Source organism: Mesoplodon densirostris, chromosome 19 (assembly GCF_025265405.1).
Source record: "Mesoplodon densirostris isolate mMesDen1 chromosome 19, mMesDen1 primary haplotype, whole genome shotgun sequence".
Taxonomy (NCBI): Eukaryota; Metazoa; Chordata; class Mammalia; order Artiodactyla; family Ziphiidae; genus Mesoplodon; species Mesoplodon densirostris.
In genome coordinates, this window is record NC_082679.1 from 16,214,523 (window position 1) to 16,275,154 (window position 60,632).

The following is a 60,632-nucleotide window of genomic DNA, read 5'->3' on the forward strand; positions in this document are numbered from 1 at the left end:
GCAAAGTAAATTGAAAACCTTCTGGAAAGGATTTGCTGTTCTAGATGCCATTAAGAACATTGTGATTCATGGGACAAGGTCAAAATATCAACATTAACAGGAGTTTGGAAGAAGTTGATTCCAACCCTTATGGATGACTGTGAGGGTTTCAAGACTTCACTGGAGGAAGTAACTGCAGATGTGGTGGAAATAGCAAGAGATCTAGAATTAGAAGTGCAGCCTGAAAATGTCACTGAACTGCAGCAACCTCATGATAACCTTTTCACGGATGAGGAGTTGCTTCTTATAGATGAGCAAATAAAGTGTTTCTTGAGATGGAATCTGCTCCTGGTGAAGATGCTCTGAAGATAGCTGAAATGACAAAGATTTAGAATATCACATAGGGCTTCCCTGGTGGCGCAGTGGTTGAGAGTCCGCCTGCCGATGCAGGGGACACGGGTTCGTGCCCCGGTCCGGGAAGATCCCACATGCCGCGGAGCGGCTGGGCCCGTGAGCCATGGCTGCTGAGCCTGCGTGTCCGGAGCCTGTGCTCCGCAACGGGAGAGACCACAACAGTGAGAGGCCCGCGTATCACAAAAAAAAAAAAAAAAAAAAAAAAAGAATATTACATAAACTTAGTTGATAAAGCAGCAGCAAGGTTTGAGAGGATTGACTCCAATTTTGAAAGAAGTTTTACTGTAGGTAAAATGCTATTAAACATCATTGCCTGCCACAGAGAAATTCTTCATGAAAGGAAGAGTCAATTGATGCAGCAAATTTCATTGTCTTATTTTAATAAATTGCCACAGTCACTCCAACCTTCAGCAACTACCACTTTGATCAGTCAGCAGCCATCAACATCAAGGCAACACCCTCCCATCAGCAAAAAGATTACAACTCGCGGAAGGCTCAAGTGATGGTTAGAGTTTTTTAGCAATAATGTATTTTTAAATTAAGGTATATATACTGTATTTTTATACATAATGCTATTGTATGCTTAATAGAGGACAGTATAGTGTAAATATAACTTTTTTTTTTTTTTTTTTTTTTGTGGTATGCGGGCCTCTCACTGTTGTGGCCTCCCCCGTTGCGGAGCACAGGCTCCGGATGCGCAGGCCCAGCGGCCATGGCTCACGGGCCCAGCCGCTCCGCGGCATATGGGATCCCCCCAGACCGGGGCACGAACCCGTATCCCCTGCATCGGCAGGCGGACTCTCAACCACTGCGCCACCAGGGAGGCCCTGTAAATATAACTTTTATATACACTGGGAAACCAAAAAATTCAGGTGACATGCTTTATTGCAATATCCTGTGGTGGTCTGGAACTGAACCTGCAATATCTCTGAGACATGCCTGCATTTTAAGAGAATGTTTTTAGAAGATTAAAATTGACTGGGGTTTTATCACATACTCGGCTTGAGGGTTAGTATGGTAAACATTCGAAATACAAGTATCTGCGATCAAAATAGGGCTTTTACCCATGAAATATCTTGATCGTTAAGTAAAAAGCATATGATGGGGCTCACGGTGTCTGTTAACCTCATTCCTTCCTGATCAGAAAATTTGCCTTTGCTGAATAAAAGATTTGGTACTTTGGCATGGAAATGTACAATAAACTCATCTATTTTGATTTGATTGATAATCTCTTTCTTGAGGAAGTTCAGGAAAGTCTAATAAGGAACAGCACTTGTGCTCGTGATTGCAAATCTCCAAAAAATGTCAGTGATTGCACCTGTTACTTCTAGACCAATCCTCTGTAAGTCCTGGGGATGTCTCAGTTGCCATCAGGCAGGGATGTGATCAATAGATGTAATGCTTGCACTAGCAAGTTGATCTTTTGTATATTAACTTTGTATCCTGCAACTTTGCTATAATTGCTTATTAGTTCCAGGAGGTTTTTTGTCAGTTCTTTTAGATTTTTTACATAGACAATTATGTCATCTGCAAACAAAGACAGTTTTATTTCTTCCTTCTCAATCTGTATACACTTTATTTCTTTTTCTTGTTTTATTCCATTAGCTAGGACTTCCAGTATGATGTTGAAAAGGAGTGGTGAGATGAGACATCCTTGGCAATTTGGTCTTAGGTACAGCAAGAGGAACTTGACTACTAGGGACCTTCTTCTTCTTCTTCTTTTTTTAAATCTTATTTATTTATTTATTTATCTATGGCTATGTTGGGTCTTCATTGCTGCATGTGGGCTTCTCTCTAGTTGCGGCGAGCGGGGGCTACTCTTCATTGCGGTGTGCCAGCTTCTCATGGCAGTGGCTTCTCTTGTTGCTGAGTGCAGGCTCTAGATGCTCGGGCTTCAGTAGTGGTGGCATGTGGGCTCTGTAATTGTGGCTTATGGGCTCTAGAGCACAGGCTCAGTAGTTGTGGCACACTGGCTTAGTTGTTCCATGGCACGTGGGATCTTCCTGGACCAGGGATCAAACCTGTGTCCCCTGCATTGGCAGGCAGATTCTCAACCACTGTGCCACCAGGAAGTCCCTAGGGACCTTCTTTTAATTATGTGTCCAACAGTACCTAAGTGGAACTCCAGAAAGACCACTTTCTTAGCTTTTTACCTTTTTTTTTTGGCCACACTGCATGGTTTGTGGGATCTTAGTCCCCCAACCAGGGATTGAACCCAGGCCCTCGGCAGTGAGAGTGCAGAGTCCTAACCACTTGACCGCCAGGGAATTCACAGCTTTTTACCTTTTATATTTTATTTATTTCCATTCCAGTGCCCATGGCATCTGAGGCGGCCATCTGAGAGATATCTAAGGGAAACTTGATGTCTTTAATAGATCTCCTGCTTGGGTTTTGAAACATGAATTAAGTCAAAACATTGTCTCAAACTTCTGTGATATCTGAAATTTGGAAAAAAGTACTTATTCACAGGACAACTCTTTGATTACTGGAGGAACGGCTCAAGGTCCAGGCTACTGTTGACATTAACTGTTTCCTATCTAGTTTCCTTCTGGGAACTGTAAGCTGTTTGAGGAGATCACAACTGTGGAATTCTCTCAACTAAAGGCATTTGATACTTCTGCTGGGGACTGCTGGCACCTTTTTATCATCCTGGTTAGATTGTTAAAATAGCCTCCATAATTCTCCTCCCTTCTGCACACCTCCCATACTCAGTCTGGCCTTAACCATTGACTTGCTTCACCCAATGGGACAATAGCACATGTGGTAAAACAGAACATTGAACATTGCTTATGCACCTTGGGACTTGTCTTTTCTTGCTGCTCTTGGGAACCCTGCAAGCACCACCATGTGAATGTGCTTGGGCTGGCCTTCTTTAGACACATGGTCCAGTCAGAGCCCTCACCCCAGCTACCTACACCAACTTCCAGCCAGCCACACATGTGAGGGAGGCCACCCTAGACCAACAAGCCCCCAGCCACCCCATAGCTGACTACAGCTGCATGGGTACGCCCAGGTGAGAAAAATCGAAGAGCTGCCTGGCTGACTGAGCTCAGCCCAAATGGTCCCACAGAATCAGGAGCTAAAAATTAATCATTATTTTAAGTCACTGTGTTTTGGTGTGTTAACAAAATTAACCAGTATACCCTGGGCTAGAGTGGTTTCTAGGCAACAAATATACTTGCTTTGGCTCTGGGTATACAACTTGAAAGCTGAAAAATCCCTTCAGTTTCTAGACCTGTTCCCTCAATTTTCTGAATACATTTTTATGAGATGAATTTTAATGCCAGGGATCAAATGCCAGGATCTTCTGATCATTTTTTCCAGCAGCCCTAGAAGTGGTTCTTCAAAAAGACCATTTGCTCCGTTTTTCATCTTTCTATTTCCAGTTGAAGACCATCTGGAAAGACAGTGAGAAATCATGATTCTATTTCCTGTTTTCAGTAGGTTTCTTACTTGGGTTAAGTGGTGCGTCCCTAGCTGGGTTAATGAAGGTGGCTTAGGAAAGTGTGGAGAAGAACCCCAGCCACCTGCTGGTCACAGCTTCGTTGGAACAACAAGGAAGAACTGGAATCCAGAGAGAACCCCTAACTTCTGCCGTGTCCCTGCAGCGCCCTCTACTCACAAGACCTAACCTTGTGCTAAATGATACATGGAATTTAGAGGCATAGCCATGATATGTTTTTCGAAACCAAGAAATTCACACCAGTACAGGACTATCAACTAAACTCCAGACTTTATTTGGATTGCACTAGTTTTTCCACTAATGTCTTGTCTTTTCAGGATCCAATATAGGATATCACATTGCATTTGTCATATATTGTTTTTTCTTTGTTTAATTTTTAAATTTTATTTATTTATTTATTTATTTTTATTTTTATTTTATTTTTTTTCCGGTACGCGGGCCTCTCACTGCTGTGGCCTCTCCCGTTGCGGAGCACAGGCTCCGGACGCGCAGGCTCAGTGGCCATGGCTCACGGGCCCAGCCACTCCGCGGCATGTGGGATCTTCCTGGACTGGGGCATGAACCCGTGTCCCCTGCATCGGCAGGCAGACTCTCAACCACTGCGCCACCAGGGAAGCCCTATACAGCAGGTTCTTATTAGTTATCTATTTTGTACATATTAGTGTACATATGTCAATCCCAATCTCCCAGTTCATCCCACCATCCCCCCCACCACTTTCCCCCTTGGTGTCCATACGTTTGTTCTCTACATCTGTGTCTCTATTTCTTCCCTGCAAACCGGTTCAGCTGTAACATTTTTCTAGGTTCCACGTATATGCGTTAATATATGATATTTGTTTTTCTCTTTCTGACTTACTTCACCCTAGCATACATTCAGTTTTGCACGTTGAATTTTTCTCAGTGAACAATCTATCTTGGAGATGATTTCAGATCAGCAAATATAAATGTAGCTCCCTTGAAACTTAGCTGCAGAGTATTCTATGGTGTGAGAAAATGAATTGTATAACTAGTTCTCTTCTGATGTGATTCAGGCTGTTTCTCAGTTATTGCTTTTCTGTTACCCTTGTACATGGGTCTTTGCACACTCTCGGGAGTGTATATGAAGGATAGATTCCCAGAGGTGGAATCGGGTGGGTCAAAGGGGTGTGGGTTTTACACTTCAGTGAAAAAGTCAACTTGCTCTCATGGAAGGAGTGTAAGCAACAGTGTATGTAGTCAGAGGTGTGTGCCTGCTTGATTGCTGTAATATACATTAGTTTATTCTTTCCATTCTATGATCTCCAGTGGTGAAAGAGAGGTTGGTTCACTGGGACAGGAGGGGGGAATTCCCTGGTGGTCCAGCGGTTAGGACTACACGCTTCCACTGCAGGGGGCACAGGTTTGATCCCTGGTCGGGGAACTAAGATCCCGCAAGCTGTGGGGCACGGCCAAAATTTTAAAAAATAAAAGGGGGGACGGGAGGGAGAGATAGGCTTGGGGAAACAGCAAGGAGACAAGTCACAGGGCCCCTCAGTGCCAGGCTGAGCAGCTGGACTTTGTGCTGAGGGCACTGGGGAGCCACGGAGGGTTAGAGGCCGGATCCAGCTCTGGACAGACATGGTCCTGTAGAGGTGCAGTAGGAACAGCCATCGAATGGCTCCCTCTCTCTTGGGTGGTCCTGGGAGCCTCACTCACCTGGCCCTCATCTCTTTGTTCCTCTCTCACCCACAGGAGTGGGCCTCTGGGTGAAAAGGCCAGGGCAGACAAACCCGTCCTGCCAGCTGAGGCCTGCCTTGGCCGGGCCACACTGCTGCCATTCCAGCTGAGCAAATATGTGGCCAGATGAAGCCAGAGAAGGGAGTGGCAGATGTGGGACAGAGGCGGAGGCCCCCTACCTGCTGCCCAGAGGCCAGCTTGACTCCAAGACCCCAGCATCTGACAAGGCTTGAACTGTGGGTTTTTTTTTTTTTTTTTTTTTTTTTTTGCGGTACGTGGGCCTCTCACTGTTGTGGCCTCTCCCGTTGCGGAGCACAGGCTCCGGACGCGCAGGCTCAGAGGCCATAGCTTACGGGCCCAGCCGCTCCACGGCATGTGGGATCCTCCCGGACCGGGGCACGAACCCACGTCCCCTGCATCGGCAGGTGGACTCCCAATCACTGCGTCACCAGGGAAGCCCAGGCCTGACCTGTTTTAACGGCTCAGGTAAAGTCTGAAAATGTTTAGCAAGGTAATTCTTTTCTCAGTACACATCTCATGTCCTCCAGTGAAGTTTTTATTAATATTTATTTTTGTTCTTCTTTAAAAAGATTATCAATCATTACCCGTTCATCCACCCATCTCTCTATCATTCATCTATTTTATTTATACAGTTACTACCAGAAGTGAAAAAACAAGAGCAGCTTGTTTGTAGTTGTCTGCAGTGGGCGCTGGAGATGGGGTGGAGCAGGTGTCTGGTTTTCCCAGCTCTGGTCTCTCTGAAGTTGCTCAGTGGTGAGCTGCTTTTAAGTTTCCTTTGCCAGTCACTTATCTAGATCTTACTTGAAACAGAAAGGCCTACAGAGGGACACCCACTTCTTCTGCTTCAGGAACTGTCTATTGGAAATTGGATCACATCCCATTCAACCAGGCAAATTTGAGCTCCATTGTTAAATTGCAATAGCCAATGTGAGATTGATGGCTAGAGAGGAGTATCTGTCTTCAGGAGGCTGTGGTTGGATGATCAGAACTAGCTCTGTGTAGGAGTGTTAAGAAAATCAACTGAGTAAATCGGAAGATCTAATTGGTTTTATTCAACAAGTCATGAATTAGACAGCATTCTGTCTAATAAGTAGAAAGGAGCTCTCTTAATATTTATTTTTATTGGAGGACAAAAGCAAGAGTCATCATAGAATATTTGGAAAATACCAAAATGCCCAAGGAATGAAATAAAAATCCCCCTCAAGTGTCTCTTCTTCCCTGATAACCAAGGCTAACCTTTGGGAGACTGTGTTTTACAACTTTAACACAAACACACACATACTTGAATTTTTATCAGAAAAGCAATCATACTCGACATGCCTTTTTGTAATCTTCTTTTTTCACTTAACAACTTTTCAGGTATTCTCCCACGACATTAAATATTCTTTTGCAGTGTGACGTTTAAGGAAAAATTTGATTTTAGGCATATCAATCTCCACAAACGTTCTTGAAGGACCCTCAGGCAAAAAGCGTTATATTAACGCTAACATATGCTGAGCCCATGGGTTGAACATCTCTCAGCGAAAGCACCAAGTATTTTCAAGTATGATTTGACTTTTGAAAGCATAGATATGTGAGTCACTTCGATGAACTGGCTACTGTACATCGAGGTGGTGGAGCCCCAAACCTTTGAAACTGGGGCTCACCAGACACAGTAGCAGACTTACCCAGCAGTTTATTTCTGCATTTGGTTCTGATTGCACAGAATTTAGAAAATTCCTGATTCATAGTAAAGGGGTCTGTGGGTTCCAGAGCTCTTAGAATGTACTGGACCCTAAGCTATGCGGTAGGGACTGCTAGAACCCCATTTTATAGAGGGGCACATGGAGGCTCAGAGTGTGGCGGAGCCGTGGTGAGAACCCAGTACTGCCTCTCTGCCTTTCTCAGAGAATCTAAGTCATGGGCTGGGTCACTGTGAACTTGCTCCTGAGGGCACACCTGAATTTAAAAGTAGATTGGGAAGAAATCCCCCCTTTCCTTGACATGTTTACAACGTGGTCAAATATGTGCTCAGGGATGGGGGAGAGGTTTCATTCCAGGGCCTGCAGAAAAGCCTGTTAGGCCAGTTAACCCGGAGGGACTCTTGTGTGTTAAAATATGGTACGTGTAACAACTACACGGCATGTAAAAAAATTCTGGCTTGAAAAGCAAAGCTGTACATTGTTTAGTATCTTAGAAACCGCTTTACTAGTTTTTGTTTCTGGAAAGTAATAGATTATCTTTACGAACATCTTTTTCAAACATTATAAAGATATATGGTGTGAAAATTCTTCCTCTGGGCCCTCCATCCCATACCCCTTCTCAACGGAATCCTTCATGAGAAATATGTATATAGAATTTTTATAAAAATGAAATCACTTGTGCTTATTCTGCTCCTTGCCTTATTTACTTACAACAGAGCATGATGATCGATGACACAGCTATACTCTGGAATACACTGCAACAGTCAAAATAAATAAAAAGAGGTGAATTCATATATACTGACATGGAAAGATGGCCAAAATATACAGTTAAGGAAACAAGTTGCAAAGCAATATTAAAGCATTGTTCTATTAAATGTGTGTGTATGTGTGTGCCCATATAAGTATATATAGATATGTCGATATAAACTTTTGAAAAGCCAAAAAGGACATTTATCATGTATTAATAGCAGTTATCTACAGATTTGGTCGGGAGTTTACTGGGGAGCGGAACATGGGACACTTCCATTTGTAAATTTTTATTATCTTTTAAGCGGAAGAGTTATAAATGATTTTTGATTTTAAAAAGTATTTTCCCTAATTCTTCTAAAATTTATTTAAAAAACCTTGACCCATTTATTTTAAAAGACAAGACCTATCCTTCATATGTATCTACAGGGATAAAAGTACAGTATGTGGTTTGCAAGTGTTTCTACTTGCATTTCTTGGAGATTTTTTTCATGTTAAAACATTATTTTTTAGTACTGTGTGTGGTATTCTAGAGAATAGACATAGCATAGCTAATTTAACCAGTCCCCTACTTATGTTCATTTAGGTTACTGTAATGAACATCCTTACACCTGCTTTCTAATTATTTATACCATTATAACATCTCTTTATATCAGTTCACATAGATCTATCTTCTTTTTAACGGCCACAGAGAATTCCAGTCCAAGGATATAACACGAGTTGTACATCCCACCCCCTGCTGATGGAGGTTAGGTTGTTTCTAATTTTTCACCCTAATAGATTTGACCAATACAGATTTTTTTTAAAAGTATATTTTCAAAAGCTGATATCTGAATTCAGCATTTGCAGACCATCTGCAGACCATTAGAGTAAATGAGGACCCTGAGAAACCTCATTTGATGGGGAAGGAAGACAAACTCTCCTCACAGGGCCTAATTGCTGTAAAATGGCCAGAGCATGAGCCTGCTTCAGAGAGGACAAAAGAGCAGTGATGAGATTCTTAAACTGTTTGCTCTCATGCACCCCTTAGAGAACCTGCTGGAAGCTTTAGTCCCTAGTAGGAGGATGTCTGTCACCTGTACTGGCCCAGCATCCCTGCACTCTGATTTTCCTTTGGTGAACAACCCCCTTTCCTAACACCACCCCTGGATGCATCCTTAGCAGGAATGTTAATCCATAGTGCCTGCCCTTCCCCAACCAAAGAGTGGGTCTAGAACCTAAACCAAGTCAGTGAGATTTAATCACTGACCTTGGCAAAAGTTATTGGGAAAGAGGACCTTTCTCGCTGCTCTGTTGCTTAGCTATAAAGATGTAAGTCTGGTGTCGCCAGAGAAATCCTGCCTGAGAATGAAGCAGGTTTCCTGGAAACATAGACTGAACCCCTGGATCAAGACATGCCTGAAGCCGGATTTACTGACTCAGTTACATGAGCCAATACTTTCTACTTTGTGTTTCAGTCAGTGCCAGTTGTGTTTCTGCCACTTCCATTGGAAGAGTTCTGGTTCATTCGCCTTGACCTCCAAAGAAAACAAATTAACTCATTCAAGCAGTATTTATTGAATATCCATGCTCAGTCCTGTGCCGCGCAATACTGGGGATATTAAAGTAACCATAACAGAACTTGTCCCTCCCCTCATGGCAGTCCCAGTCTACCAGAGCTTAAATAGACAATCACAAACTATTCAGTGATGATGATGACATCCACCATGAAGGAGGAGCTCAGGGAGCTACAAGAGAGGTGTCCGCGGGGGGTGGTGGTGGTGTGCTAAGATCAGGGAAGGGTCCCCCCCCCCCAGGACAGGACTTCAAGTTGACACTGAAAGATGGGCCAGGAATCAGCCAAGTGAGATGGGGTTAAGGTCTAAGGGTCCGTGCACACATGTCCAGGGGTTTCAGGGCACCCCAACTCCCAGCAGGGCTCAGAAACCTGGTAAAACATCTTTGGAGGGGCTTCCCTGGTGGCGCAGTGGTTGAGAGTCCACCTGCTGATGCAGGGGACGCTGGTTCGTGCCCCGGTCCGGGAAGAACCCACATGCCGCGGAGCGGCTGGGCCCGTGAGCCATGGCCGCTGAGCCTGCACGTCCGGAGCCTGTGCTCCGCAACGGGAGAGGCCGCAGCAGTGAGAGGCCCGCGTACAGCAAAAAAAAAAAAAAAAAAATCTTTGGAGTGGAGGGAGGGAAGGGTGGAGGAGGTGGGGAAGGGAGAGGCGGGGCGGCGTCTCAGCTGGAGGAAGCAGGGGCAGGGGAGCTGAGTGTGCACGTGGGCTTCCCTTCTCTTCCTCACAACGTGCTGTAGAAACGCATGGCCATCAGCATCACAGGAAGCTGGAGGGGAGGAGGCAGGTGAGGGGCGCCCCAGCCTCACAGCCGCATCCCACCCAGCCCACAGGCTCCCGCCTCTCACCGTCCACATCAGGATGGCGAACCCAAACCATGAGATGCCCCACGTGTAGCTGTCGATGGCGTGGCCAATGTGTTCGAAGCAGCCCTGGGCAGGGGGAACACGGGGGTCTGAGAAAATGCCTGGGGAGGCTGGCTGCTGAAAGCAAGAGTCACTGGGCACCCTTGGGGAAGTCACTTCCTGCCTCGAGCCTTGGTTTTCTTACCTGTGGGACCATGAGGGAGTGGGTTTCTCACCCTGGAGATCATGGCAGTGTCTCCCTCCCAGGGTGGTTTCAGGGAGCCAGGGAAGTGATGTTAACCCAGGCCCTGCACAGGCAGGTGCTGCCCCGATGGTGCCTATGACAGTCTGAGGGTGATTTTGTTTGGGGCTGGCTTTCCATGCTGCCCCCAAGTTCCAAGGGTTTGAAATACGCCTTTAGGATCAGTCCAGTTCTGACACCTCCTCATTTGGAGGTAAGGCTGAGTGGACCCAGAGCCCCACACCTGTCGCCTTCATGTAGACCCCTGCTTGGCCCAACTTGGAAGCTGCCAAGAACAAAGGTTCAGGGTGTGTGCCCTGGAGTCAGGCAGGACGGAGCTGGGGGCCAGCTCTGCCGCTTGTTGGCTATGGGGCCTAGCTATGATTCTGACCCTCTGAGCCTCAGTTTTGCTATCTGTGAAATGGCGATCTTTGACAGCACTGCCCTCCGAAGGCAGTTGTGGTGATTCTGTGAGATGATGCATGTAAGCACTCTGCAGACAGCCGGGCTGTCAAGGAAGGGCTGTCCGACTCTGGCATGCAGGCTCCCCTCTCTGTGACACCTGATCTAAGGCGTGATGGTGAAGGGCCCCCAGGCAGCCAAGGGGACCGGTTCTCCTCCTCTGGTTTCTCTCTCTGTCTTTGCACTCCCTTTGCAGGAGTTAAAGCACCTGGTTGGGGCCTGACTGCCTGAAATCACATCCCAACTCCATCCGTCACTAGTGAGGCTCATCATCTGTAAAATGAGATAATTATAACCTTTACCTCATAAGGCTGTGGTGAGAATTAAATAAGGTAAAAACTGAAGGCACCTACAAGGAGGCCTGGTACAAAGTAAAAGCTCAATAAATGTCGGTTGTTATTGGTGTTGTGCTGCTGACACTGTTATTGTTGCTCTTATCCCCAGACAACCTGAGAAAAGTTTCGGGCGCCGCCAGGTCTGGATCAGATCAAACCGGAACCGGGGTTCATCCCGCTGACTTGCAGAGGGAGGGAGGGACAGATGGAGAGTTGAGAGAGTCAGAGGGAGGGGAGAGAAAGAGAAAGCCAGATGGGAGGGAGGAGCAGACAGACAGACAGTGGGAGGGAGAAAGAGACAGAAGAACCAGAGAGGGCCAGAGAGACCGACAGACACAGCACGGAGGAGGAGACACACCTTGGTGAACAGGTAGTCCAAGTGGCCCAGGCGGCAGCCTTCTTCACTGACGGGGATGAAGTTGCCAGTCCGTCGACAGCACAGCGGGGGCCAGGGGAACACCACCTCTGGGGTGGTGGCCCGGAAGGCTGATGTGAAGTTCACCCAATCCATGGGACCTGACGTGCCACAGCACTCTTGCTGGAGAGAGAGGCAGGGGTCAGGAGGACTCTGGCTCAGAGAAGGCAGCCGCTCCCCTGAGGTCACACAGCGAGGAAGGATAAGGTTGGCCTGCACTTCCCCCATCCTGGGCCTCCTCGAAGAGGGGCAGCAGTGTCTGTGTGTGAGCAAAGGAGCAGAAGATACTTGTCCCAGAGGCTGATGGGGGATTTGGCTCAAACCCACACTCATGATTTATTTTAAAATTTTTTTGAAAAAAAAAATTCATTGGAAAAAAAAGTTTTTTTTTAATTAGCTGTCAACAAAACCTGAGGTAGGGGCTTCCCTGGTGGCACAGTGGTTAAGAGTCCGCCTGCTGATGCAGGGGACACGGGTTCGTGCCCCGGTCCGGGAGGATCCCACATGCCGCGGAGCGGCTGGGCCCGTGAGCCATGGCCGCTGAGCCTGCACGTCCGGAGCCTGTGCTCCACAATGGGAGAGGTCACAACAGTGACAGGCTCGCGTACCGAAAAAAAAAAAAAAAAAAAACCTGAGGTAAATGACACCAAGAGGCAGATTTCTGGCTTCTCCTGACCCCCATGGGTGTTTAATTTGTGACTCTCAAATGATGAAAACATAGGCTCCTTCAAACCTGGGTCCCAGTCCAGGCTAGCTGCATGACGAACCAAATGGGTACCTTAATTTCCCTTGGGTCCTCAATATTCTCCTCTTGTGCTGCCGTATCATGTTGAGTTTAATTAAGAATGTGGCTTCTGGAAGCTGGCAGCCTGGGTTTGAGTCCTTTACGTTCTGTGACCTACCAGCTGCGTGACCTCGTGCAAACCCTCAGCTTCCTGCCTTGGCTTCCTCACCGCTAAAGAGCTGATCTTCTTTATGGACTGGTTGTAAGGATTAAATAAGCTTGAAAGTGCTTTGAATGGTGCTAAACAAAAGATAGTGCTCTTTAATGTTTGTTGTTGTTGTTTTTTTAATTTAACAATTCTTTTTTTTTTGGCCGCTGCCTTGCCGCTATGCAGATCTTAGTTTCCCAGCTAGGGATCAAACCCGTGTCCCCTGTGGTGGAAGCACGGAGTCCTAACCACTGGACCACCATCTGTTATTATTATTACTATTGTTACTATTAAGACAGCAGGTGTGGACTTCCCTGGTGGCCCAGTGGTTAAGAAACCGCCTGCCAATGCAGGGGACATGAGTTTGAGCCTTGGTCCGGGAAGATCCCACATGCTGCGGAGCAACTAAGCCCGTGTGCCACAACTACTGATTCTGCACTCTAGAGCCTGTGAGCTACAACTACTGAGCCCACGTGCCACAACTACTGAAGCCCATGTGCCTAGAGCCCATGCTCCTCAACAAGAGAAGCCACCGCAATGAGAAGCCTGTGCACCACAATGAAGAGTAACCCCTGCTCGCCGCAACTAGAGAAAGCAGGGGCTCTGGATCTAGGTTTGGATCCCAGCTCTGCCCCTTACCAACCATATGACCCTAGGCAAGTGACTTTCCCTCTTTTGGGCCTGTTTTCATCCCGAAAATGGCAAGGACCAGAGCCTCTCCCTCATAAGAACCGCATGAGTGGATATCATCTACCGGTGGGCATAATGGGAGCCCTAATGGGGGCCATAACGGGAGATCGGGTCAGAGCCTCAGCTCTTCCAGCCCTCCCCACCCATCCTGCCTACACTTGCCCACCTCAATCATGATGCGATCCCAGAGGCGGGTGAGTTCCCGGCCCTGGTCCGAGTCTGCGCCGTAGAAAGTCAGCATCTGCTTGGTGATCAGGGATGGGCTGGACACCATCTGCAGTGGGCCGGGAAGAACAGGGTCCAGCGGGGCTGGGTGGGGAGAGAGATCGACCTCCACTGCCGGCCCGAGACCTTCACCAAACTCCCCCTGGAAGTCATGCCCCTCCCCTGTCCTCCCCCCGACTCACGTAGTCTCGGTGGGTGTAGGACGTGATGCAGGAGGCGCACTCAAAGATGTAGACGGTGAGCATGAGCACCAGGTACTGTGGAGAGACGGAGGGAGGGTCACAGGGAACAGCCCTGTCAGGGCAAAGCCTGTGAAGTCACACCCCTCAAGGGATGGATCCATGATAGAAATGCAATTTTTTTTTTTTTTGGCCATGCCCCGACCAGGGATGGAACCTGGTCCTGGTGGCAAAAGCACCAAGTCCTAACCACTGGACCGCCAGGGAATTCCCAGAAACACAATTAAAAAAAAAAGTATAGGACATGGATAAAGAAGATGTGGCACATATATACAATGGAATATTACTCAGCCATAAAAAGAAACGAAACTGAGTTATTTGTAGTGAGGTGGATGGACCTAGAGACTGTCATACAGAGTGAAGTAAGTCAGAAAGAAAAAAACAAATACCGTATGCTAACGCATATATATAGAATCTAAAAAAAAAAAAGGTCATGAAGAACCTAGGGGCAAGATGGGAATAAAGATGCAGACCTACTACAGAATGGACTTGCGGATATGGGGAGGGGGAAGGGTAAGCTGGGACAAAGTGAGAGAGTGGCATGGACATATATACACTACCAAACGTAAAATAGCTAGCTAGTGGGAAGCAGCCGCATAGCACAGGGAGATCAGCTCGGTGCTTTGTGACCACCTAGAGGGGTGGGATAGGGAGGGTGGGAGGGAGACGCAAGAGGGAGGGGATATGGGGATATATGTATATGTATAGCTGAATCACTTTGTTATAAAGCAGAAACTAACACACCATTGTAAAGCAATTATACTCCAATAAAGATGTTAAAAAAAAAGTATAGGACAATGTGAATGGAAACATCTACGTGGGGGATATACAGGTGTTCACCATGCAAGTCTTTACCTTTTCTGTATGTTTGAAATTTTTAAAAATAAAATGTTACAGGACAATGCAATCAACAAAAATATGTAAGGTATTCCCTTAACTGTTAACTGTTGGCTTGGATGCAGTAAAATGAATGCCTACTGTAGAAAAGAAAAAAATAAAGACATTCCTGAGACAACCAGGGACATCTGAACACAGATTGGGTATTGGAAGATAGATAGGAAGGGACTGGGGTGAATTTTGCACGATGTGCCCGCAGTACGGTGATTGGGGAAAACAAAACAAAACAAAACAAAACAAAAGGGCTTCCCTGGTGGCGCAGTGGTTGGGAGTCCGCCTGCCGATGCAGGGGACACAGGTTCGTGCCCCGGTCCGGGAAGATCCCACATGCCGTGGAGCGGCTGGGCCCGTGAGCTATGGTCGCTGAGCCTGCGCGTCCGGAGCCTGTGCTCCGCAATGGGAGAGGCCACAACAGTGAGAGGCCCGTGTACCGCACAAAAAAAAAAAAAAAAACAAAACCCAAAATAAACAAAAAAACCAAAAAACAACCCCACCCAAACCTGAAAAAGCTCTTTAATTGGTGTTTAATGAAAATTATTTTTCTGATCCTCAGCTGTCCCCTCCCCTCACCCTTAAAGCAACAGGGCATGGGGTGTGGATGTGCCAGCTCCACTGCCCAGACGAGATGATGTGGCCACACATGCCTGGCTGCTTTAAAACCACGTCCTTATCACTCAGAGAAATGTGCACACAAGTATTTACAGGGAAGTGACTTGGTGTCTGGAATGTGCTTCAAAATACCCCAGGAAAGAAAAATGTGGGCAGGCAGAGGATGGGGGTAGAGGGGACGATGTGTGGGTGATATTGTGGAAACCAGGTGATAGGTACACAGGGTGCATCGTGCCGTTCACTCTAGTCTGTTTGAAATTTCCCATAACAATTAAAAAAAATCTGTCTTAGTTAATGACAAACTAATAGGAGAGACAGACACAGACCTTTATTCTTTTACTAGTTGGGTGAACTTTTAGGACTTTGGTTAAATTGTTCTGCCAGAGAACTAAATGCAGGAAAGAAAGAAAAAAAAAAAGAAGAAAAGGAAAGGAAAAGAGCCTTTCCATGGCTCCACGTGACTCATAGAGAAGCCGAAGTCCTTACCAAGGCCTGCAGGTCCACCTGATAGGCCCACCTCCGCTCTCTCCCCTCTCTCCCCTCAAGGCCAGCAAACCTCCCCCCACTGCTGTTCTCCTCCCCTGTCTGTCCTCAGTTCCTCTCACTCACTCACCCCCACTTGGCTCCAGCCACACTGAACTCCTGTCCCCTCTGGCTTCAGAGCCTTTGCTCTTGCAGTTCCCTCCACCTGGAATGCTCTTTCTGCAGATACTCATGCGGCTCATTCCCTTACCAATCCCCCGCCCCGCGCCCCCGGCCCCCCCCAACCCCGTCTTCACTTTCTCTGCCTGCAAGATCTTCCCTTTCCCATCCCCAGCTCCAGCTCTCCCTTGCCTGGTCACTGTCTCCCTCATGAGAGTATCCTCCCCCACGGCAAGGGCTTTTATGGTTTGCTCACAAAATAGCCTAGTGCCTAGCGCAGGGTTTGGCACATGGTTCTTGCTGTATAAACATTTCTGGATTGGATAAGTAGCTGCTCCTGGGAATCCAAAAAGCCCTCAGCTGGGGAAAACCCAGTGTTGGCTCTGTGTCAGTGGGGCCAGGATTGGAATCCCTGGTCTCCCTGTGGGTCTCTTTGAACCTCAGTTTCCTCATCTGGTAAATGGGCAGAGAAGCACTAACTTCAGATGGATTCTGAAAGGATTGAAGGAGCTCATTTTCTAAACTGCTTAGCCTAGTGTCAGAACATGAGAGGTACTTGGGGAGTGTGGGTTATTGCTGTGGGCAGAGATTAGGAGCCTAGGCTCAAGCACTGAAGTGCTCAGGTTTAAATCCTGGCTCTGTCACTCACTTGCTGTGCCACCCTGGGTAAGTGGTTTCACTTCTCTGAGCCTCGGTTTCAACTCTGTCAAATGGGCCATGAAGATGATGATGATGATGAAGATGACGATGGTACCTCACAGTGGGTTGTGAGGAACACATGAGCTAATCTATGTAAAGCATGTAGAATGTAGTGAGCGCTCATTAAATTGTTGCTGTGCTATTATTATTGTCACTGTTATCAACAGAGCTCCCGAGCACAGACCCTGGAGACCAACCAGCTGAGGTTCAAATCCCAGTCTTGCTACTTAAGAGCCATCCTCCCAGGCAGAGCTTCCTTCCCTGCCTCCCCTGTGCCCCAGTTTTCTTTGCAAAATGGGGGTAACAGCTGAGCCTAGGTTATTAGGTTATGGGCAGATTAAATGACCTGACTGCCACGAGGCCCAAGTGTGGTGCCATGCGGAACACACACTAGTAGCTGCGGTGTGGTTGTTATTACGACTCTGTGAGGATGACTTTTGTGCCCAGCCATCCCCATCCCTTCCTCCTGGGGCCTCACCGTGAGCATCATGGACTGGTGGCGGCACAGTACTGCGCCCACACCAAAGCTGGCCACCACGAAGAAGGAGAAGCCGCAGAAGATGGCGATCCAGGCACCGGCGAAGACGTCATCCTTGCCCGAGACGCCCATCAGTGGGTACACGCGGTACTGGTCGGCGGTCACCCATACCGTTTCAGCAAATAGGGCCAGGCCTGACAGCTGGACAGGGCAGCCAGTTAGCAAGGCCTGCACAGGGGCAGCAGCCCCGGCTCCATGGTTCTCCGTGAGAAGGGCCTTCCCCATTCTGAGCCTCTACTGCCCTCTTGGTAAAGTGGGCACATAGTAAGAGTGGCAAAGATGTCACCTTCCATGAGCAGGGATGAAGGTGGGCAGGAGGCCATGAGGGAAGGGAGGACCCAGCCAGATCTCCGCCCCCACCCACACCCCAGCTGCCAGTGGCTTCAAGGATACAAAGAGACGCTACATGCAAAGCCTGGCACTCATGACTGGCACCGAGGAGATGCTAGGTTAGTCCGCCTCCCCTGAAGAGCGTTGCTATTCCCTGAGGAGGGGAGTCTGGCCGTGGCCAGAACTATTACAAAAGCATCAACCCTTTGATCCAGCAATTCCACTTGCAGGAATCAATCCTCCAGATACACCTGCCCAGGCAGGAAAATCACACACCCACAAGGTTATTCCCCACAGCACCGTGGGTAAAGGAGCCAGGATGCCACACAATGGAGGGCTGGGAAGTTGTGGAAAAGGGCAGGGAGGCTGTCTGAGGACTCATGTGGACAGAGAATGTGCACAGGAGGAAATGGGAGGAACGGAGCAGGGTGTGGAATGAGCTACGTTTGGGGCAAGAAAGGGGAGAAGATAGGTATATAGGTTCTTATTTGCTTGTATTTGCTTAAAGAAATATTGGAGAAAATAAAAATCTGGTTACCTGTTGGGATGGGGAACAAGGAGAGAGGAAGACTGCTCAGTGGATACCTTTGCCAACAGTCAAACTAACTCTCATAGAGTATCTACTGTGTGCGTTGGTCCTTGAAACTGCTTTCTGTGTGATAATCATCGTTGTTACCAGCTCTCCTGCACTACTGCTGTAATGGCCAACACAGATAGAAACCACGTGTGCCAAATTCTGGCCTAAGCACAAATCCAATAACTCATTTTATCCTCTCAGCATTCCTATTTTATCTCCATCTTACAGATGAGAACACTGAGGCCCAGAGAGGTTACATCACTGGCCCCAAGTCCCACAATAGAAAGTGACAGAGCTGGGATTTGAACCCAGGGTGTCTGGCTCCAGAGCCATGTACAGGTATCACGTAATTAAAAGGCATTGTTATTATACATTACTATTGGTCTCCTGTGCATCAATCAGGCACCTTATGTCCATAATCATACTAATGATGATAGCTGGCACTGGTCAAGCACTTTTTTTGAGCTGAGGGCCATACATGGATTAATCCACACAACAATGCCCACAGTGAGGACATAACTTATAGATAGGGAAACAGGCACAGAGAAGTCAAGTCGCTTACTCGAGGTCACACAGCTGGGGAGAGGCAGAGCTGGGATTCGAATCGGGGCTGTTTGACTTGAGAGCCAGGCGACACTGGCCATTAGGTGAGTCCTGAGCCCTCAGCTGTCCCACTCCCAGGCTCAGGACTGCCCCCCGCCTCTTCACCCGCCCACTGGGCTCCCAGCCCCAGGGAATGTCTCACCAGAATAATGATGTTTCCCACGACCAGCAGACCCACCACAACTGGAGACCCCTTCTCTGTTGTTGCTGCTGCCGCAGAAGCCATAGTCTTGCCTGGGACACATGAGCCGGGATGAGGCCAGGCAGGGGCCGGGGGAGGACCCACTGCCCCATTCCACACCCCAGCTGCCAGGGGCTGCTGCCAGCTCTCTGATGGGCCCAAGCCAGTACCAAGTGTGCCCAGCCTCCCACAACCCCAGCAGTGGGCCATTTTACAGAGGAGGAGGGAGTTCCCTGGTGGTCCAGTGGTTAGGACTCCACGCTCCCACTGCAGGGGACATGGTTTCAATCCCTGGTTGGGGAACCAAGATCCCGCAAGCTGAGTGGCTTGGCCAAATAAAAGAGAAGAAACGAAGCCTTGGGTGGGGCAGTCACTGGCCAGAGCTCAGGGCTGCCCCCCACCCCTAGCCTCAGACCTCCCCAGCTCCCCCTGCCCATCCAGACCCCTAGAGCCCCGTCCTCACCTTCTCTGCCTGAAGCCTCTCTGGCCAGGCCCTCCCACAGTGGCTCCCTATATATGCCCAGGCCCCTCCTTGGGCCAGTTTCCTGGAAGGGGGGAGGGTGTCTGGAGGAGGGGACAAGAGGTCAAGCTGGCAGATCAGTATGGGAGAACACTTTTATGAGACCCCTCCGCCAAGTGATTTACAGACCTGTAATTCCAGATTGTGCTAATATCTGGCCACATGAGCAGGGTGACCTGCAGTTGCCTCTGGTTCCCAGTCTGTCATGGTGGTGGAGGGGGGCGGGGTGGAGAGGGCGAGTGCTCCACCCGCTGTCTCTCCTCAGGACTAGGGCCTTAATGGGAGGAGGGAGAGATCCAAGTCAAACCCACAAGTGAGGGGACTTTCCTGGTGGAACAGTGGTTAAGAATCCACCTGCCAAGGCAGGGCACACGGGTTCGAGCCCTGGTCCAGGAAGATCCCACATGCCGTGGAGCAACTAAGCCTGTGCGCCACAACTACTGAGCCCGTGCTCTAGAGCCCTCAAGCCACAACTACTGAAGCCCATGCGCCTAGAGCCCGTGCTCCGCGACAAGAGAAACCACCGCAATGAGAAGCCCGCGCACAGCAAGGAAGAGTAGCCCCCCCACCCCCCCACCCCACCCCCCACTCGCCAGAACTAGAAGAAAGGAAGCCCGGGAGCAGGAACGAAGACCCAAAACAGCCATAAGTAAGTAAGTAAATAAATAAATAAATATTTAAAAAACCCGACAAACAAAAAACCCACACGCGTGTCCGCAATCCCAGAATTGCATCCTCTACTGGTGGCTCCACCTCTCCAAGCTTGGGAGCCCAAGGGGAGGTCTAGGCAGGGACCCCAGCAGGCAAGGGCAGCTGGATGAGGCAGGGAGGTGGGAGGAGATGAAGCAAGTGGGAGGGATGCTCGGGATGCTGGTGCTCGGTCTCTGCGCTGAGGGGGGGGATGGAAGGAGATGGGTGTGTGACGGGATTTTGAGATGAGTGTTCAACGAGCAAGCGGGGAGAGGAGTGTGCAAGCAAAAGGGAGGGGCACCCTGAATGGGCTTGGTGGGAGGCCCCCCCACCATCACCACACACGCGCGCGCGGACAAAGCAGGGTCACGGCGAGGTGGAGCCGTGGGTGGAAATGTCTTCCGTTTGCGGAATCGAAGAGACCTTGGTCCAGATCCCAGTTCCGCCTACTCCGTGCCGCGCGACGTGGCGTGTGCATTTGCCCATCTGCAGAATGGGTACCATCAGACCACTTTCCTGGGCGGCGGTGGGAACTCTGGGCGGGGATAGTTGGCTGCCGCGCCTCACCAGCAGCGCTCCGGAGCGGCCCACGGTCTCTCCGGTGGCGCCCCCTAGTGGCAAAAGGCTGATTCTGCAGGCGAAAAGGGTGACTTGGGCCCATCCTTCCCGAGAACTTTTCAACCCGGAGAGCTAGGGCATTTGCTTGGTTTTCTCTCTGTGCTTTGGCTTTCCCCAGTGAGAAATGGGCAAACAAATGGAACTTAAAATTCAGTCGTCAAGATACTGGCTTGGTAATAAGACTCACGAGATGTTTTCCGATTAAAATGGATAATTTGATTTTTAGTCAATCCACTATACATGTAAAATAGTTTTTCTCTGTTGATTTACATCTATATTAAGGACTAATGAGAACACTGAAATAATAATGTATACAACCTGTCAAACACATTTTATAAGTTTTAGCTAAAGTAACTTGCAAAATAATAGGACCATGCTAATAATATGAAATATTTTTATTTTCAAATAGTTGATAACTATAAGCAATTGGAAGTTATATAAAATGTCTGGTAAAAGCAAAAAATTTTCATCAATGGAGGCATGTCACCTGTCATAAAAGGGATTCATTTTGTTCTGAAACAAGAACCCAGTGTGTTTTGATGTCAAACTTGAATTTTCACTATTCTTTCTGTTATATAAGCTAGTCTTCAAAACAATAAAATTTGAAGTGCTAATTACTCAGATGCTCAGAAGGCTGATGATAAAAACCACAACGCCGAGATCTCCTAAAGATGACGTACGCCTATGCTATGATCCAGCCATTTGTCCCTGGAAATTCCCCCACTTCCGTCTACCAAAGGCTGTGAGTGTATTCATAGCAGCCCCACACTGGAAACCACCCAAGTGTCCCTTAACAGGAGGATGGATAAGTCCATGATGGTACATGCATATAATGGATACTATTCAGCAAGAAAAGGGAACGAACTATGGATACACGCAACCACTGGGATGAATCTCAAAAGCATTACACTAAATGAAAAAAGCCACTCAAAAGACTACCACTGTATGATTCTAGATAGGAAGTTCTAGAACAGGCAAAACCGATCTAGAATGATAAAAGTCAGGGAGTGGTTACCCTTGGGAGCATGTGACTGGGCGGGGCGACAGGAAGGGGGCTTCTCTTTCTTGATTTGGATGCTGGTTACACAGGGGTATTCAGATTGTGAAAATTCATCACGCGGTACCCTGACAATAAGTGCACTTTTCTGTATTTTTTTTTATTCCAATGCCTTATTCTAAAGAGCGTAGATCCTTTCAGAAGAAACATATTCGATGTGTTAAAAGTGGTGTTTTTGAAAGAGGGCACATGAGATAATTTTAGGCATTCCATGGACATGAGATGAAATGGCATGAAATGATACAAAATTCATATGACGAGAAGATGAGCCATTTCTAACCAGTCCTTCAGACGGTGCCATGGAGAGAGGCTCAGTAATTTGATGCTACTGTGTCCTAAACACCTCTCCTTTCTTGCTTAGAGCAGGTTTCAACAGGCCTCAGTGTCTCACTAGAATTTAATAGTAACATATTTTCATTGTATTTATTTTTAAGATGTTTTGTTTTCCATGGGCAGTGGTGAAAGGAAAGTTTTCTCAAACTTTTTTATTATAAAATATTTCAACTATACAAGAAAACGTAGGGATAATGTAACCTACACCTACATTCTTACATCCCAGCTTTGTCAAATCTAAGTATTTTCTGTATTCACTGCAGATTGTTTTCTTAAGGTGCATACATTGCAGATGGCATTTGAAGCCACCTGATCCCGCCCCAGAGACAACTTCACTACTAAATTTGGGACTCGGACTTCCCTGGTGGAACAGTGGTTAACAATCCTCCTGCCAGTGCAGGGGACATCGATTTGATCCCTGGTCTGGGAAGATCCCACATGCCACGGAGCAACTAAGCCCGTGTGCCACAACTACTGAGCCTGCGCTCTAGAGCCCGTGAGCCACAACTACTGAAGCTCGCGCGCCTAGAGCCTGTGCTCCGCAACAAGAAAAGCCACCGCAATGAGAAGGCCGTGCACTGCAACGAAGAGTAGCCCCACTTATAAGAGGTAACAAAAATAGTCAAACTCATTAAAGCAGAGAGTAGAATGGTGATTGCCAGGGGCTGGGAGGGGAGGAAAATGGGGGAATTACTAATCAATGGGTATAGAGTTTCACTTACGTAAGATCAATAAATTCTAAAGGTCTGCTGTACAACATTGTGCTTACAGTTAACCATACTGTACTGTACACTTAAAAATCTGTTAAGGGGGGGCTTCCCTGGTGGCACAGTAGTTAAGAATCCGCCTGCCAATGCAGGGGACACAGGTTCAAGTCTTGGTCCAGGAAGATCCCACATGCTGCGGAGCAGCTAAGCCCGTGAGCCACAATGACTGAGCCTGCGCTCTAGAGCCTGCGAGCCACAACTACTGAGCCCGCGTGCCACAACTACTGAAGCTCGTGTGCCTAGAGCCCATACTCCACAACAAGAGAAGCCACCGCAATGAGAAGCCCGCACACTGCAACAAAGAGTAGCCCCCGCTCGCCGCAACTACAGAAAGCCCATGAGCAGCAACAAAGACCTAATGCGGCCAAAATAAATAAATAAATAAATAAAATTTATTTTAAAAAAAAGAAATAATCTGTTAAGGGAAGTCCCTGGTGATCCAGTGGTTAGGACTCCGCGCTTTCACTGCGGAGGTCCTCGGTTCAATCCCTGGTTGGGGCACTAAGATCCCGTAAGCCGTGTGGCGCAGCTAAAAAAAAAAAACAACTGTTAAGAGAGTAGATCTCATGTTAAGTGTCCTACACACACACACACACACACAAAGACAGTGAGAAGGAAAAGTTCCTTGATATGTCCACAGCCCAGAAAGGAGACCAATGTATCAGGAGCAAATCATATCTAGAGAGCATTTTCAACACACAGGGCACTGCTCTAAGCACTTCACATATAGTATCAGGCACTGTTCTAGGCACTTTACACATAGCATCCCATTTAATCTGCACAACAGCCCAACGAGGAAAGTGTCATTAACTTCATTTTACAGACGAGGAAACCGTGACACAGAGAGGTCAAGTAATTCGCCCAAGGCCTCAGAGCTAGTAAGTGGTAGAGCCTGCATTTGAACTGAGACAGCCTGGCTCTAGTGCCTACCCCCTTAACCACTACACTACACCATACGGCCTCTCTGGGTCATACTGACTCTGCTGGAATATCTTCCTTTTTTTTAAGCCAAGAAAACATATTCAGGGAATTCCCTGGCAGTCCAGTGGTTAGGACTCCTCGTTTTCACTGCCAAGGGCCTGGGTTCAATCCCTGGTCGGGGAACTAAGATCCCACAAGCCACATGGTGTGGTCAAAAAAAGAAAAAGAAAAGAAAAAAAAAGAAAACATATTCATGCATTACTTGCACAATTTGAAAAAGTTCAAGAATATCAGATTGACAAGGAATGATTTCCAAATACTATTATTAATGGAGAAAAGCAAGGTTCAGAACACCAGGAACAGCAGGCTACTATGGTGGGTAGGCAAATAGGAGGGAGGATCTGCTTGCAAATGTATAAACTATCTTTGGAAGGACACACAAGAAACTAGTGATGGGAGTCACCTCGTTGTGGCTAGAGGAGGTGGGGAAATGACTGGTTTTTCCTGCATATTTTTGTACCTTTGTAAAAGTTGAGAGAGTGATGTTATCAAAATGGTGAAATAGGAGTTTTTCTACCATCGTCCCCCAAAAGTGATTTTGAAAATCACTCACAGATGAGAAGTCTGGGTATCCAGCAGAGAAGTTCCAGCACATTGCTGGGGGGAAAAAAATCCAAGATTCGATACACTGAAGAGGAATACTGAGTTTTGCATAACTGGCGGGGGTGGGGGTGGGGCGCGGGGTGGAGCAGGGAGAATAGCAGCCAAGCCTATCAGAAAGAATCAAAGGGACTCGGATCCTAGTAACCACATCACAGACAGTAGGAAGACTGCGCATGAGCCACTGGCGGTGCCTCGCCTGTGGTTCCCCCACAGCTGGCCCACAGCACCTCCAGTGCTCTGCGTGCCTCATCCACACACATTCCCACCTCATGACCAGCTCCCTGTGCACACCCTTGAGGGCTGTGAGAGTGAGCCTCTGCAGATGGCTACTGAGCGCATGCAGAAAGTCAGCCAACTCTGGGGGATTAGGAGAAAGCACATGAACTTGGGCATTCAGCACAGTCCTAGGGAAAGCAAACAGGAGGTTGTCAGCATTCAGTCTGGCTTTGCAGGATTGATAGAAGGCATACAGTCTTAAGAATTCCCCCTCAAGAGGGAACAAGAAATGATGGAGCAGGTGTATCCATAGAAAAGTCCTGAGAAAGCCTCAGAATCCCTACCAGGGCTGATGGAAGGTATTGCTCATCTGAAGTCAGTCAGTAAGGCTGAAGGAGGTGACCAATTCTTCAAAAGCAAAGGAAGCAATGCAAGACTTCAAGAGACGTGAAAAATCAAGGACACCACCAAAGGAACACAATAATTTTCCAGTAACCAACCCCAGTGAAATGGAGATCTGTGGTTTTCCTGATATGGAATTTTAAATAATTGTTTTAGGGAAGCTTTTCTTGAGCTACAAGAAAACATGAAAAGACAATTCAGTGAAATCAAGAAAACAATACAGAAAATGAGAAGTTTAACAGAGACATAGAAATTATAAAAGAGAACAAAACAGAAGTTCTAGAGCTGAAGAATACAATGAATAAACTGAAAAATGGAGTAGAAAGCATGAACATAGCTTTGATCAAGTAGAAGAATCTGTGAAGTAGAAGAAAGTTCAATTGAAATTTCCAGACAGAAGAGAACGAAGAAAAATGAATGAAAACGAGTGAAAAAAGCCTGTGTGAACTATCGGATACCATTAAGAGAAATAAATTATGCATTATTGGAGTCCCAGAAGGAGAAGGGACGGAGAAAGGGAGAGAAAGCTTATTAAAAGAAAAAATGGCTGAGAACTTCGCAAATCTGAAGAGCAATTTGGACATTCAAATTCATTAATCTCATAAGCTTTCCCCCAATTTTTAAAAAATATTTTATTCCAGTATAGTTTATTTTTTAAATCTTTTTGGCTGCGTTGGGTCTTCGTTGCTGTGCTCGGCTTTCTCTAGTTGCGGCAAGTGGGGGCTACTCTTCGTTGCGGTGCGCAGGCTTCTCATTGCAGTGGCTTTTCTTGTTGCAGAGCACAGGCTCTAGGCACGTGGGCTTCAGTAGTTGTGGTGCACAGGCTTAGCTGCTCCGCGGCATGTGGGATTTTCCAGGACCAGGGATCGAACCCATGTCCCCTGCATTGGCAGGCAGATTCTTAATCACTGCGCCACCAGGGACGTCCCTCCCCCAAAATTTCAACTAAAACACACACACACACACACACACACACACGTCTCCAAGATACAATAAAACTGTCTAAAATGAAAAACAAAGGCACGATGTTAAAAGCAGCAAGAAAAAATATCCTTACCTACAAAGAAACTCTCATAAGGCTATCAGTGGATTTCTCAGCAGAAACCTTACAGGCCAGGGGAGAGTAAGATAATATATTCAAAGTGCTGAAAGAGAAAACTGCCAACCAAGAATACTTACCTGTAAAAGTTGTCCTTTAGAAATGAAGGAGAGATAAAGACTTTTCAAACAAACAAAAGGTGAGGGAATTTATCATCACTAGAACTGCCTTACAAGAAATGCTGAAAGGAGTTCTACAAGCTGAAATGAAAGGATGCTAACTAGTAACATAAAAAGATGAAAATATAAAACACACTGGTAAAGGTAAGTATATAGTCAAATTCAAATACTCTAATACTATAATATAGTGGTGTGTTAATCACTTAACTCTAATATGAAGATTAAAGGACAAAAGTATCAAAATTAACAATAGCTAAAATAATTTGTTAATGGACACAATATAAAGAGATGTTGTGACATCAGAAATATAAAATGGGGGTGTACAAGGATAGTATTTGTAAGTGATTTGAAGTTAGCAACTTTACTGAATTTGTCTATCAGTTCTAACACTTTTTTGGTGGAGTCTTTAGGATTTTCTACATATAAGATCATCACGTTCAAACAGACCATTTTACTTCTTCCTTTCTGATTTGAATGACTTTTATTTCTTTTTCTTGCATAATTGCTTTGGCTGGGACTTTCAGTACTATGTTAATAGGAGTGGTGAGTGAGCACCCTTGTCTTGTTTCTGATCTTAGAGGAAAAGCTTTCAACCTTTCATCATTCAGTATGATGTTAACTATGGGCTTGCCATATATGGCCTTTATTATGTTGAGATATGTTCTTTCTATGTGGGGTTATGCCGAGTTGAACACGATGAGGGTACACTATATCCAAATTCATATCATCACATGGATTTATTGTACCAAATTTCCCCTATTAAATCCCTTTCTACTTAATATGCCTTGAAAGGTTTGTTTTCTGCATTGAACCCTCTCCTATACAGATACACTAAAGGGAAACCCACAGCCACATGGACTGGCAGGGGAATAGAAGCCCCAGTTTCCTCACTTGCAAAACAGGGGTCATAATCATACATGGCTTATTGAGTTGCTGGAAGATCTGCGATAAGGCAGGTAAGGTGCCCAGTGGGGTAGCTTCAGAGTAGTTTTACAGCCTGCAGCTCTACCCTAAGGAGGAGTGAGGTGGAAAGTCCTGTACTCAACTGAAACAAGGGAGCTGGGTGAGAAATTGTGTTGAAGCAGTCTCTGCAAGAGGAGGCGGGTGAGAAAATGCCTCATGGCAGCTCTTTGTAAGACTGCTTATCTCCTTTTGTTTCAGGAGGAATCACCAGGAGTTCTGCTGTGGTTCGGGTCAGACCAACTAAATACTGCTTACGTGGCTCATGTGGAGATGTGCAAGGTTGTCGTGGTGGAACCATTCCCCATAGTATCATCCCACAGGTTATCTGCCAGATATTTCCAGAGGAAGACGGCTAGTGGCCCCCACTAATGGGGCAACCTGGCATCAGGTACCTCCTGATGGGAAGCAATAAGGAAGATACACACAGGAAGGATTCTTGCAAAAAGTACTTAATCTGCATCTAATCAAGCCTTTAGAGCTAACTTCCAGTTTATAAGAACTACAGATGGTGGAAGAAGCTAAATGACACCATGAGGAAACAATCGGACAGATCCAGAATGGGGAACATTTTACAAGACAGCTGGCCTGGCCTCTTAAAAAATTCCACTCTTACAAGAGTGGGTGGGGCAGGGGTGGGGCTATTCTAGAACTGAAAAACTACTAGACCTAAAGATCAAATGCAGAAGGTGAACCTTGATTGGATCCTGGTATAAAAAATAAACAACAGGACTTCCCTGGTGATGCAGTGGTTAAGAATCTGCCTGCCAACGCAGGGGACAAGGGTTTGATCCCTGGTCCGGGAAGATCCCACATGCCACAGCGCAACTAAGCGCGTGCACTGCAACTACTGAGCCTGCACTCTAGGGCCCGTGACCCACAACTACTGAAGCCCACGTGCCTAGAGCCCGTGCTCCGCAACAAGAGAAGCCACCGCAATGAGAAGCCTGTGCACCACAATAGAGTAGTCCCCGCTCACCGTAACTAGAGAAAGCCCGCACACAGCAATGAAGACCCAACGCAGCCAAAAATAAATAAAAAATAAACAAACAAAAAACAACAACAGGGGCTTGCCTGGTGGCGCAGTTGTTGAGAGTCCACCTGCCGATGCAGGGGACACGGGTTCGTGCCCTGGTCTGGGCAGATCCCACATGCCGCGGAGCGGCTGGGCCCGTGAGCCATGGCTGCTGAGCCTGCGCGTCCGGAGCCTGTGCTCCGCAACGGGAGAGGCCACAACAGTGAGAGGCCCTCGAACCGCAAAAAAAAAACCCCAAAACCAAAAAAAAAAACAACAGTAAAAAGATTTGGGGGCATGATTTGGGAAATATGAATATGAGATGTTAGGCAATTCGTGTTTGTTTTTCTTAGGAGTGACAACTGTATTGAAGAAGCATGGCATTTTTGAAAGATACATGCTTAAGTACTTATCAGTGAAGTTGTCAGCATGTTTGGAAAGCACTTTTAAATGATTCAGGAAAAAATTACATGTACACATATACAAAGTAGATATGACATAATAGTAACAACTGTTAAAACTAGGTGGTGGGTATAAGGGCAATTATTGTACTATTTGTCCACTTTTTCTGTACGCTTGAAAATTTTCATAATAAAATGATGAAAGAGGGAATATATATATATATATATATATATATATATATATATATATATATATATAAAATCCCTGTCCTCACAGAAATTACATTCTAGTGGTGGGGGGACAATTATCAAGGATGAATAAATAAAATACAGGAATATTAGTGTAAATACTTAAGAAACCAAAGGGGTGAGGGCTGCAAAGCGTGTGTGTGGAGTCGAATTGGTAGGTCGAGTGGCCAGGGAAGGGCACACTAAGTTGTATTTGGGGAAGAGCTGAACGCAGGAGGGAGTGAGCTGTGTGGCTAAGCCTGCAGACAGAGCAAGCAGCAGCTGCACAGGCCTTGAGGCTGGAGCGAGCCTGCTGCGTTGACCTTCTCATTAGCTCACAGGATTCCTGTCACAATGAAGAGGTCAGTGTGGGAGGAACTGCATGAGCAAACGAGCAGTGGGAGAGCAAAGAGGAAATGGGAGAACCATATCAAATCTTTATCAAATCAAATAGACAAGATAAATGCTTCTAGATGTACAGGCTATCTCTGTAACTGCTAATGGTGGCAGCCTCTGGGCAGGACTGGGTGACTGGGGTCAAAGGAAGTCCTCTATCTTTTCACTGGACTTCCTGTTTCATTTGAAATTTTCACCATGTTTCTTTCCTATTCCTGACACATGCCAGAAGCTTCTACAGTCCCTTGAAGCCCCTAAGCATGCACTAGGCTCCTGTTTACAGGGTCCCTCCTCATGGGCAGCCATTTCAGAAGAGCCCTCCCTAGGGCCATTTTCCCTCAATACAAGAATCATCTCTCTGCTCTTTTGAACATACTTCAGATAAGTTTGTTACACAACCATCTGCGTGGTCTTGAAACACCAATTTGGCCACAACATGGTACTCTAGCTGGTCACACTGTGTCAGGAGTTCCCTGTTGACAAGTTTGTGGATGATATTTTGTACTGTTATTGTGTGGCAACTCCTTTGGGGACATCAAGAAAGAACATTTCTTAACTTGGCCTACTTAAATGACTTCCAATTGTCACCATGATTAACATGATTAAGAGGCCTAGAAAATAGGAAGAAATTACACATTGCACAGAAGACTGCTTATTAGATGATATTAAGAATGTATTAACTTTTAGATGTAATTATATGATTATGTTTAAAATAAACCTGTATCTTGAAGAGATACATATACTTACTTATTTCTGGATAAAATATGATCTCCAGTATTTGCTTTAAAATTACCTAGAGGGGTAATTCCTTGGTGGTCCAGTGGTTAGGACTCAGCACTTTCACTGCCGAGGGCTCGGGTTCAATCCCTGGTTGGGGAACTAAGATCCCACAAGCCACGTGGCATGGCCAAATAAATAAATAAGTAAAAATAAAATAACCTAGAGGGAGCAGGGTGTTCACTTGTTGATAATTGTTGAAGCTAGGTGATGGGTACATAGGAGTTTTTATTATACTATTTTCATGTGGTTCAAAACATAAGTTTTTAAAAAATTATACAGATAATAAAGGAGAACATACAGATAAATTGTAGCACATACAGGAACTTGAGGTTATTTTGTATAATCACTCACTCTATTGTCTGGTAAAGAAGAGGTGGTCGGGCTTCCCTGGTGGCGCAGTGGTTGAGAGTCCGCCTGCCGATGCAGGGGACACGGGTTCGTGCCCCGGTCCGGGAAGATCCCACATGCTGCGGAGCGGCTGGGCCCGTGAGCCATGGCCACTGAGCCTGCACGTCCGGAGCCTGTGCTCCCCAACGGGAAAAGCCACAACAGTGAGACGCCCGCATATCGCCAAAAAAATTTTAAAAAAAAAGAAGAGGTGGTCAAAGTTTATTAAAAGAAAAATTTAATAAAAGAAAAAAGAAAAAAAAAAAACACCTGAATTTAGTCTCTCTTACTGGTCAAGGTACTAATTCCACCCCAGCTTCTGGCCCCACCATCCAGCTCTTTTACACATACACAGCCTTACACTCTTCCAACGAGTATTTATTATTAGTTAAGCCATGATTCAGGACCCCAGGGTGGGGATCACTATGTACCCAGGTCTCCCTTCACCACCCTGGGGAGAAGGACGGAGGACAGAGAAGGTGGGGTGGAGCCAGTTCAGATCTTCCCAGGAAACGTGCCTTCTGCCCGGCGGTCGTCCCAGGCTGACACCTGTGGAAAGACAGAGTGTTACTCCCTTCCTCCACAGGGAAACCAGATGGGTGAACTTCTTTGTCTTCCCCACTTTGCCTACCTGTTCAGTCAACAAGTAACCCCAAGACCTGCTATGTGCCAGTACTGGCAACTGTTCCAGGAGCCAGGGAACCAGTAGTGACCCAGAAGGACAAGAATCACTGTCCTGAATGAGCTGACATGAACTGACCCACTGAGGGGACAAGGGGTGGGGCAGGGGGTGGTGGAGGAATAATAGCAGGCAGACTCACTGCAGAGCTGTCTGTGGGGAGATGTGTGTAAAGACCTTCAAAAATGTGACCAGGCCCTGCTTCAGGAACCCCAGAGTCAACCCTCAACGATGTCTGTCAGAACAGAAGAAAGAAGGAATACTGCGCAGCTGTGAAAAAAAATGGGGCTATCTATGCTCCAGCAGGAATACATCTCTAACGATCAAATGCACAATCAAGTGCAAAAAGGTCCAAACCGGCTACAGAGTGTGATCCTACTATTGCTCACAGATGTATGCATACATATACAAAACGATGGACCGGCCCATATTGAACTGTTAACACTCCCCCGAGGTAACACTCTGCAACTTGTGGACCCTCCTACAGGCAGTCAGAGCACATTTATTTTTATATACACAAACACATTCACATTTACATGCTATACATTAGAGGGAATGGATAAATGCATGGATAAGGAAGACAATCTGCATCCCTGCTCCATCGCTTCCTAGCTGTAATTTCCTCATGCAACTTACTCAACCTTTCAGGGCCTCAGTTTCCAATTTTGTAAAATGAGGATACTGATAATGGTACCTATCTTTTTTTTTTTTGGCATGTTTGCCCTTATATGATATAAGGCACTTACCAAGTAGCCTGCCCATAGCAAGTGCCTGTTTTATTTACACACATACACCACATATCACAAATACTCCTTACTTAAATTGGGCCACACTATACAGATTTTTTTCCCTCATACTATACAGATTGTCCTGCAACTTGCTTTTTCCATGAGTCTTAGAGCTCTTTCTGTATTCTGTCACATAGATCAAGATGAATATACCATCATATATAACTTGTTTCTGAATGTTCCCCATTACAAACAACTCTGCAATGGCTGTCCTTGTATATAAACATTTTTATAGGATGTGTAGATGTGAAACTTCCACATCTAGAGTATGATTTTTTTCATTTTGAAAGATCCTGTCTCAGGATTGATCTTAACAGTGATTGGACCTGGGCTTCCCTGGTGGCGCAGTGGTTAAGAACCCGCCTGCCAATGCAGGGAATACAGGTTCGAGCCCTGGTCGAGGAAGATCCCACATACTGCGGAGCAGCAAAGCCCATGCGCCACAACTACTGAGCATGCGCTATGGAGTGCGCCAGCCACAACTACTGAGCCCGCATGCCACAACTACCGAAGCCCGCGCACCTAGAGCCTGTGCTCCACAATAAGAGAAGCCACTGCAATGAGAAGCCCATGCACTGAAACGAAGAGTAGCCCCTGCTTGCCGCAACTAGAGAAAACCCGTGCACAGCAAGAAAGACCCAACGCAACCAAAAATAAATAATAAATAAATAAATAAATAAATTTAAAAAAAAGTGATCGGACCAATCTATAGAACCACTAACACTTAGTACTATCTTCCACTCCCCATCCCTTTTAAATTAAAGGATCAGGCTGGTCTGATCCTTTGGCAAATTAGTCTTTTTCCAATAATCCCACTTCATGGAAAGGAAATTAAGGAAACCATTAAAAAGGCAAAACATTTTCTCAATGGAATTGTACACTGCAGTATCATTTAAAATAGTGAAAGAAGACTGAGTCCAGCTAAAGGGGAAGGGACTATTTTTTAACTATTAAAGACAATGGCTACCCAATAATCGAGCAGGTTGTACTGACATGAAAATAGGTAAACAATGCAAGTAAAAAAGCCAAGGATAAACAGTATCTACAGTATGATCCGTATCTATATCTAAAAAGTATATAGGGACATCCCTGGTGGCGCAGTGGTTAAGAATCCGCCTGCCAATGCAGGGGACATGGGTTTGATCCCTGTTCCGGGAAGATCTCACATGCTGCGGAGCAACTAAGCCCATGCGCCACAACCACTGAGCCTGCGCTCGAGAGCCCATGAGCCACAACTACTGAGCCTGCGTGCCTAGAGCCCATGCTCCGCAACAAGGGAAGCCACCGCAATGAGAAGCCCGTGCATCACAACGAAGAGTAGCCCCCGCTCGCTGCAACTAGAGGAAGCCCATGCGCAGCAATGAAGACCCAACGCAGCCAGATAAATAAATAAAATAAATTAAAAAGAAAAAAGTACATAAACATACACCAACACCTACTCACACATTAGCACACAGAAAAGGAAGTGGAAGATTTATACCAAATTTCTAAGGGAAGTTAACTTTGGACTCAGAAGGGGGTGACTTAGGAGTTTTTCACTTTTTACATTATAAAAGTCTCTCACTTTGAAGGTTTACTGTATTTTTTATGAAGAAACTAAAGGTTTTTTAAAATGGAAAAATAAAAGGGAGTTCCTTGGTGGCCTAGGTTCAATCCCTGGTCAGGGAACTGAGATCCTGAAAGACTCGCGATGTGGGGAAAAAAAAAAAGAAAGAAAAAGAAAAGATGATTGGAAAAAAATGTTTTAAATGCTCATATAGGATAAGTGCTGGACTCACAGCCCCACTCCTCCCCAAATACACATACTGGGATTAGAGACTAATTTTTAAAAATACACAGGAAACACCTGGAAGATGTTACAGTATTATCAGCCAGGTCAGGAGGATGAGAAACAATTTTTTGCCCCTTCCTCTATTTCTTAAGTTTCTGAGAAGTGGCTATATTGCTTATACAAAAAACAAAAACGAACAATAGCAATAACAAAACACTTATTTTTACTTCACCAAATTTCTGGAATAAAGAAGCCAGGGCTAGGCTTCCCTGGTGGCACAGTGGTTGAGAGTCCACCTGCCGATACAGGGGACACGGGTTCGTGCCCCGGTCCGGGAAGATCCCACATGCCGCAGAGAGGCTGGGCCCGTGAGCCATGGCCACTGAGCCTGCGCTCCGCAACGGGAGAGGCCACAACAGTAAGAGGCCCACGTACCGCAAAAAAAAAAAAAAAAAAAAAAAGAAAGAAAAGAAGCCAGGGCTGCTGGGTATAAAGCGTGTGTTCACATCCAGCCCTCAGAAGGCAGAGACAGCAGGCACCCGAGGGGAGGAACCACAGAATCTAACGCTCCCCAGGTAAGGGCAGGCCCAGGTCCCAAAGGCTGGGGTGTGGGGCAACACCAGGACTGGAAGCATGTTTCCTAGCACCCTGTCCAGCACTCAGCACTCACCTAATGCAGGCCCTGAGGCTGGAGGGCGGATATTATGGGATCACGATGTCATGATACCCAAGATCACGCAGGGACAAGGAGAAATCCTGGGAGGGGAGAGGGTACTCAGACACTTGAGAGAGTGTGGCCACAGAGGTGGGAGGCAAACCAAGCAAGCTGAGGAAGAGTGCATTAAGGCAAGCTGTTCTCAAGAAACAAGCCCCAAAGATGTACATCAAAATTATAACACAATCTCCATCAAAGGGGACCAGTTAAATAAAAGCATTTGTAAGGTAAGGACTTCCCTGGCGGTCCACTGGTTGAGACTCCACACTTCCACTGCAGGGAGCGCAGGTTCGATCCCTGGTTGGGGAACTAAGATCTCACATGCTGTGCAGCACAGCCAAAAAATTTTAAAAAAGAAAAGAAAAAAACCAAAAACGAATGAGGTAGATCTATACGCACTGTCATAAAAAAGGCTCAAGACACACTGATAAGTCAAAGCAAGTCACAGAACAGACTATATAGTATGACCCATGCATACACAGAAAGTTCCACAGGCTTATGTATGATAAATGTATATAGAGAAAGATGAATCAGTTAACAGTAGTTACCTCAGGGGAGGGGGACTGGGGAGTGAGAGTGGACATCTACTTTTCATTTTACTGTACTGCTCAGTAGTATACTGTACTGTTTTATTTTTTTAAATGAGTACTATTAGTTTTGTAATAATATCATATTTTGATTTTAAGACATGATTTTTTTCATTTTAACATCTCTGAAAATAGCATGCTTGTTACATCCATTTCTGGCATTAAAAAAAAGATTTAAACATCTCTCAGTGTTTCTTGTAGTCGATGGGGTCTTTGACTTGATGAAATAAAGTAATATTTTATTTAAAAAAGGAGGGTGTGGCAGAATATTAAATAGTAACAACAGGTCTGGTCAGATCAGGCCTAGAAGGACTGCCTTATCGCATCCCTGTTTTTTAGAAATGCATGCTGAAGTAGGTAGGGGTGAAATGACATGTCTGGGATTTGCTTCAAAATACTTCAGCAAAGGAAAGAGGAAAAAGAAAAGGAAATGGAAGAAATGTGGAGAAATCCTGAAACTATTCAGTTTGGGTGATGGGTATATTGGGGGGGGGTCACTGAATTGTTCTCTCTACTTTTATGTGTATTTAGAAATGCTCATATGAAAAAAGGACAGGATTCCAAAAGATGGTGAGCTCCATAGGGACAGGGCGTTTACTTGTAGAGTGTCTGGGTGAGACAGATCTGGTTGCCTTGGCTGAGAGCCTGGCTGGTTGAGAGTACTGGCGAAAGGAGGAAAGGGAGGTGATTCTAGGAAGAAGAAAAGGCCACATCCACGGCCAGTGTGATGCCTTGTCCTCCCTTTGCCTCTCACAGATGAGCTCCCATGAAGTCACTACACGTCCCTCTGCTAGGACCCCACCCCCACCCCAGCACCCCAAGGGCCCCAGGAGGAGGCACATACCCAGGATATGGGGCAGAGGGATTTGTACACACGCCGGTACCATTCACACACGGAGACGTCACCCCCTTTAGCAGTCATTGCCTTCTCACAGCGGTGGAAGTCTGTGGAGAACGGGGATGAGGGTCAGCCCAGACCAAGGGCTGGAACACATTTTTGATCAAAATTCACAGAAATCGTTTTTACTTCACAACCAGTTACACAAATCCCCCCTACCCCCAAGTTTCACAAAGAAAGCATACCCTTACAAGTGTAGTACTCAAAAGGGCTAGACACACCTCACTAAGCTGATTTTGCAACCCCTAAAGAACGACCGTTCTACTTGAAAATTCTGGGGTCAGGAATGATAAGGCAACCTGAGAGGTGTGTGGGGGGATTATGGAAGTCCAGAACCAGGGCAGGGGAAGGGGACGGTGGTCTCGATGCTAAGATGCTGGTATCCTGGAGAGGAAGACAGGAGGGGGATAATCTGGTTTTTAATAGGAAATTAACTCAAAAATTACTCCAAGTATTACACTCCTGGGCACACTCCCTAGAGAGAAAAGCATTCACATGGACATCAAATTACATTTACAAGCATTAAGTTTATAGCAGCACCATTCATAAGAGCCCCAAACTGGAAACCATGCAAGTGTCTGTGAATAAAATGTGGAAAACTGTACAGCAATAAAAATGAGCAAAACACATACCACAGCATGGATGAATCTTCAAAACTGTTGAATGAAGACATCCAAACATAAAACACATACAGTATTTATGAAGACCACAAAGAGGCAAACCTCACAGCGGTGATAAAACCAAAGTGTGACTGCCCTGAGTCTGTGGGGTTACATCTCTCCTGGGGAGAGTAGAGCGTTGTTTTCAAGACAGGGCGTGCAGTAGGCATGGGAGCCCAGAGGGCTGGCAGTATCTAGTTTTCTATCCAGATTATAGTTACATGGGGGATGCACTTTAGAATTATTCATTTAGCTGTACATTATGTTTTATGTACTTCCTGTATGTATGTCACATTCCATAAATACACACACACACACCTTGGGGGAAAAAAATCACTGTGGGAGCCAAAGTTTGTGACCCTGGGCCAGATCTAAAGTACAGGTGGTGAGGAGGGGCACAGGCCCTGCGAGGTCAGATGATCAGAATAAAAGAGAAGAGGCCTGGGATGCATAGGTCCCCTGCGAGGAGCCAAGAGGCAAGAGACTTGAGGTGTGGGACCAGGGGAAGGTCAACACTGTGCCCCGCGCCCCCCACCCCCATGTCCTGCTCACCCAGGTAGTTCTGCCAGCAGTTCCTCGTCTGGTTCTGGTTGGGGAAGCGGCTGTCAAAAGGAGCAGTCTGGTAGTTCTTGATTTTGGTCTTGATGTCCTCTGCCATAGTGCTGACTCCTGGAGGCAGAGAATGGGTGCTGGCAGGGGTTCTGGGGCTGGCAAGGGGCTGTCAGCCTACCCAGGCCCGGTGAGCAACAAGCCAACGCCCCTCCCTCTCAGTACACACAGAGGTGAAGGCAGGGCAAGAACACATTAAGGGTGGAAGTCACAGTAGGGTGTCTGGGGGAGTCAACTCCTTGGTAAAATCAGGCTTTATTTGTCCCAACATAACACCAGCTGACATTCACTGGGCGCTTACTATAAGCACGGAAGCTTTATTCCTAGTCACTCTAAAAGGCAGAAACTATTACTATCACTGCTTCACAGACAAGAGACAGGGTGTTTAAGCGACTTCCCAAGGTCATTCAGCACACAGGTGGCGGAGCTGCACTCTATCACTAACTTAACCTACACTGCAGAGGTTCTTAATGTCTGCTGGTGCCATGAACTCCTCACGGGTCTAATGAACCCTTTCTCAGAATATGTTTAAATGCATTTAAAAGGGACTTCCCTGATGGTCCAGTGGTTAAGAATCCGCCTTCCAATGCAGGGGACGGGGGTTCGATCCCTGGTTGGGGAACTAAGATCCCACCCGCCCCGGGGGCAACTAAGCCAGCACGCCACAACTAGAGAGAAGCCTGCGTGCCTCAACGAAGATCCCACGTGCCGCAACTAAGAACCGACGCAGCCAAAAAGAAAATAAATAAAAATTTAAGAATGCATTTAAAAATTGCATAGGATCACAAAGAAAACCAGTTACTTGTAGCTGAGGATTCATTAACTACCACAATTTCAAAATAATCATGCCTGGAAATGATATGCTGTGAAATCTGCAACCATAATGGTCTGTAAGATGACCTATGATTTTGATTGCTGACAAAGTCACAGATGATGCCAATACTACTAGGGCTATTGCCTCCATTCTTAACTGAAGGAAATGCTACAGTTTAATTAGAAACTAGCAGAAGTACAGATGTAAATTTCCCCCCGTTCAAGTACTAACACCCCTTGAATTCTACAGATTCTGTGTACCCAAGGTTAAAAACCTGTGCTATAATCTCTCTTATGAGGTGACACACTGTTTTCATCAGGGAATCCGAGAGAAACTGCCTCTATCAGATTATTCGAAGAGTCGTGGGGTTACACAGACGTAAGCAGACCAGTAATAAATTCAAGCGACCCAGGGTAGCGGTAAGGATCTGGGGCACCGGAGGAGAGCCTTTCCGGGAGCGGGGTGATGTGAACACCAGCCGCTAGGACACAGACGCGGTCGGAAGAGTTGTTTTGGAAGCGATCTCCACCCGCTTTCAGGAGTGAGGGTGGACTGCGGATGACGCTGCAGCTCCTCCAACGTCCAAGGGACAGGAGGGGCCAGACACCAGGAAGCCAGGCTGCGGCCTAGGCAAGCCGGGGGGGGGGGGGTCGGGGGTCTTGGGGGGAGGGGCGCCTGCGGCCTGGTGACTAAGAGCACTGCAGTCCTGGTCGCTGGCTAAACTGCATAATATCTGATCCTCAGTTGCCTGCCAGTCAAAAAGGGATAATCGCAGGCCCTATCTCATAGGGTTGGAGGGAGGATTACATGAAGCAATATAAATCGCTTGGAATGTTCCTGGCATCGAAGAACTAAATAATCGTCAGTTACGATTACTAACTGAACAGGACCCCAGGGCTCCTGGAGGTCAGCCGCCGCCGACCGGAAACCTTATCTCGTTCTCCGGGAAGCAAGGGTCGGGCTCCACAGTTCCCCAGGCTGGGGTTCCAGGGCCCCCGAGGCCCCCACACTCACCTAAAGATGCTCCTGAAGTCCCTGGAAGCTCAATGTGACCCTCAGCAATGACGCCAGCGTCGGACCGGAAGCGGAACGAAGACCGGCCGGAAGCGGGACGAGGCAGCGCACTGGGGAGTCTTCCGCACGGCTAGAGCGCCGTGCTGGAGCGGTTCAGGCCACGCCCATGCGAGCGAACTCCGACCTTCCTATTGGGCTGAATGCCTGTTCATCCTCAATCCCCGCCCAATCGTAAGCTTGCGTGGCACTTGGAACCGCACGGAGCTATGGCTGTGCCAAGCTGTGGGTGCAGCATGGTCACCTGTCTGTCTTTACCAGGAGAAAGGAGCCTGGGTCTTGGGACTGGCTGGAGAGTGGTCATGGGAAAAATATCCTAGCGGAAATGCTCTTATTTGTGCAAGAATTATTTATCGAATGCTTACCCTGACAAAATCCTTGCAAATGACCTACACGGTTTGGCCCCCTTTTATACTCTTATCTCCTTCTCTTAACTGCCGCGGTTCCAGGCACACTGGCCTCCTTAGCAGTTCCTTAAACGTGCAGGCTGGCTTCCCTGTAAGGGCCTTTGCACTTGCTGTCCCCTTGGCCTGGAATGCTCTTCTTGCAGTTGGCTCCCTCCATCATGTCCTGCAGGTCTTTGTTAAAATGTCACCTTATCAATGAGTCCTCAGTCCAAATATTTAAAATTGCTATCTTGTCATTTTCTTCCCTACTTTATTTCTCCAAAGCACTTATCTTCTGACATACTGTATCCTTCCTTTTATTGTTTATCTTTTTTTGTCTCCCTCAAAATATAATAGAAGCATCATAAAGGAGCAAGTTTTGTCTCATTCACCATTGTTTCTCTAGAACTTAAAACAGTTTCTGGCACATAGTATAGGTACTCTATAAATATTTGTGGAATGAGTGAATTTCTTGTGTGAATAAAGGGGGCTTCTGGGGACTGGAAGAGGAAGCTATGAAAGAGACCTGTTTTTGCCCCTCCCCTCAGCCTGGCCTCCAAAGCTTCTCACATACTGTGCTGGGTGCAGTGTCCAGGCCTAACTGGGTTGGGGGCCTCTTATGCATTCTGTGTTCATCAGCGTTGTAATTATTTGTGGAACTGCCTGTTTACATGCCTGCATTCACCCCCTTCAGTGAGATCTTCCCAAAGCCCAAATCCCTTCCCTGTTTAACTCCCTCCCTGGCTCCCCTGTGCCCTCAGGACAAAGTCCAGGCCCCTTACCATGGCCCACATAGGCAGTTCCAACTGGAGCTTTGTGAACTGAGCCATAGTCCCCTCTCCAGCCACGCTGATATTTTAGTTCATTGAACAGTGCTGTGAGATCTACCTCCAGGCCTTCGATTACTCTATTTCTTCTGACTGGGACATTCTTTGCCTACCCGACTTTTCAAATCAGCTATTCTCTTCTCCAGGAAATTTTCCCTGACCACCCCCCTTCCCCCAACTCAGGCTAGGGCAGATCCCTCTTTTTGGTCCCCCTCTACTCCCTAGAGTTTCCCCATCCCAGCCCTGACCACTCTGGGCTGTCCCTGGCTGGTGATGGGTCTGTCTCCCCACTGGACTGTGAGCTTCCTATGGGCAAGGTCCAGCGTTGTCTTGGTCACTGCTGAGTTCCCAGCATGGCCCATAAGGGGACCACTCAGTAGGCTCTCTTTAGAGGCTCAGTAGTTCCTAGAACAGGGTAGGCTCTCCTTAGGGTCTGAGTTCTATGGCCCCCAGCTTGGAGTGGGGAAACAGAGTAGGTGGTTTTGGGGCATAAGCACTAGCTCTAATTCCTTGATGGTTCCTAGCACTGGGAGGTCACACAGTAAGCCCTTTTTGGAGTCTGAGTCCTCTCTTCAAGGTGGGGACAGTAAATAAACTCGAAAGTTAGTGATTGGGTCTGATTCTTGTGCAAATCCCAGTACAGGGCAGGCACATGGTAGGCAGGCCCAGTGGGGACTGTCTGATTCCTCTGCGTGTCCCACGACAGTGAGCACACGGTAGGTCCCCCGGTGTATTTTAGGATCACACGGGGCTGTGGAGGCGATGTGGGTGTTCTGGTGCATACAGGCCCCCTAGCAGACGTAGTTAGTATCAGTGGGAAGGGTGCAAACAGCACGCACAACGATGCTTGACCGTGTATTTTTATTGAGTCGTTGCTCCCTGTCCGCTCGCCACGCAGTCGGGATAGACTAGGCCAGGCACGCGGCCCCCGAAGCGGTACGTGTACTTGCGCCCCCCGCTCTTGCGCACGATGTCGCGGCGGTAGTAGTAGCGCAGACCTCGGCTCAGCTTCTCGTAATTCATGCCGGGCTTCCTCTTGCGCTCGCCCCACAGCCGCGCCACCTAAGGCGGAGGCCGGACTTAGTCTGAGGGGGCGGGAGAGGTGGAGAGTGGGAGGGACTTGACAAGGGATGGGTGGGGCGGGGTCGGGGTTCTGGTCTGTCAGCATGGGGGTTAGGCCCGGCGGAACGGGGCGGAGTTGAGGGCGAGGCTGGGGGCGGGGCCTAGCACTAGGCGAAGTGCTGGTGGGGCCAAACTGAACACAGGGAGACCCGGGCGGGACTAAGCGGGTCTGGGAGGCTGCCCCACCTCTTTGGGGTCGCAGAGTTGGAACTCGCGGCTATTGCCCGTCCAGCGGATGCAGCTGCTACGCGCCCCGTCGTGGAGTAGCTCCAGGAGGAACTGCCACAGCTGAATGGGACCTGCGGGGTGGAGGCAAGTGAATACTCAGGTTTCCTGGCCCCAGATCATGTCGCTTCGATGACCCAGGAATCCGGATCCCCTCCTCCTCGGGGACCGAGTTCGGATTCCTCCGTCTAAGAGACCTAAGAGTTGGCCTTGGGGACCCAGGCATCGGGGCCCCCATCTTGGAGATTTAGGAGTGGCTGCCCCATCTTGGAGACCCAGGGATCCATATCCTCATCTCTTTCCTCTTGCCTAATGCAGGAGCCTAGGTCCTCCTCCCTTGCTCCCGGGAAGACTACCCGTGTCTTAGTCCTCTCCTCCCTGGGGACCCAAGAGGAGGGCCACCGCCCCCTCCTCTCTCGAGCCCCGCCAGTTTCCCGGTCCCGCCCCCTTTGGCGCCTAGGCCCCGCCTCACTAGACTCCGGCTTCTCTCCCTTGGGACAAAGTGTCTCGGACCTCACCTCGGTGGTTAGCTTTGGGGTAACAAGCCAAGGTTGCGCGGTCCGACTGCTGGCTCGGTTCGGAGGAAGTGGTGAGATCTGAAGTCTGGTACTCCTTCGAAGAGGTGGTGCAGTCCGTATGCAGCCCCGAGTCCCAGGAGATGGTATAGTCCGATCCCGCAGGCCCGCCCCACGAAATGGTAGAGTCGGCGGGCGGCTCCCCGCCGAGGCTCTTGCCCCAATAGGTGGCGCCGTCCGGGCCAACAGAATAGTCCCAGCTGGTGGAGCTGGCAGCGACCTGGGCGCCCGACCACGAGTTGGCACTTCCCGCGGAGGTGGCGCAGTTCTGGGCGGCTGCCCCTTCAGAGCCAGCCCAGAGGGCGGGACCCAGGGCCTGGGAGACGCGGCTCCAAGGGACCGAGCCGGTGCACGGCAGGTCTGTCCAGTCTCCCGACCACGGAAGAGCCTGAGGGGCGGATTCTGTGAGGACGAACGGACCCCAAGTGAGAGGAGCCCAGGTGTGCCGATCCCTGGCCCCCTCGGGGGTTCTAGGGGTCGAAGCTCTCAGCCCTGGCGCCTGAGGCTCCACGCTCCAGGATCTCGGTCATGCCACCTTAAGGACACAGGCGTCCCCCGTCCTATCCCCGTTCCCCCTCAAAGATCGGGGAGTCTAAACCTCTAGTCACAGTGGAGGACCCCAGTCCCCTCCTCCCCCCGCCTCTCCGCACACACTCACCCGCCCCCCATGCAGCTTCTGGGTACGGTAATGCGGAGCCCCAGTCCGGCTGTGGGAGCCCTGCGAGGGATAGGACGTAGCAGAGTTTAGGGAATGGTGTGCACAATGACTAGAGACTCCCCTCAGCCACTCAACCCAGTGGTCTTTATTTGTCAGGGACTGAGAGTTATTACCCCCGGCCCCTACTCACTCAGATCCGGGACTCAGGAGGCTGTCTGGGCCCCTCCTCCTTCAACCTCTGGAGTTCAAGCCCACACCCCTCTCCCCGCTCAACCTCAGGAGTCCAGGCACGCCCCCTTCCTCCCTTAGACTTAGAAGCCCAGCCTCTCACCTTCCCCAGCGCTCAGGGGTCCCAGCCCACAGACACTTTTCCAACATGTCTCCGCTGTCAGCGTGTCCCCTTGGAGTGCCAGTTCAGGGAAATAGAAGTCGAGTTCAGCTCCTCCTGCACGCAAGGTTAGAGCCCCGTCAGGGTCAGTGGAAGCGCCCACCTGAGCACCCTCCCCACACACATTGTCTCAGCCCCAGCAGCCTACCCAGCCCTGACAGCCTGTTCCCCAGGGGCACTTCCTGTGGTGATGCTTCATCCCAGTTCCACAAATCCATGGCTGCTCGCTGTGAATGTTCTGGGTCAGAAAAAAAAAAGGGCCCAGGGTGAGCTGGTGACACTTAGGGACCCTGGAGTCTGAGCCCCATCCCTTGCTTCGCTCAGACAGAGGAGTCCAGGCCTCTGCCCCCTCCTTCCCCAGGACCCTGGATTGTTGGCCTCCAGTGTCCTTTTCTCTCAGACCAGGAGTTAAGGGCCCCCAGACACCCAGACCCAGGAATCCAGGCCCCCAGGCACCCAGACTTGCAGTCCCCAGTTCACAGCTCACCTCTGGCAGGTCCCTCTGCCCTCAGCCAGGGGTCTCAGCCCCATTTCATACCATGCACCCCCTCCCCCCGGGGGCCTGGGCAGGGGAGAATTTTCCAAGACGTCAGAGCTGGGGGTCGCAGCGGGGGTCGAGTTGCAGGGGCTGAGGCGGGGCCGAACTGTGTCACCCCCGCCCCACTCCCCTCTGCCCCCAGAGATGGCCGTCCGCCTCCACGGTAGCTTTGGCTGTCCTGCCGCAGGGGTGGCTTGGACTTGAACAGGAGCTTGGGAAACAGCGGGCTGGGCGAGACCGGGGTGAGGAGGGGTGTTTCCGGGGTGACTGGGGCGGGGCGGGGGGCTTGGGGACTTGATCCTGTGACATGGGAGGTGGTGGGGGAGGAGAGCCTGGGGTCAGCTGGGCTGCGCCAGGCTTATCTGCAACAGGAAGGGGGATTTCCGGCCAGACCCCCAGCGGGCAGACGTCACAATCCACAGGGGGCCTGTGGGGGTAGGTTGACCTGGGATCCCCCACCAGGCCCACTTCTCCCCTTCTGAGGGCTTTGGGGGGAAGTCCTGGGGCTGCTTCCCAGGACAGTAACAACAACAGTATGAACAATAACAACAGTGATAATAATAGGTAACATTTATTGGGGGCTCATTACATGCCACCGGCTGTGCCCTGGGCCTTTGTTTAATCCGCCTACCAGGTAGGTACTAGTCTTATCCCGATTTTATGAAAGGGGAAATTGAGGAGGAACTCCTCCCACTTTTCTACATCTCCAGAATCCATGCCCTTCCCTGCTATAACAGTTCAGGACAAATGGGGAAATTTGAATATGAACTGAATAGGAGATATAGAATTAGTCATTTTCTTAGATGTGATAATGGTATTATGATATGAAAGCTATCTCTATAAGGAATACTGAGATATTTAGGGGTGAAGTGTTGTGTCTGTAACTTATTTCTAATGATTCAGCAAAAAAACAAACCATGTATACTTGTGACATGTACATGCACACGTGCAATATTTGGGACACACTTATACTAAAAAATTATTTGTTGTTTGTCTTAAGTTCAAATTTAACTAGGTGCCCTGTATTTTTATTTCCTAAATCTGGCAACCCTAAACCCTGGTAGCTTGGCTTCAGAGCCTGTGCTTGTACCCATCCTGCAATATTGATAAGTAACTATTTACCATTAAAAATAACCTCTTTAATATGGGCCATTTCCAATATTCACCCAGCTCAATCACTAACCACTTGCCAGTCTGGGGGTGGGAGGAGCGGGGGGTGTGGGCACTGCCCATCTTTGTTACAGGAGGGAAACTGGGCCTCAACAGGAAGAGCGACTTACTAGGTCACACAGTGGGTGGTCATGGGGCTCCTGGGATTGGACCCAGCGCTGGTGAGCCCTCGGGCATCACCAGTCCCTCCATCCATCTAACCCAGGGGTCTGAAAGGAGTCTCCACCTGCTGTGCCCCACCAGGCCTGGAGCCTCCTCTCCTTGAAGCTGGCCTCCCTCCTGTCTGTATGTATCTGTCTCTCCCTGTATCTCTGCCCTGGGTTGACGTCCCTGGCCCTGGGTCTCTGTTGTACCAGGCCTGACGGCAGTAACTTTTTTTTCTTTTTCTTTTCTTTTTTTTCCACACCTCACAGCTTGTGGGATCTTAGTTCTCTGACCAGGGGTTGAACCTGCGCCCTCAGAGGTGAAAGCAAGGAGTCCTAGCCACTGGACCCCGGGGAATTCCCCCAAGTCTCTTCTGATGTCTCAGTCCCTCCCCACCTGTCTTTAAGTGTTCCTATCTCTCTCCCTATCTCCTTATCTGTTTCCATCTCTTTCCCTCCCTGGGTTTTTTCCCCAACTGCCTTCCCATTGTACTGCCTCAGACACCCAGTTCTCGTCTCTTCCTGTCTCCCTCCCCACCTCTCTGTCTCCGCTCACTACATCCCTTCCATTTCGGTCCCTCTGTCTCTCAACCCCATTGATCTTTTTCTCTGTCCCCTCAGGACTTAAACGCACACATTTAAAACCCACCTTTCTGGAATCATTCTTCTTTCCATCTCCTCCTTTGCCTGCAGTGAATAGAAGAGGGTCAGGGGTAGGGAGGGCTAGTGATGTGGGGATGGGGTTTGAGGGTTCTGGAGCTGGGTGGTCCAGCCCAGGTGGCAGGGGGCTGAAGGGTACTTCCTGCCATTGATGGGAGGCCCTCAACCCTCTAACCAGACTGGAAAATGTGACGTCAGAGGGGGCAGTAAGGGAGGAAGACAGGAACTGAGGAAATTTGACACCTTTCCTGGGTAACTGGCTTCCCTGAGAAGCCTTGGCATTGTTTCTCCCCTCCCTCCCAAGCCCTCTCCCAATTAGGGGTTCTGATGGCTATGTCCCAGGGAGGCCCTCATCCCCTCCCCATGCCATCTCCCTCCTTTGCCTGGTCACTGCTCCAGCCTCCTTCCAGAACCCCAGATTTTTCTAAAGTGCAAATCTGTGATGCTAGTCCCCTGCTTGAACTTTGTCTCAGCTTCTCAAGGCTGGCTGCTTTCAGGGTAAAGTCTAAGCTCCCAGTTTGGCATTCAAGTTCCTGCATGGACACTTCTTCAGACAGGCAGAGACAGGCGTGGAGCTGGGAAACAGGAGTTGGGGAGAGACTTACAGATGCAGAGAGAGAGGAGAGACTCAGAGATACAGACACTTAGAGACAAGAAACAGGGGCCCTCACAGAGAAACAGAGAAGGAGGCACAGAGAAACACTCAAAGAGATAGAGCAGAAGTTGGCTGGATTTTGGCAGAGTGAAGAAACTAGAAAACAGTCTCAGAGACCTAGAGGGTGACAACTGCAGAGACTAGGAGAACGACGGGAAGAGAATGAGACAGTCTCAGAAGTGGCCAGTGCCTTGAGGAAGCCCCTCCCTGACTCCCAGGATAGCTCCCATCCCAACCCTGATCACTCTGGGCTGTGACTGTCTGGCTACAGCCCTATCTTCTGCCACTGGACCATGAACTTGGAGGGAACAGGGCCTGTGGCTGTTTAAGTCACCATTGTGTCCCCAGCACTGTCCAGGCCCTTGATGAGAGTCTGCTGAATGGATGAAAACCTGGAAGGCTGTGAGCTCCAGAAGGGCAGGACCCAGAAGACCCCCTTATCTTGGTGCTGAGAACACAGGGTGGAGTCAGAAGACCACAGGTTTGAGCCTCTGCTTGGCTTCGGCCTTGCCCTAAGCCTCTACTTCCTCCTCTGTGGAATAGGCTGCACTGGACGTGCACTTAAGAGGTTTCAAGAAGATGTAAGGTACATGCAGCCGGGACCGAAAAATGCCCATCTGCATGTTTGTCTGAGTAAACTTTCAAGGCTCCCCACTATTCCCAGAGTGGGGGATGTTAAGCCCTGCCCCCTAAAGAGTGCTTCCAAGCCTAGCCAAGGATGGAAATGAACGTAAATTTATTGAAACTGGTTTTGGGGAGGGTGGGTGGGTGGATAGTTGAGGATTTTCCAAAGAACGGTGGGGAGGAGCCAGCGTCCGGCCGGGTGGGAGCGGGTGCCCAGCCACAGACCCTATCTCAGGCCCAATTTCTTCTTCTCCTTTTGCTTCTTGCGCACCACATCCAGGTTCCGGTCCTTCCACATGCTCTTGCGCAGCTTGATGGGGCGTGAGCCCACATACTTCCCTGTGGGAGGGAGGGTTCATGGTCAGGCTTGGAGTCAGGCTCAAGCCAGATGCCTGCCATGCCCACTGACCCTAGGGAAGGCTGCACCCACCATTCATCTCACGCATGGCGCGCACATAGTCGCTGGGGTCCTTAAAGCTGACGAAGCCATAGCCCTTGGTTTTGCCCGTGCGCTTGTCGCGGATCACCTTAGCCTTAAGGAAGGATGGGAAGCGGCTGAAGGCTCGTGCCAAGATGTCATCATTCACCTCATTGCCCAGATCCCCACAGAAGATTCGGAAGTCATCTGGGGTTGGGAGAGAGGAGGTCAGAGGATACAGATGTCTGGCTCAGTCTTATTTAAATGACCCCACCTTCTCTGGAAACATCACCAAGCCCTCTTCCTCTGTATGCCCAGCAGTCTCTGCCTGGGGCCCTCTTGGACATAACAGCCAATGCCTGTATAGTATTTACCCTGTGCTAGGCTCTCTGCTAAGCACCCATGAGGTTTTAACACATCTGGCACTCTCCACAACCCTTTACACCAAGGCACAGAGAGGTCAAGTCACCCGCCCCAAGTTAATCAGGAAGCGGCAGAGCCGGGACAAGAACTCAGGCATCTGGCTCCAGAGTCCTCACTTTTTAACTAACTGCCCTGCCCTGCCCCACCCCAGGGCCAGCTCACCCATTCCCACGATGAAGCCCCTACCTTCGTCATCCCAGCCCTGGCCTGTCCTCCAAGCCCACAGTATCCTTTGGTCTCCTGAACACCTCCCCATGGACATTCCCTGGGCCCCTGACACCCACTGGCTCCCATAATGGCACCCCGGTACCACAGACTTCATTGTTCCTCAGCTCCGCTTCCTCTGCAAAGCCCACTCTAATCCCCCTTGAGTCCCTGAAACCTGAACATACTGCCTGATTCTTCTCCAAGGCCAACTTCAGCTCCCATTCCTGGACACATCCCCTGGGCTGGGCCTGAGCCTCGACCGAATGTGCTCAAGCCCAAAGAATCCCTTCCCCCATGAGCATATACTATTACCATCCCCTTGTTGGAGATGAGGAAAATGAAGCTTGAAGGGCTAAGTGACTTGCCCAAGGTCACAGAACTAGGGCCTACAGCCTGCACTGGCCACATCTGGGCCGGCGCTGCCATGGCTCTGGCCTGGGGTGGGTAGACGGTTCCAGGGAAAGAGGCAGAAGTCAAGGACTAGGATGGGAGGCAGGCCCCTCCCCTTGGCTACCGCTGTGGCTGCCCCATAGCTCTGGTGGTGGCTGAGGACACTCTCTGAGAACAAGTTAGTTTACCCCAGGCAGAAATAATCTGACAAACTTAGAGGGTGGGACCTTCTACAAACCAACCAGTCTGAACACTTCAAAAAACTATTATACATAAGACAAAGCAGTGGGAGGGAGACAATTCTCATTAAAAAATAATCTAGTGACACAAAACTGCATGCATCTTCGTTCGGGGGAAAAACAGCTCTAATATAGTTTGGGGACAATTGGAAAAATATGAATATAAACAGAATATGAGATGCCACAGAATTACTGTTAATTTTCTTAGATGTGTTAATTGTGTAATGATATGAAAGAAAATATCACTTTTCTTAGGAGATGAATACTGAGGTATTTAGTAGTGAAGTGATAACTTCATTTATAATTTATTTCAAATGACTGAGCAAAAACCAAAAAAGATACAAACACATGGAGAGTTAAAGTGAATACAGAAAAGTGTTAATCGCTGAATCTAGGTGGTAGATATATAGTTGTTAACTGTGCAGTTCAGTATTTAAAATTTTTCATAAAATGTTAGGAGACAGGGCTTCCCTGGTGGCGCGGTGGTTGAGAGTCCGCCTGCCGATGCAGGGGACACGGGTTCGTGCCCCAGTCCGGGAAGATCCCACATGCCGCGGAGCGGCTGGGCTTGTGAGCCATGGCCGCTGGGCCTGCGCGTCCAGAGCCTGTGCTCCGCAACGGGAGAGGCCACAACAGTGAGAGGCCCGCGTACCGCAAAAAAAAAAAAAAAAAAAGTTAGGAGACAAAAGAATGCTCTTTCACTTTTAGCAAGCCAGGCCCCTCATGAATGAAACAGAGGCCAGAAGGTCCTAGGCGCCAATCCCCTCCACCAAGTTCTGTTCAGTGGCCGGGCGGGGGCCTGCCCCCCGGTGTCCTAGTCTGGCTCTCCCCGGGGTGGGCTAACAACAGTGCTGCCCTGCAGAAAGGTGTGCAGTTGCCTGGGTCGCCTTCCCTTGGTGGAGGAGCACAGACCCTGCACTCGAGCCCACTTACCTGCATCCCACTCCAGCAGGCTGGGGTCCTCCCAGCTGCTCCCAGCTGCTGTGCGAATGCAGCGTTTCGATTTCTCTGGCTTTCCTTTCTTCTTGTCCTCACCTAGAGGCTCTGGGACCTGCAGAGGAAAGGGATGGGGTACAAAGGGCTTGATGCTGGAGTCTGCTGGACCCGTAGGCCCTCTTCATGTTCTCCCACTTTCCTCTGCCCGCCCGGTCCTCCCGCCTCCATAGCTGGGGCACTGGATGTGCTGCTGGGTGTCAGGTGTGTGTGTCTGCCTCCCTCTTCCCCATGTCCTCCCAACCCCTCCGATTTCCTGGGTCCCTCCTGCCTCCACAGATAGAAGATGGCATGTGTTTCTGCGTGAAGAAGCCCCGGGCCTCCTGTCCGCCCCATCAACCCCCCCCACTGCTCTGTTCCCTGCCTACCTCAAGAGCCATGAGGCCAGGGGGTGGCTCAGGCCGAGGGGGCCGGGGTCTTGGACGCAGGGACAGGAGCTCAGGAATGCGCAGCGGGGGCAGTAGGCCTCGCACAACTTCCAGCGGCAGGGGCAGGGGCTCAGGCTCGGGCAGAGGCATGGCCAGGGCCAGTGGCAGGCTGGGCCCAATGACTGCAGGGCCAGCTGGGGTGCCCCCTGCCCCCACAGCCACCGCGGCGCCAGCCTCCTCCAGCCCGGCCGCTGCTGCCGCCGCCACGGCCTCCTCCTTCTCTTTCAGGCCCAACCCCAGGCCGAGGCCCAGCTCTCGGGGTGCTGCTGGCTCTTCCTGTAGGTAAAAGGGGGCGTGAGGGGGGCCAGATCACAGGCTCAGACCTCACTCCCACCTCCATCCTGTACAACAGAGCAAGGGCCTGGGCGCCAGAGAGGAGGCAAGAGACACCTAGACAGGGAAAGGGGTCTCTAGTTAGAGACAAACACAGGGACAGAGAAACACAGGCAGAGAGACAGACAGACACAGGGACAAAAAGAGACATGAAGACAGAAAAACAGAGACAATCAAAGGAAAAACAGAGACACAGAGAGAGAAGTACACCTGTAACTTGTGTTTTCTCTCTGTACTTTCCTTACAAAAAGAAAAAAACAGAAAGATACGGCCACAGAAGGAAAGGGGGAGAGACAGACAAAGTCAGAGAGTGAGAAGGCAGAGACATGAAAAGCCACGGGAAAGGCAGACTTGGTAGACACAGCCCACCGGGCCAGGATGAGGGTCTCCCTGCCCACTGCACCTCTGACCCTCAGTTCCCTGTCCACACTCACCAGAGGAGGCCTCAGAGCAGCCATGGAGCCCAGAGGGGGCCCTGGGGCCCGAGCCATCGGTGGCAGCATCATAGGTGGTCCAGGGGGGCCAGGCAGAGGGGGGCCCACGAGGGCCTGGTGAGGGGGCCGCAGAGCCATAGGGCGGGGGCCACCTGCTGCGGAAGAAAGAGCAGAATCTGTCAGGGTGTTAGTGGGGAAATCGGAGGGCTTGGGGAGGAGTTACGTGGCAGGATGATGACCCTGGCCCCCTCACCTGCTCTCTGTAGCACGTGAGGGATGAAGGCTGGATGCAGAATAGGGGCCCTCTGGGGGGCCGCAGCTGTGGGAGAGATGGGGGTGTGTGTCAAGGGGGACTGGGGCACTTGGGGCAAGGTGTGTGCTTGTGGGTACTCTCAGAACCAAGAAATCTGGAGAAGAGCCTGGGGAGCCTTCTGGGAGATACAGGGCTCTTTTCATTTGTTCATTCAGCAAAAACTTACCACTGATGATTTCCTCTGGGCCTGGCCCTGTCCTGTGCAATGCTAGGGACACACCAAAGACCAAGGGCTCTAAGGGAGCTCCTGGTCCAGAGTAGGAGAGAGCGGACCTATCATCAGAGTGACAGCCAGAGAGATCAGGGCTGGGATGGGGGAAAGCCCAGGCGGGGTGATGGAGGCTGGGAGTGGGGAGCCCAGGAAGCAGTGGGAGCTCAGAAGACCTATGCCGGGGGGACTAGAGAAGGCTTCCTGGAGAAAGGGACCTGTGAGCTGAGACCCAAAGGATAATGAAGAGTTGGTCAGGCAAAGGGTGAGTTTGGAAATATTACTAGCAAGGAGAACATTTTTAAACAAAAATTTTTCCCTTTTCAGTTTAGTGTAATCGTAATAGAGGAAGTTAGAGTTGGAGAGCATCATAGGAGAATGGTTAAGAGGTCAGTAGGCATCCAAGCAGTCTTGTTGGCTGAACTGTGTATGTCCTCTGGAGGGCACTGGGGAGCCACAGCAGGGTTGGAAGCTGGGCAGGGGACTATGTCAGATATGCACTTTGATCAAAACCATACTAAAGTGTAGGAGGTGTTAAACCTTCTCAGGTATCAGATAAAAAAGTGTAACAGGATTTAAGTAGCACAATTAACAAGTACAATCTAATAGAGATCACACCAGAACTTTACAGAACACATATCCTTTTCATACACGTAAGGAAATACTAATGTCACAAAAATTGTGTGTATAAAGGTCATCAACAACACAAAGTAGAAGTGAGTGACCTGTGGAGAGGCTAGATTTTAGTTGATTTTGGTTAGCTTGATTTGGGTTTAGTTGATAGGTTTTGGAAGATTCAAGTTGGGTGACAATGAGCAGGGGAGAGAAGGGACCTCAACAAGAGCCAGCAATGTTTGGGGCTCCTGAGGAGGAAATGTGGATCTCTCTCTGCAAGGGGCTGGGTGGTGTAGGGTCTTGACTGCCATGTGAGGAGCACAGGTGCTTATTTGATGGTTTGTTCATCCCATCAACAGAGAGCATGTATACTTACTACCTGGCATGGACCTTATATTTTAAAGAAAGCAAAAGATGATAACCATAATAAACAAATTGTACAACTGTTCTAAAGCATGAAGTGCTATGAAGAAACATAGCAAAGGGTAAGGATTAGGAGTGACAGTAAGGGGGGTGGTTTGCAGTGATCAAGTGAAGCCTTACTAATGCCAAACGGACAAAGTACACGATCAGGTTTATGCTTTAGAAAGACGATGACATCATGGGGATGAAATGGAGAGGGCGAAGTAGTTGAAACAAGAGTGCTTGGTGAAATGTGGGATTTCCTGGCCCCAGACCTACCTGCTCGCCGCAGGAACATGGCTTCTCGAGCCTCTGGACTGTCCAGGTGACTCCGATCACCAGGACCAAAGCCAACTGTTGGGAGGGGAGAGATGAGGATGGTTGGAGGAAAGTCCCAGGCATCCCCTTTTCACCACCCTGCCTCCCTCACTCCACCACTCCTTACTTACCTGGGCCCACAAAAGGTGGGCCACCCACCATGGGAGGAACCACTGTGGCCGCAGCGGCTGCTCGGGCTTCCAGAGTCTGTTGGACCTGTTGGAGAGGAGGCTGGGGTGAGGGGCCTGATTCAGTGCCCCCAAGTTGCCCTGGCAGGCTCACCTGGGAGGCCAAGGGTTTCATTCTTTGCACTCTGTGGCTATCTATCCAACTTTAGGTCTCAGCTAAAACATCACTTTTCAGAGAGGCTTTTGGGATCACACTAGCCGAAGGTGTCCTTAGCCCCTCCCAGTTGCAACTTCTCTCATCATTCTGCTTCATCTTCCCCAAAGCACTTAGCACTACCTGAAATTACGTCTAGCGTGTCCTCCTTCTCTCCCGTGCCACCACCCTGTTCCAAGCCACCATTATCTCTTGCCTAGAGTATTATGGTGGCCTCTTCCTCAGACTCCTTGATTCTGCCCTGGCCCCTTACAGTCTGTCCTCCAAACACAGGCAGAGCGACCCTGGTGACAGACATCTAAGTTGGATCACATCACCCCACTGCTCAAAACCCTCCAACTGCTTCCCATCTCAGTAAAAACCAAGGTCCTTATGATGACCAACAAGGTCCTACTAGATCTGTCTCTATCACCTCTCTGTGCTGATCTCCTCCCACCCTCTTCCTTGCTCACTGCATTCCAGCCACACTATTCTCCCTGCTGGTCCTTGAACATGTCAGTTATGCACCTACCTCATGGCCTTTGCATTGGCAGTTTTCTCTGCTGGGAATACTCTTCCCACAGATAGCTGCCTGGTTCCCTCAGTCATGCCCTTGATATCTTTGTGTAAATGTCACTTCCTCAGAAAGGCCTTCCCTGATCGCGCTGATAAACCTCTGCCCTTCTTACTCTACTTTGACCTGTCTCTCAGTAGTAAAATGTAAACTCCAAAAAGGTAGTGATTGTTTTTCTGTTTTGTTCTCTGCTATATGCCTAGTGTCTAGAATAGTGCCTAGTGCAGAAAAGGCACTGGAAAATTATCTGTCGAGAGAATGAACAAGTTTCATTTACTTGCTCTCTTTTTAGTAGTCTCTCTCTTCACTACTCATATATACTTAGCTATGGAGCTCTTGAATGTGACTAATGATACTGAGGAACTATTTAACTTTAATATGAATTTTAAATAAATACAGAACATTTCCATCATTGTAGAAAGTCCTACTGGCCAACATGATCTAGAATAAAAGCTCCCAAAGGGCAGAAATACTGTTTGTCTTAGTCACTACTGTGTCTTCAGTGCCCAGCACCTGAAATATCTGTCGCACTAATTAATCAACAAGCCAACATGTTAATAGCTCTCTGTATACAAGCACTGTGTTCAGAGGCAACGTGCTCTATTATATGCGGTAGTTCAGCCATACCTGCTGGTATGTGTTGGTGGCGATAATTGGGCGGATCACAGGAGCTGCTGGGACTTGCATTGCTTCTACCGTGGGGACGGTGGGCACCGCAGGCACAGCAGTTGGGATTCCTGTAACCGGAGCCCCCAGAACCTCCTGCTCAAACCTGGGGTGGGGGCAGGACAGACACCACAGCTCAGGACCTTGCACCAACTCTGGAACGCTGGGTATATCGCGACAGCGCCTTCACCCCTGCCAAGCTCTCCTTCTTACTCCCGCCCCCACAATCCCGAAAGTCCCATTTCCCCAAGATAGAGCCATATGTCGGGCCTATCGTGGCCTGGAGGGTCCAGGGCTCTGGCTGTGGGACGGCTCTTATCGCGCCCTGTCGCGGGCCTTACAGGGCCATCTCCGCCTCCATCTCCTTCAAGCGTTCCTCGCCGCTCTTGCCCGGGATGCCAGCACCAGGGCCCGGGACCACAGGTCCTCCTGCACCCGGGAGTCCCGGGGCTGGCCCCGCCCCGGCCATCGCTGCTGCCGTCGCTATCGCCGCTACTACCGCCTCAACTCAGTCGCCTCCGCCGGTTCCGCTGTGTACTCTCTGGCTTCGTCAGGGTGGGCGCCAGCGGATGACGTCTCAGAGAAAGTGACGGGCGCCGGTACATGACAGCATGCGCCAACGGGGCTCGCCAACGGGGCTCGCCAACGGGGATCGAGGGCCAATGAGAACCCGGCCACACCCGAAGGGCCCGCCCCAAGGAGGAATATAGGCCAGTCAGAGTGCCAGAAAACGAGTTTTACGGAAGAATCTGAGTCTGTGAGAGTGCAGCCGAGCGAGACCGCCACCCCTTCCTGGAGGAACACGGGCAAATGAGAGTGCTGTAAAGTCAGTTGTCCCCGTCCCTGAAGGGGAAACTTGATCTTTAAGAACTCAGGAAAGTTCGGAGGTCCCGCCCTTGCTACCGCGAGGCCCGTTCCGGAAGTTTTAAAACACACTGAAATCCGAATCATCCCAGGGCAGGACGAGGCTGGATATAGCTGGGGGCCGTGGTCGCCCACTCTGGGGTAGACGGACACGCTACCAGACAGTGAGTCCCGGAAAAACCAGGGACATGATGTGGGAAGCTCAGATGAGGTGCCTGACTCAGGCTTCCTGGAGGAGGTGACGTCTGAAAACTTCTGCTGGACGAAAATGAGAGAGATTCTGGGTAGGAGGAATACAGTTCATGCAAAGGCCGAGAGACAGTTGACATATGCGCCACCTCAGAAGGTCAGGTGTATAGTTTCGGTGTCTGTGCTTTCTAGGGACACAGCTGACCCCTCCTTTTTTTTTTTTTTTTTTTTAGTCCTCAAAATGTTTTATGAATATTTTCAAAAATACACAACAGTAGGGAGAATAATATAATGAACATCCGCGTACCTCTCAACAATTACTAATATTCTACCCTTCTTGTTTCGTCTGTACTTCTTTTATATTTTTGCTTTACATTATAGCAAATTCCAGACGTCTATCAATTCACCCATAATTGCTTCGTGATGTCTAACATAAGGAGTATTTAAAAGGAAACAAAACAAAAACAGCATTTGCACACCCAAGAAAATGGGTATCTTAGTATCATCTAACACCCAGACTGAGTTCAATTTTCTCTGCCTCAAAATGTCTTTAGACAAGGGACTTCCCTGGTGGCGCAGTGGTTAAGAATCCGCCTGCCAATGCAGGGGACACGGGTTTGAACCCTGGTCTGGGAAGATCCCACATGCTATGGAGCAAAAAAGCCCGTGAGCCACAACTACTGAGCCTGCGCTCTAGAGCCCGCAAGCCACAACTACTGAAGACTGTGCACCACAACTACTGAAGCCCGCTCACCTAGAGCCTGTGCAGCAAAAGAAGCCACTGCAATGAGAAGCCCGCGCACCGCAACAAGGAGTAGCCCCCGCTTGCCGCAACTAGAGAAAGACGGCGCGCAGCGATGAAGACCCAACGCAGACAAAAATAAATAAATAATAAAAACAAAAACAAAACTTAATGTTACCGCTTGACTTGGTTTCTTGAAGCTCCAGTTTGAATCAGCATAAATGAATGCTTTGTTAAAATACTTTGTTTGCTTCTGTGCTAGAGGTGTTATAAGAAAAGAATAGGATGCCTTAAAAAATTATTATTAACTGGAGTCTATACTTTATTCAATTTTCCTAGTGTTTACCTAATCTCTTTTCTGTTTAAGCATCCCATCCAGGATAACACATAACATTTAGTTGTCATGTTTCTTTAGGCTCTTCTTGCCAGTGACAATTTCCTACTCTTTCTTTTTTGTGACTTTGATAGTTTTGAGGAGTACTGGTCACGTATTTTGTAGAATGTTCCTCATTTGGGATCTGTCTGATGTTTTTCTCATCATTAGGCTGGGGTTATGCTTTTTTGGGGGGGAGACCACAGAGGTAAAGTGCAATTTTCATCATATCATACCAAGGATACATACTATCAACATGAATTATTATTGTTAACTTTGATCTCCTGAAGTAGCACTTGTCAGATTTCTTTACTATAAAATTACTTTTTAAAAACTCCCTGGGCTTCCCTGGTGGTGCAGTTGTTAAGAATCTGCCTGCCAGCTCATGCAGCTCAATATCAAAAAACAAACAACCCAATCCAAAAATGGCCAGAAGACCTAAATAGACATTTCTCCAAAGAAGATATACAGATTGCCAACAAACACATGAAAAGAGGCTCAACATCACTAATCATTAGAGAAATGCAAATCAAAACTACAATGAGGTATCACCTCACACCAGTCAGAATGGCCATCATCAAAAAATCTACAAACAATAAATGCTGGAGAAGGTGTGGAGAAAAGGGAACTCTCTTGCACTATTGGTGGGCATGTAAATTGATACAGCCACTATGGAGAACAGTATGGAGGTTCCTTAAAAAACTGAAAATAGAACTACCATATGACCCAGCAATCCGCTACTGGGCATATACCCTGAGAAAGCCATAATTCAAAAGGAGTCATGTACAACAATGTTCATTGCAGCACTATTTACAATAGCCAGGACATGGAAATAACCTAAGTGTCCATCGACTGATGAATGGATAAAGAAGATGTGGCACACACATACAATGGAATATTATTCAGCCATAAAAAGAAATGAAATTGAGTTATTTGTAGTGAGGTGGATGGACCTAGAGTCTGTCATACAGAGTGAAGTAAGTCAGAAAGAGAAAAACAAATACCATATGCTAACACGTATATATGGAATCTAAAAAAAAAAAAAGGTTCTGATGAACCTGGGGCAGGACAGGAATAAAGACGCAGATGTAGAGAATGGACTTGAGGGACACAGGGTAGGGGAAGGTTAAGCTGGGACGAAGTGAGAGAGTAGCATTGACATGTACACACTACCAAAGGTAAAATAGATAGCTAGTGGGAAGCAGCTGCATAGCACAGGGAGATCAGCTCGGTGCTTTGTGACCATCTAGAAGGTTGGGATAGGGAGGGTGGGAGGGAGATGCAAGAGGGAGGGAATATGGGGATATATATATATATATATATATATATATATATATATATATGCATATAGCTGATTCACTTTGTTATACAGCAGAAACTAACACAAGATTGTAAAACAATTATACTTCAATAAAAATGTTTTAAAAAAAAAAGAATCCGCCTGCCAGTGCAGGGGACACGGGTTTGAGCCCTGGTCGAGGAAGACCCCACATGCCGCGGAGCAACTAAGCCCGTGCGCCACAACTACTGAGCCTGCGCTCTAGGGTCCGCGCGCCACAACTACTGAAGCCCTCGCGCCTAGAGCCCGTGCTGCTCAACAAGAGAAGCCACCGCAATGAGAAGCCCGCGCTCCGCAACGAAGAGTAGCCCCCGCTCGCCGCAACTAGAGAAAAGCCCGCGCACAGCAACCAAGACCCAACCCAGCCAAAAACAAACAATAAATAAATAAATTTATTTAAAAAATAAATTAAAAACTCTCTTTTTATGCTCTTTGGAAGGAAGTTACTATGCACAGCCCATACTTAAGGGGTGGAGTAGTTAAGCTCCACCTCCGTGAGAGTGAGATATCTACATAAATTATTTGGAATTCTTTTGCACAGGGGATGTCTATTCTACCCCCTTTATTTCGTTATTAAATCGTTTGTATCAGTACGGACTCATGGATATTCTATACTTTCGGTTATTATACAATACCACTTTAGTTATTTTGCTGCTCAAATTGTTCCAGCTTTAAAAATCCTATTAAAGTCTTTTTTTTAACCTGAAAATTTCCCTTCTCCTGCCTTTTTCTTGCTCCCTCTCTTCTTTCTTCTCCCCCCACCCTCTCTTTTTTTGTCTTCTATTTGTTGCAGAAACTGATCAATTGTCCTATAGGACGTCTCACATTTTGGATTTAACTAATTATGTTGTTTCACTTGTTCCTCACTGCCTCCTCTCCCTTTCTTATTTATTGCAGTGACAGAAGCTTGATGAGATTTAGGTTTAATTTGGTAAAAGAATAATAAGAGGTAATCCTACTGTATCCCATCAGGAGCACATGGTATCTGGTTGTCCTCCTTTGGTGATGCCAAGAATGATCAGCAGTGTCATCCTGTTCCATCCATTTAAAAAAGCTCAATCAACCTTTCCATTAATAGTTTTAGCAGCACTTGATCATCATTACCTGTATCTATTACTTATTAACATATGGAAGATAGTGGTTTTTGAATTTTATCATTCTCCCTGAAATTATTAGTGACTTTTATAAATGTCCTCCTTATCAGGAATTGGGTTATTTGTTCACATACAGGAAAGAAGACAGAAAATGCTTGATTCTTTCCCTATTTTATGTTGGTGGGGGGGAAAGAAATGAGTTGGTTACTAACACCCTTCAAAGGTGATCAGTGAGGAATGTGTGTGTGAATATCAATATGAACTGACATTTTCAAACATATTTATGTGCTTCAAGTCATTGCAGTCATTCTTTTTCTAAAGATTTATTTATTTATTATTAATTTATTTATATTTATTTTTTTGGCTGCATCGGGTCTTAGTTGCGGCATGTGGGATCTTCACTGAGGCATGTGGGATCTTTTGTTGCAGCGTGCAGTCTCTTCCTTGTGGTGTGCGGGCTTCTCTCTAGTTGTGGCATGTGGGTTTTCTCTCTCTAGTTGGGGCACACAGGCTCCAGGGCAAGTGGGCTCTGTAGTTGTGGCGCATGGGTTCCAGAGCGCGTGGGCTCTGTAGTTTGTGGCACGCGGGCTCTAGTTGAGGCGCGTGGGCTCTATAGTTGTGGCACAAGGGCTTAGTTGCCCTGCAGCATGTGGGATCTTTGTTCAAACCCGCGTCCCCTGCATTGCAAGGCGGATTCTTTACCACTGGACCACCAGGGAAGTCTCCATTACAGTCATTCTAATTGCTGCTCAAAATGTCCCATCTTTAGCCAGTGGCAACGCCTTCATACTGACTCCTGAGTCCTTTTGACTCAATCCCAGTAGTTTTGGAGGACGTCCTTGCTCTCTGGTACAAAATGCTTCATACTCATTTTGCACATTTCCTGCCCAAGACCTGGAATCAGCTATTTCCCCAAGGATCCCTGGTTCCTTTGAGTCAGAAATGGTATTTAGAGGTCACAACCTGGGCACTAGGGTTGCTCATTGTTACTGCGTTGTCATATGTAGAGCTTTTCCGTGGACTTAGCTAGGGAAATATATATATATAAATATATATATATATATATATATAAAATACATATTTATATATATTTATTATTCGTATTATAGTTTAGAAAGAGAAAACCCCATGAGTTCATTCTAATATTTCCAATTCAAATGAAAGATTACGGGGTATTACTTCTTTGATTTTATATTTGTATCTCTTTTCTTCTTCTTTTTAAAAATATTTATTTATCTATTTGGCTGTGCTGGGTCTTAGTTGCGGCAGGTGGGGTCCTCACCGACACGTGCGGGATCCTCAGTTGCGGCATGCAGGATCTTTTAGCTGCAGCATGCGGGATTTTTAGTTGCAGTATGCGAACTCCCAGCTGCCGCATGTGGGATCTAGTTCCCCGACCAGGGAGCGAACCTGGGCCCCCTGTACTAGGAGCCCAGAGTCCTAGCCACTGGAGCACCAGGGAAGTCTCGTGTATCTCTTTTCATTTGCATTAAAAACTTAGTCCCCAGTAACATTAGCATAGCTACATATTTGCTTTAGTCTAATATATAATTTCAAAATATATGATGTTGGGTCTCAAAATTTTAAACTATGTATTTT

General features: G+C 48.2%; 4 protein-coding genes across 9 annotated transcripts; all 4 read right to left on the reverse strand.

Moving 5' to 3' along the window:
- Nucleotides 1-10,280: 10,280 nt before the first annotated feature.
- Nucleotides 10,281-19,061, reverse strand: UPK1A (uroplakin 1A). Its single transcript, XM_060084986.1, has 7 exons — nucleotides 18,978-19,061; nucleotides 17,266-17,466; nucleotides 13,884-13,958; nucleotides 13,643-13,750; nucleotides 11,798-11,977; nucleotides 10,405-10,488; nucleotides 10,281-10,325 (listed from the first exon to the last, which is right to left on the reverse strand). Exons 1-7 carry the CDS (start codon nucleotides 19,059-19,061, stop codon nucleotides 10,281-10,283), a joined length of 777 nt encoding a protein of 258 aa, XP_059940969.1.
- An 11,884-nt stretch (nucleotides 19,062-30,945) lies between these two features.
- Nucleotides 30,946-39,231, reverse strand: LOC132480632 (cytochrome c oxidase subunit 6B1). The gene is made up of 4 exons (XM_060085012.1): nucleotides 39,123-39,231; nucleotides 37,238-37,354; nucleotides 35,973-36,073; nucleotides 30,946-31,137 (listed from the first exon to the last, which is right to left on the reverse strand). The coding sequence occupies exons 2-4, from the start codon at nucleotides 37,341-37,343 to the stop codon at nucleotides 31,084-31,086; spliced, it is 261 nt and encodes an 86-aa protein (XP_059940995.1). The 5' UTR covers nucleotides 37,344-37,354; nucleotides 39,123-39,231; the 3' UTR covers nucleotides 30,946-31,083.
- A 2,022-nt stretch (nucleotides 39,232-41,253) lies between these two features.
- Nucleotides 41,254-43,578, reverse strand: ETV2 (ETS variant transcription factor 2). Of its 2 annotated transcripts, XM_060084956.1 has the most exons (6): nucleotides 43,509-43,578; nucleotides 43,332-43,417; nucleotides 42,973-43,042; nucleotides 42,258-42,716; nucleotides 41,701-41,813; nucleotides 41,254-41,454 (listed from the first exon to the last, which is right to left on the reverse strand). In XM_060084956.1, exons 1-6 carry the CDS (start codon nucleotides 43,576-43,578, stop codon nucleotides 41,254-41,256), a joined length of 999 nt encoding a protein of 332 aa, XP_059940939.1. The 2 variants fall into 2 exon arrangements, with proteins under 2 accessions (XP_059940939.1, XP_059940940.1); XM_060084957.1 differs by lacking the exons at nucleotides 42,258-42,716; nucleotides 42,973-43,042 and having other exon boundaries at nucleotides 43,340-43,417.
- Nucleotides 43,579-47,245: 3,667 nt separating this feature from the next.
- RBM42 (RNA binding motif protein 42) lies at nucleotides 47,246-55,011 on the reverse strand. Of its 5 annotated transcripts, none has more exons than XM_060084896.1 (10): nucleotides 54,774-55,011; nucleotides 54,394-54,538; nucleotides 53,003-53,087; nucleotides 52,833-52,907; nucleotides 51,269-51,334; nucleotides 51,016-51,167; nucleotides 50,189-50,524; nucleotides 49,761-49,878; nucleotides 47,581-47,775; nucleotides 47,246-47,489 (listed from the first exon to the last, which is right to left on the reverse strand). In XM_060084896.1, the coding sequence occupies exons 1-10, from the start codon at nucleotides 54,899-54,901 to the stop codon at nucleotides 47,377-47,379; spliced, it is 1,413 nt and encodes a 470-aa protein (XP_059940879.1). In that variant the 5' UTR covers nucleotides 54,902-55,011; the 3' UTR covers nucleotides 47,246-47,376. The 5 variants fall into 5 exon arrangements, with proteins under 5 accessions (XP_059940879.1, XP_059940878.1, XP_059940877.1 ...); XM_060084895.1 differs by having other exon boundaries at nucleotides 51,016-51,170; XM_060084894.1 differs by having other exon boundaries at nucleotides 51,016-51,191.
- Nucleotides 55,012-60,632: the final 5,621 nt, after the last annotated feature.

Coding starts and splice junctions, on each gene's coding strand:
- UPK1A (XM_060084986.1), bottom strand. CDS start 19,061: ATGGCTTCTGCGGCAGCAGCAACAACAGAGAAGGGGTCTCCAGTTGTG. Junction 13,751..13,883: donor CCTACACCCACCGAGACTAC/GTGAGTCGGGGG, acceptor GGCCCACTGCAG/ATGGTGTCCAGCCCATCCCT. Junction 10,489..11,797: donor TGGACTACCTGTTCACCAAG/GTGTGTCTCCTC, acceptor CCCCCTGCCCAG/GGCTGCTTCGAACACATTGG.
- LOC132480632 (XM_060085012.1), bottom strand. CDS start 37,343: ATGGCAGAGGACATCAAGACCAAAATCAAGAACTACCAGACTGCTCCT. Junction 36,074..37,237: donor CTGCTGGCAGAACTACCTGG/GTGAGCAGGACA, acceptor CGTTCTCCACAG/ACTTCCACCGCTGTGAGAAG. Junction 31,138..35,972: donor CCCTCTGCCCCATATCCTGG/GTATGTGCCTCC, acceptor GTCTTTCCACAG/GTGTCAGCCTGGGACGACCG.
- ETV2 (XM_060084956.1), bottom strand. CDS start 43,578: ATGGATTTGTGGAACTGGGATGAAGCATCACCACAGGAAGTGCCCCTG. Junction 43,043..43,331: donor CATGTTGGAAAAGTGTCTGT/GGGCTGGGACCC, acceptor TGCTACGTCCTA/TCCCTCGCAGGGCTCCCACA. Junction 41,455..41,700: donor AACTCTGCGACCCCAAAGAG/GTGGGGCAGCCT, acceptor CCTCCGCCTTAG/GTGGCGCGGCTGTGGGGCGA.
- RBM42 (XM_060084894.1), bottom strand. CDS start 54,901: ATGGCCGGGGCGGGGCCAGCCCCGGGACTCCCGGGTGCAGGAGGACCT. Junction 54,539..54,773: donor ATGGAGGCGGAGATGGCCCT/GTAAGGCCCGCG, acceptor CCCCCACCCCAG/GTTTGAGCAGGAGGTTCTGG. Junction 51,335..52,832: donor CATGTTCCTGCGGCGAGCAG/GTAGGTCTGGGG, acceptor TCTCTCCCACAG/CTGCGGCCCCCCAGAGGGCC.